At 59.8% G+C, this 61917-nt stretch overlaps 2 protein-coding genes across 4 annotated transcripts; both read right to left on the minus strand.

Annotated features, from left to right (window-relative positions):
- Positions 1-23599: 23599 nt before the first annotated feature.
- LHX3 (LIM homeobox 3) lies at positions 23600-33095 on the minus strand. Of its 3 annotated transcripts, none has more exons than XM_081590648.1 (6): positions 33008-33095; positions 28491-28662; positions 27699-27901; positions 26808-26959; positions 26536-26707; positions 23600-25081 (listed from the first exon to the last, which is right to left on the minus strand). In XM_081590648.1, exons 1-6 carry the CDS (start codon positions 33093-33095, stop codon positions 24663-24665), a joined length of 1206 nt encoding a protein of 401 aa, XP_081446774.1. In that variant the 3' UTR covers positions 23600-24662. The 3 variants fall into 3 exon arrangements, with proteins under 3 accessions (XP_081446774.1, XP_081446773.1, XP_081446775.1); XM_081590647.1 differs by lacking the exon at positions 33008-33095 and adding an exon at positions 30881-31123; XM_081590649.1 differs by lacking the exon at positions 33008-33095 and adding an exon at positions 29964-29970.
- A 1529-nt stretch (positions 33096-34624) lies between these two features.
- Positions 34625-59402, minus strand: QSOX2 (quiescin sulfhydryl oxidase 2). The gene is made up of 12 exons (XM_081590650.1): positions 59046-59402; positions 50048-50148; positions 48520-48568; positions 47895-48000; positions 47669-47759; positions 46828-46970; positions 45479-45613; positions 45110-45239; positions 42833-42955; positions 41654-41804; positions 38582-38770; positions 34625-36883 (listed from the first exon to the last, which is right to left on the minus strand). The coding sequence occupies exons 1-12, from the start codon at positions 59386-59388 to the stop codon at positions 36339-36341; spliced, it is 2106 nt and encodes a 701-aa protein (XP_081446776.1). The 5' UTR covers positions 59389-59402; the 3' UTR covers positions 34625-36338.
- Positions 59403-61917: the final 2515 nt, after the last annotated feature.

Genomic DNA, 61917 nt, shown 5'->3' on the forward strand with positions numbered 1-61917 from the left:
TTCTTCGTGTATTTCCTGTCCCCACTTTCCATCCTGCCGTCTCGCAGGGCTCCAGTGACAGGTGCATCAGTCCCCCTTTTCCTGGTCGTCTCCTCTGTGGTTCATTTCCAGCAGTTTCTTTTACTGTCTCGTCAAGTTAACCTGCCATCTTTCCTTCTTCGGTGCCTACTCTGCTAGTAACCCCATCCAGTGTTTTTCACGTCTAGAAATCTGATGAGGGTCTTTTCTTCCATCATCCATGTTTGTCCATGACGTGCTCAGTCTCCCCTCTCCCTTCTGCGAGGAGGAAGCAGGATAACACCGGCTTTAATGGTCGTGTCTAGTGACTCATCTGTGTCGTTTCTGAGTCCATGTACTGAGGGAGTTTCCTCCTCATCGTGGGTCACATTTCCCTTGCATGTCTAGTAATTTTTGTATGCATGCCAGACATTGTGTGTTGGCTATTTCTGTGTCCCTGTAGATCCTCTTGAGCTTTGCCCGGGGTGTGCTTACATTATTGGGAAGAGTTTGCTCCTTTGGAGGCTGGCCTTTGAGCTCTGTTAGTCTGTTCGACCAGAACATTGTTAGTTTGGGGTAATTTTGCGGCAACCCTGAGGCAGTACCCTCTCGAGGGCCCCACCAGATGTCATGTGTGTTACGGGACCTTCTCACTGTAGGTGGTGGAAACGTCAACCACTCCCAGGGTGAGTTCTGAGAATCACTCTTTGTGTTCCTTTCCCGTGGCTCTTTCCCAGGGTTGTGTGCTTTCCTTACGCTCGTGTGCTGATCAGTTCCGCTGGGGCCCTAGGAGCTGCTCTGCGGCCCTCTGGAGCTCCCCCACTCTGCACACAGCACTCACCTCTGTGGTGCTTGGTCCTCGTGCCATCACCTTGCTTGCTTCCCCTCTCTTGGGGATCACTATCCTGCAATGCCTACATTCCAGTGTTGGACAACCATTGTTTTATACATTTGACATATTTTGCTCTTGGTTTTTCTTTTTTTTTTCCAGCATGAAGGACATTTCAGTCCCTGTTACTCCTTCATAGTTAGAAGCAAAAGTCCTCCAATGGTTTAATGAATATTTCTAGGTGACTAAATGAATAAGTGAATGAGTAATGCTCTGAGCTTGCCTTTGAGCAGAGAACCTTCCTCCTACTTAGGCTGATTACTCTTGCCTCAGCTCCAGGAGGTAGCTGGGACGTCTGATCCAGGTAGGCAGGGATACTGACTATGAACTGACCCCCAGAAGTGCAACTGGAAGGTCAACCGGTATGGACAATTGTAAAACCCTTGGCCTGCGTGGTTGACTGCCTTCTAAGTCCTCATGGAACACTCCCTACACGCAGCCTGGACTTCTGTGCTCTAGGGAGGAGGGGAGGTAAGGAGGGGCTCTGGTGGTGGGGAGCCCTTGCAGGTTTCTATTTTAAGCCCAGGAAGCAGGGCTGGAAGCTCTCCACAACACGTGCTCCTCTGCCCAGTGGGGACAGCCAGGGCATCCAGGTCATGTGCTTGGCCTCCACTCGAGCAAGGCACCACTGACTCGTAGGGCAGGGTGCCCAGCCCCCAGTGGTTGACTGCACGCACAGGATCTCAGTCCTAGCTCTTCAGGCCCTGAAGTGCCTACCAGAAGAGTCCAGAAATCTGGGCTCAGCTCCTGAGAGAGGAGGCTGGGGACAGGCCGCTTGCAGGTGGAGTGAAGGTGCTTTATTTCCTGTTGACATAAAATGATGGCCTGAGTGCTGCATTGTAACGGAATTATGGCTCAGGCGTTTCTGGGCCTGCAGATCTCCTGGCTGAGCGCAGGGAGCCACAGGGGAATCCAGGAGCTCCGGTGTCATGAGAAGCACCCCAGCCTGCTGTCAGGGGACTTGCCCCGAGGTGGGCACCCCACTGGACTCTGTCCCTACAGGGGCGCCTAGAGCTCAGCTCAGCACATTGAAGGCGAGTCCTAGCACCCTGCAGCAGGGAGGGCAATAGTCAAGAGGGCAAGGTCAGGGTGCCCAGTGCAGGGAGGCCAGAGAGAAAGAGGAGGCTGAGGCTGGGGGGAGGCGGTCTCCTCTGCACATTTCCCCTGGCCCCTGACGTGACCTCAGGGCCATGGCCTCTCGTGAGGAGGAGACCCCTCTGTCCCCAGGTGCTGGGAGGAGATGGCAGGGCTGTGGGGGCCAGCAGGGAGAGACAGGGGAGTCTTCCTGGAGCAGTGATGCTGGGAAGGAGGGGCCGGGTCCCCAGGGAAGGCTGGGTAGAGGGAGCAGGGCAAAGCTCAGGATGTTGACAGGGACAGGAGCCTCCGGTTTTGGGGCAGAGGGCCCTGTGCCCATTTCAGCCATTCCCCAGGCAGGCCCTGAGCCCCAGGTTGGGGGCAGGGCCGTTCTGGATGATGGATCGCAGAGGCTGCCCTGACGCAGCGGGTGCAGGGCTGCACTTGGCCTCAATCGCTCCCTGGGGGCCGCGATCGATGGAGGCCCATGCGCGGCCCGAGCAGCCTGTGATGAATGACTCAGGATTGATTTTCACTTAATTGACAATTTGGTGAACCTGTTTGCAAAATCCCACGTTGGGCCCTGGTTGGAGCCTCCAGGTAATACACGGTGGGGTCGCGTGGCCCCGCCAAGGCGGCAGCCAGGGGGCAGCAGAGGCCAGCCAGTCACGAGGGGCGGGGTAGGGGGTGGACACACAGCTAGGCCAGGGCTGAGACCCCCTGTGTGCCTTCCCCGGGGCACCCACTGCCTCGGGAGTCCTGTGCCAGCTGCGATGGGGTCTCCCGCTCGGGTCAGGGACCACCCGGAAGGGTGGGCTCTGTCCAGAGTGGTCATGAAAGCAGGTTGAAATCCCAGGATCAAGATCAGACCCCAGCCCCGCCCCTGCCAGCTGGGCCCCCAGGGCACTGCCCAGGGTCAAGATCAGACTCCAGCCCCACCCCTGCCAGCTGGGCCCCCAGGGCACTGCCTCCGAGCCGCTCTGACCCTCGGTTTCCTCTTCCACGAAGTACAGCCCACTCCAGCCTGCCCACCCTCGCGCAGAGCCTCATCTCATTGCCTCACCTCTGACCTCCCCTCCTGGCTCCCACCTCCCTCCATCCTCTGTCCTCCACGCGGGCGACCTCCTTCCTGTCCCGGGGACACTCACCCCACTTGTGTTTTGTGTTTTTTTGACACCACTTGTCACCCCTTGACACATCTCCTGGCATGCGGACCGTCAGCCCCACGAGCACAGGGACGTCCGTGGCCGGCGGGCCGACCGCCCTCCCTGCCCTGGGAGCAGCGGTGGCCCGTTGTTACCAGGACGACGTGGAAACGGGCCGCGAGCTCACCCCTGCCACCCGCCCCAGAACTCATTAGTGGCTGAGACTAGGGCCTTGTAACAGGACCCCTGGGTAATCCCCTCTGGGGGCCACCCAGACAAAAGCCAAATTAAGTGGACAGAATTGCAGTCGGGGTGCTGGGAGGCCGGAATTTACCCCCAAGAGCAGACAAAGAAGGTCCCTTCTCAGGTGTGGGCTGCCTGGAGTCTGATTTCCATCCTGTGCAATTTAATGCCGCCCTGGGAACCGGGGACAGTCCCCCTACTTGGGGTTGGCACTGACAGTTCTTGGCAGAGCCACCCCTGACGGGACGTGGCATCTGCACATGCCCCCACCCAGCACCCCTACCCACCCCCTGCCAAGCATTCCTACCTACCCCTGTCCAGCACTCCCACCTGCCGCCCCCCGCTCAGCACCCCCTCGCCACCCCCACCCAGCACCACCCCCCACTCCCGTCTAGCACTCCTACGTACCCCCGCTCAGCACCCCCCTGCCCCTCGGGTACTGGGTGGTCAGACTTGAGGAGAGGTCCCTGGGGGAGCCACGGCCCCGGGGGGTGCACTCGGGGCTGTGGAAGGCCCCCTCCTTGTGCACACAGTGTTCAAGGGGCCCCTGGAATCCGCTCCCCAGGCAATGCCCTGGAGCCTGTCCACCCCTCACCACCACACAGGCTTGGCTGGTGGGGGCCTCTAGGCAGGCGCTGGCCACCCTGGGGCTCCCATGGGGCTGCAGGGCATGGAAGACGAGCAAGGGGGCAGCATGTCTTTGACATCAGCGAGTCACGGCCTTGGGTTTGGCCAACCCCCCGGAACCCCACCCCAGAAGCTACTTGGAAACTTGAGTGACCTCCCCTCCGGAGACTCAGTTTACTCACCAGGCAGAGGGGTGACAGCCCCCCTGCGCTGACTGTCAGGAGGCTTGGCCGAGATGTCCACACCCTTGGTGCTGGCTGCCTCTGGCCGCGTGGTCGGAAGCTGTGCCTGGTGGCAGTGGTCACAGTGACATGGTTGAGAAGCCCCCGGGTGCAGGGGGTTTTTCGAGAGCGGGAAGGGGACCCCCACAGTGGCACCACTGGCGGGGCTGGAGGGTGGATGCCCACACTGACAAGGAGGCATCGCCCTGGCCTTGCCCCAGTGGTGACCACGTGGCCCCTTGGGGCTTCGGCCTCTAGACTGGCCGAGGGGGTATTGTGGGCCAGGCGGGGTCGGAAGTGCCGGGCTGGGCATGTGATGCCCCTCCCGCAGTGGTGGGCGAGGGCAGGGCCTGAGCACAGCTTCAGACTTCCATCCAGACCCCACACGTGAGAGCCGGGTATGCAGCCAGGGCAGGGCCCTCTGGCTCCTGCAGACCATGTCTGCCTAAGCCCCTCTGACGACCCAGGAGGTGGGGAGCACATCCCCTGGGTTCACTGTTGATGAGACCATCCATCCCCCTCCCCACAGATGCCTCAAGCTCAAGCACAGCTGGATATTCACTGTGATCAAGGGCTCCCCCGCCAGCTGGACCCAGGGGCATCCGGGGGACGTTCGGAGATGCTCATGACACCAAAGACACCCTTGACACTGGAATCCTTCCCTTGAAAGTGAAAGTGAAAATCTTTCGGTCGAGTCTGACTCTTTGCAACCCCTTGGGCTAGACAGTCCGTTGAATTTTCCAGGCCAGAATACTGGAGTGGGAAGCCTTTCCCTTCTCCGGGGGATCTTCCTGACCCAGGGATTGAACCCAGGTCAGGTCTCCCGCATTGGGGGCGGATTCTTTACCAGCTGAGCCACATGGGAAGCCCGAAATCCTTCCGCTGGGAGAGCAGAAATCATCAGCTCAGCCCTGAGAGAGCTGCTGCACAGGAAGCTGACCCAGGGCACTGCTCTGGGTCCCGAGTCCATGTAGGTGGGCAGGCGGCCTTGTAGAGACCCGAGTTTGGCGTCCCCGCACTCAGGGAGGACAGCCACATCACCTTCTAGCAGGCACACGGAGGCCAGGAGTCAGCCAGCGAGCGGCAGACCCAGGGTCTTCGCAGATGTGATCAGCCCAGGACCTTGAGGTGGTCCTGGGTTCGGGTGGCCCCACATCCAGTGACTGCTGTCCTCATAGGAGAAAATCAGAGTGAGATTCGAGACAGACGCGGAGAAGCCGCGTGAAGGGGGAGCAGAGACTGCAGTGATGCGGCCACAAGCCAGGGACGCCTGGAGCCGCCAGCAGCAGGTAGAGGCAGGAGGGACCCTCCCCTGGAGCCTCCGAAGGGAGCACGGCCGTGCCCACACCTTCATTTAGAACTTCTGGCCCCTAGAACTGGGAGAGAGTCAATTCCTACTGCTTTCTGCCATCCAGCCAGTGACATCTGTTACAGGGTATCTGGGACACGGAGCTCCCCCCACCCAGGGCAGGGGCGATCCCGGCTAAGTGTCTGTGCCCGGCTTCCTCCAGCCCCCCACCCCACCCCACCTTCTCCCCCACCCCCCACCCCACCCTCTCCCCCACCCCCCACCCCCATTGCCGCAGGAACCAGGGGAAGAAGGCGTTTCCTCTCCATCTTAGGACCCCTGGCCGGATCTGAAAAGTGAACTGACAAGGGTGGCTGAACAGAGAAAAGCCAACAACCTATTTAGTGTAAGTCTTCCTGCTAAGGAAGTGAGCACCCAGAGGGGCAGTGAGCCCCGGGATGTGATGGGGTTTCTCCTGCAGGAACCAGGAGAGTCAGGAGTGTCAGGCGAGCAGAGTGAACGGGGAGCTTAGCAAGGCCTGCCAGTTAGGATTTTGCCCAGGGGGCCCGGTCTTTGGAGATGAGGAGGGAAGAGAAGGTGGGGAAAGGTCAGAACCTTCTTGCTTCCACTGTTTTCTCCAGCTCCTTCAGCTTTAACATTCATCAAGCCCAGGTGCTGTATTTTGGGGTAGTGTGTCCTGAGCCCCATCACCAGCTCCTGCTCAGTCCCTCATCCACTCACAGGCCTCGGACATTCCCACTGTGGTCCAAGGGGACCCAGCTCTCCAGTACAGGCCTGGACACCCTCCAAGGGTTCCACGTGGGGTCAGCCACGTGGAAGGGGACCAGGGAGCTGGTGGAGAGTGTGCCAGGTGGAAGACTCAGCAGGTGCAAAGGTCCTGAGGCTGAAGACTCAGGAAGGAGCCAGGTCCCAGGGGTGGAGCGGGGTGGAGTGGGGATGTAGAAGGTGAGCCGCTGTCCCCAGCACTGGTGGAGGACCGGAAAGAAGCCCAGCCCCAGGACTGCCCAGTCCTTTCTCATCTCTTGGCCGCAGGGACCTAGTGGCTGCCCCCGGCTGGCACACCTGCTCCCTGAGGGCAGGGCAGGCCTGGGGGCCCCTGGGATCCAGGTAACAGGTGTGAACAGACTCCTGTGGAAGCCAGGGAAGGGGCCTTTCCAGGTCACCACAGGCTATTTGGGCAGCTGGTCCAGACTTCCTGCCCACCTGAGTTCGCCCAGGCTGTCTAGTAAGGCAGCCATGCCAGGGGCAGACCCATGGGGCCTGGGTTCCAGGGCCCTGAGGACCGACCTCCCTCCTAAGGGCAGCTCTGCAGGGCAGGGGGCTGAGGACCCAAGCAGGAGGCTTTGGACCCCAGGCCTCCTGACCCTTGACCCTTGCCCAGGCCACTTCCTGCCTCCTTTTCCTCCCTGGGCTCAACTGAGACACTGTTGTTCAGAAGGGTGGAGACTTGCCGGCCTCCCCCGTCCCCACTCTCAGTGACCCAGGGATGGCATCCCACCCCCTCCCAACCAAAAACTAAATAAAATAAATAGATGGGGCTTCCGAGAGGGTGCTGGAGGAGCGGGCTGTCCAAATGCAATCAGCCAAAAAGGCCTGAGTGCCTGGGAAACATTCATTCATCAGCATAATGGCTCTGCAGCGGGGGCTGGAGCCCGGGTTAGGGCTTTGTCACAGGTGCCAGCGCCTAAGCCCCTGCCCGGCAGGAATGTGGGCCCGGCACACCTGAAGCGAAACCCGATGCCTCTGCCCCAGTGACTCGGTGACTCTGATCCTCTCAGCTTTGCAGGATTCTGTTCTGCGGCCCAGCAATTTCTCCAGCACTTTCCCTGGGATCAGCTCTTCACCAAGGCCATAAATCTTTTTCTTCCAAAACGCAGACCTCATTATTTTTGGTTTCTGACACAGATTTGCAGCATATTATACCAGGGATCCCAGGGCTGGGGTTTATAGTCCTAGATGAGTTTGTGAATTGCGTTAGAGGCAAGGTCGCCCCCACCACCCCCACCTCGGATGGCACCACAGCCAACAAAGACCCTCCTGGGGTCAGAGGCCCAGTTTCACCCTTTTGGTCCAAGAGGAGATGGGCTTCCATCTGCCCAGGGCCATCGTCCAATCTTGACCAGAGTAGCCAGCAGGGGTATCACTTTCCTCAACAGTTCTAGAAGCCTCCGTGCAGGGGCTGGCATTCACGATCCAGCCTTTCTGTTCTGAAATAGTCGCAAGTCCTCACGTAATAGCAGGTCAGCTGGCTGAACGCTCCCTGCCTGCGAGGGCCATGGCATTTCTCTCTAGTGGCCATTTCTCCTTAGATGAGAGATGAGGCTCGGAGAGTGGGCAGGGAAGGCCACGGGAGCCCAGCAGTTTGATCCCAAGGCCTCTGTCCATCCCAGTCCCCCCGATGGCCCCACTAGTGACAGGGGACACCAGGAGGGTCACACCTGGCACAGTCCTATGGCTGCCTGACAGGGCAGGGCCCAGGCAGCACTCAGCTCCAAGGGGCTTCACCAGCTTGGCTCCTGTCCACCTGCAACCCTCCCTCTGAGAAGGGCACGAAGGAGAAGCCCTTTATTACTACAGAGGTTTCTAGAAATTTTCGGCCAAAAGCCAACATGTCTATCAGGGGTGGAGGACCAGAAGGAATTGGCCATGAGTTGGGAGCAAGTCCCCGCCGGCAGGGGGGACCCAGCTAGGCCACAACCTGTGTGTCCTCCCTGCCTGGTGCCCTAGGCTCCCGCACCGTCTCCTGGCCCCGCTCCCGGCTATGGGAAGGGGGCTGGCAGGAGTGGGGGGCCCGGCCGGCGCCCCTCCTCAGCCACTAACTCTGGACAAACACCATGACCTAAAGCACAGCCGGGAGCACCAACCTTTTCATCAAGAAAGATTTAATTTATTGGGAGTGCGGAGCCACAAATCACAGGCCTGGAGATTTATCGCCTCCAGGAGTGGAATTGACCACGGAGAGAAGGCAACATCCCCAAGCTACACTCGCTCCTTTAATAAAGTTGAAAATGTAAAATGCACCCGTCCCACCCCGGGCGCCGGGCGCTGTGGGCAGCGGGCCCATGAGTTTATGGAGGGAAGTAACATATGCCTGTCGTCACCCCGCCTGTCCGGGGAGACTCAGAGAGGCAGTGGGGACCTCCTAGGCGACGGCGGGTGTCCACGATTTAGGTGACAGCTGCCCGGAGCTGGAACGGGCCAGGAAAGTGGCAGGTCTGAGTGGGGGATGGAGCAGGGGCTCCCCAACACCCCCTTTCTGCTTGTTCTGCCCTGCTCCATCCCTGGGAAACACCTCTCTGGCTCTCAGTGGAGAGCCCCTGACCTGGAGGGCTCCTGTCTGGGAAGACGACAGCCTTAGGAGAAAAGCTAATCCCTGCCCCTCTGGCCTTAATCCGCCCTCAGGAAACGCCCATTTCCCAGGCCAGGCCTCCGGAGACCTGAGATCCGGGTGTCCCCTGGCAGGGGTCACGAGCTCTCAGACTGCCCAACTCCCATCTCTCCAGTTACAGCTGGGAAACTGAGGCCCAGAGGGGGTGGGGTTCCCTCTGCCACCAGCAGCCCCCCACAGTCCCCAGCAGACACACAGACTGCTGCAGGTGATTCCCTGGCCGGGATGGGACAAGTGTCCTCCAGAGACCCTCTGAGGCCCTGGCCCTGGCCCCCTGGCCCCCTGCAGTCACAAGGGTGGCCCCCGTCTGCTGTCCAGGCCATGCGCTTGCTCTGGCCGTGGTCTCAGCCCCGGGGATGAAGCTCTGTCCTTGGCCGGAACCTACTTCTACCAATCAGTGTGCGCCCCCCAGTCACCCAGCTGGGCTTATCCAAATAACCGTGTGCGGGGTGTCCCTCTGCCCTCCGCCCAGCCCGGGACCCCGAGACCCCGGTGACTTCGAGCCCCTCCAGCAGGGAAACCAGAGGAGTGGCTCTGAAGCGGGAGGTGGCAGGGAGGCTTTGGCGGGGAGGGGGACCAGGCGTACGTGTGCGGGCCAGGAGGTGGGCACCACGGGCACGTGAGTTCAGGTACACATTCCCAGGCACGTGAGTGGCCACGATGTGGCTGTGTACACGTGTGTCAGCATGGGCACAAACCTGCACACGTGACAGCGTGTGTACACTCCTGGGGCGAGTGCTGATGCCTGCGGGAGGCTCACCAGGCAACCCCAGGCCTCCAGATTCCGGAGTCCTGAGACCCCAGGGATAGGGGAAGACTTGGTCCTCCCAGCGGGCCCCCTACCCGCTGCTCTGCCCCACAGGGCCGCACCCTGGGCTGCCCTCCCGACAGCTCCGGGACCACCCACTTGTCCAGCCCCTGCCTCCCCCACGCCCAGCACTCTACTTAATGTCTTTCTCATAAGGAGTTTTAAATTATAAGCCTAAATGAGGTCCATAAATTTGACTTCATAAAATTCCACGCACATCATTTTCCAGCAGAAAAGGCTAAGAAATATTTTCCTGGAGACCCCCTGCATCCCCCTCCCTGCGCAGTATAACATTTATTCTAATATTAAAATGGCAGGTGTTCTATAAATCGTGAGTCATTAGCACGCTTCATTGATTTTTTCCCCGCAGCTCCCAGCCCGGGCAGAAGCCACGTGTAGATCCCAGTCTATTCGATTGAAATTCATACCCTATTTGGGGGTCAAAGAGCGGGACCCCACGAGCTTGAACTTCTATTAGCCTAAAGCTGATCAATACTTGGAGATATATTGGGGGCCGGCGGCTCACACAGATTAAGTGGCCATAAATGCGAGGTGTGGGGGTGGCCAGCGGAGAGGAGGTGGAGGACCGGGCCCTGCTGCCTGTCCACTCAGGAAGGGGCTTTCTGGGGCCCCGGGGGAAGGGGTCACCAGAGGTGCTGGACCCGGGTGGAGCGAATATGGGGCTCAGCTGGGTGAGGGGCCCAGCCCCTCAGAGGTGGGGAAGGCAGAGGACGGCCTCCAGGAGAGCCCGGGGACCTAGAAAACCATAGAAACCCTGGTCTCGGCCCAGAGACCCGATCTGCCAGAGCCAGGGCCCAGCAAGCTTCCTTCGGGGGGCACCCTTTTTTTGAAATTAATTTATTCTTTACTGAAGGATAATTGCTTTACAGAATTTTTCTGTTTTCTGTCAAAGCTCAACAGGAATCAGCCATAGGTATCCATCTCTCCCCTCCCTTTTGAACCTCCCTCCCATCTCCCTCCCATCCCACCCCTCTAGGTTGATACAGAGCCCCTCTGAGTTTCCTGAGCCAGACAGCAAATTCCCGTTAGCTGGCTCAGTACTTTTCATATGGTAACGTAAGTTCCCCTGTTACTCTCTGCATACATCTCACCCTCTCCTCCTCTCTCCCCACGTCCATAAGTCTGTTCTCTATGTCTATTTCTCCATTGTTGCCCTGTACATAAATTCTTCAGTACCATTTTTCTAGATTCCGTATTTATGTGTTAGAATATGGTATTTCTCTTTCTGACTCACTTCACTCTGTATAATAGGTTCTAGGTGGCACCCTTGTTTTTAATTGTAACAAGGGATTCCAGCTGCAGATCTTTGTCCTGCTGTTTTGGGCTCTCTGAAGCTGTCCGACCGTCTGTCCAGCCACTTCCTCCCCGTGGGCAGCTTCCCTGCCCGGCACGCCCATGGACACCAATCATTTGGGCCTCTCCCACCCTGCTTGGGGTTCCAGTCCATTCTGCCCGGACCCCTGGCCCCTCGAAGCAGGCCCAGGCTGTCCCTCCTCCCTGTGCCCCTTCGAGGCCCCTGGGTGACATCGTACACCCAACACCTCAAAGAACCCACTGTGTCCCACGCTGGGGAAAACCACGCAAGGTCTGCAAAAGCCAATCCCTCACCTCGATCCCACCCTTTACGAAGGGCACATGAGGTCAGTGCTTACGTGCTGGGCCCCAGAAGGGTCAGGCTGACCCCACCTCTCCTCCCCCTGGAAGTGGGTCCCCCTGGCTCTGAGGACGCTGAAAAAGCACGTCCTTGCTGTGCCCTTGCGGTGGGGTCACTGCCGCGGATGGATGGCACGCCCTCCCCTTCCCGCCCCCTCATATATCACGCCCACCCCGCCCCGCATGCAGCTCTGGCTTCCACTGCAGAAGGCACGCGATCTGCTTGGTTATTAGGGAGATAAATAATTTGAACTCTGGCCTTTTACCTTTTCCCCCAGCAGGCGGGCCGCCCCCACGCCCCTTGGGCGCCCAGCCCGGAGGAGCAATTTCATTAGGAGCCCTGGCAGCTGGCAGAGACCACCCTGTGAGGCCGGCAAGGAGAATTTCTTTATGGAGATGAGACGTAGGAATATGAAAATTTAAGCCGGAGCGGATGTAATTTAACTTTGCATTATTTATCGGGGACACAAATCCTTTCTAATATCGGCGGATTTGGGAGGGCTGGGCAGGGCTGCTGGGGCCTTTGGGGAGAGAGGGGGCAGACAGGGGCCTGTTTCCCACCCCCTCTGCCTGTAACAAGGGGACGAATGAGTCGAGGGCTCCGATGGGCAGGAGGTGAGGTTGCAGATGCCCACCCAGGCCAGGCAGCCAAAGTGGGAGCAGAGAGGTGGGCACCAGGCGGGGGAAGGTCAGAGGCCCCCGGAGGTGCCCGGGGCCGACCCCGCTCCCAGCTGACTCACTTCGCCCTGCCCCCGGGTGAGCAGGGCTCTGAGGACACACACATGCCCCTCCCAGCCCTGGAGGCCACAAGCCTGAAGTGCCCGAGTCCTCGGGGCAGGATGCTCCACTCTAGGCCTCTCCTGAGCGTCTGGTGGGGTCCCAGTCCCCGGCCCCCCATGGCTCGTAGATGCCAGAACCATCTTCCCACTGGTCTCCCTATGTCCCCGGGTCCGAGGTTCCCTCATCTCCGAAGGACACTAGTCAAGGCCCACCCCACTTGCCTCCTCTCAACACAGTCGCACCTGCAAAGATCCCGTTTCTAAATAAGGTTCCGTTCATAGGTGCCGAGGGTAAGAGGTGGCCATCTGTTTTGGGGGCACATGATTCAGCCCACAGCCATTGGGGGGGGCACATCTGCCACCTCACACCCAGAGGACGCTCAGAGGACAGAATAGCCCGAGTGTGAAGCTGGGCAACAAAAATTTGATTTATTCTGTGCTCTTGAATGTTTGTTTTCATAGAAAAGATGATTTGGTGTAATTTGGTTTTTAAAATATTCAATTACCCAAAACTCCAGCTGTTTGCTAAGTTGTAAATTCAGTTTACAAATATGATTCTATTACGGAGCTTAGCAAATTCTGAGAACAATGTCAAGACTTTTACAACTCTATGAAATTCCCTTAAACATTTAAACTCCACTTACAGCCTTAATATTTTATCTCTTTGTTCATAACTTTGATTTGGGGACATAACAAAGAAAAATTCCCCAAAGCATAAACCATCATGTATCTAAAAAAACACAGCAGGGATTTCCCAGGTGGTCCCGTGGTTAAGACTGTGCTTCCAACACAGGGGGCAACGGTTCGACCCCTGTTCAGGGAACTAAGATCCCACATGCTGTGCATTGCGTGGCCAAAAATGAATGAATAAAATGAAGAAAAAATATAAAGCATAGTAGACTTAGAAACAGGGCAATTCATGTCTTCTTAGGCTTCCAACGCTGTTAACAGTCAGTAAGAGACTGATCTAAAAGTCTCAATCCGTCATCTAATTAAACATATCAGCTGGAATCACAAGCTGGTTGATGACTTATGGGCCAAGATTAAAAACACAAAACAGCAAGTAGCAGATTCCTTGAAGCCCAAACTGGGAAGCAATCCACATGGAATTCTGCATTTTCCTGCCTTAAAGCTCCTCCCTTCCTGAAGACACAGGAGGTGGGGCCGTGGGCTCCGTGGTGCCCCCTCCTCGGCCACTGCCCTGGATCTCTGTCCCCCTGTGCTGGACGGCCCCAGGACGGCAGGGTGAAGGCTCCCTGGGGGCCTGGGTGCAGGAGGAAGGAGGCAGCCTCGTCCAGTCCCTTAAGGCTGCCTGGGCTCCCCCACCCCCACAGCTGCCCCCTGACCCCAACCTCGTGAACATTAACCCCTCTCATCTCATCGCCAGTGACTGGGGGAAGCCAGAAGACAGTTCCATTGAAAAAAATCCTTCAGAGGTTTGTTAAAGCACATGACAGGAGGTGGGCCGGCCGGGCCTCTTGGGGAGGGGGCTCCCATTGGCCTAGACCCTCGTGGGGCGCCTGCCCACCCACCGGCCGCCTCCAGCCCACGCACAAAGTGCCAGATGGACAGTGCATGGCCAGATGTAGGGGTGGACAGTGCAGGCCAGCGGGATGGGTGAGGGGTTGCATGGGCTTCTTCTCAGGAGCCAGCCCCCTGGAGTCGGCCCCCAGACCCACAGGAGCCCCCAGCTCATCGGCCAGCAGGGAGGCCGTATGCCCGTGTGTCTGGGCTAGAGGAGGGGCTGGGAGCCAGCAGGGGAGAACTCCATGGGGCTCAGGATGGCATGAAGGTGGGGAAAGGCGGAAGGGTGGGGGCCATCTCTGAGTGACAGCGTCGCACGAATGGGTGACCCAGAGGAGCAGCCGCAGCTCGGTCCTGGGCTGCCTGGTGGTTCTCCTGCACCCCCACCCCTCCTGGTTTGGACCCACCTCCTGCCCGCTCCCCAGCTGGTCTCCAGGGCGCCCCTTCCATCTCTGTGTCCTCCGGAGACCGTGGCTGAAAGCTGCCCAAACCCACCATCTAACCCCAGATGCGAACCTCCTCTGACCGGGATGAGTCCACCCAGTTGGTCCCAGAGAGAGAAGCCTTGCTTCCTCTCAGCGCCCACCCTCCGCCCCAACCGAGATCCTCCCCAAGCCTACAACCACATTCACCCACCTCCAGGCCTGAGCCACCACGCTGGCACAACTCAGTGTTACATGCTCTGGCAGAGCACCCAGGAGCCTCTGAGAACAGCAGCCCCAGGACTGAAGTTGGAGAAACTCCGCAGGACCAAGCCAGGGACCCCCAGTGGCGGGGGGAGAGAGCTGGGAGTGTGTGGGAGCCGCCAGACGGTGCTCAGGGCCCCATCAGAGACAAGAAGATTATATTAATAGCTGGGGATGGGAGTAGCCTTGGTATGGGAACCTTCTAGAAAAGGAGAGGAAGTCTGCACAGGGTTGGTCCCTCAGTCAGGGAGGTGCCCCTGGAGAAGGAAGAGGCTCACCCTTCTCCAGTCGGTCCTGAACTCGGAGACGTACAGGGAGGGGCAGCCATGCCAGTGTGGCCCTGCCAGCCTGGCGAGCGGCCCCCTCCTGCCCAGACTGGACCCTGTTGATTCTGCCGGGGAGCTGACACCCCCCAGAAGCCCAGTACAAACAACAGGAGGGGCTTGATTGGCCAGTTAGACCTCAGATAAGGCCACCAGCAGACACGTCTCAGAAGGGACGCTTTGTGGCCCAGGAAACGGCCAGGCTGTGACACCAAAGAGAAGAAGCAGGTCACGAAGCAGTTGTGTATGGTCGCGACACCCCCCAGACACACGAGCCACAGCGAACAAATTCTGGCCGGAGCTACGCCAACACGGTATCTTCGGTTAGAGGAATTCAGGGCACTGGGGGGTGGGGTGGGGAGAGGTTTGTTTTTCTACGTTTGCCAAATTTTGCAGGATGAGCACACATCACTTTCCTAAGCAGAGCATAAGCCATTGGCATTAGTTTGTAAGCCCGGGCAGCAGCCTTGCCCTCTTGACCTAGGAGATGGGCCAGGAGGCCAGGGACCCCCAGGAGACCCCAGGGAGGGCCCCAGCAGCTCTCACCACCTGGACATCTTTCAGATCCCCGGAGGGCCCCCGGCTCAGTGGTCCCCACGGGTGACATCATCTCTCCAGGTGGTCGTGTACCCCACGCCCCCATATTTCATCTCCCTGCCAGCCAGCCAGCTCCCCCTGACCCTGTTCTGAAGCCTGGTGTCACCTGAAGGTTGAGGGGAGAACTCCACCCACCTCAGTTACCACCCGGCTCAGGCCTCGGCCCATAAAACTCCTAGCTTCCTGGTCCCCCTTGGCCCTGCCAGCGGTATGTCCCGAGCCCACCCCCACCGGACTTCATTTTAACTAATAGGGCACTTAGTTTAATGAGGAGAGTTTGCATAAGAGGAACTTGCTAATTAAACTTTAAACCTTGTCATTCTAAAGATTAGCCAAGCTCTGAACAGAGAGCATTTGTCATGGAGAGAGGGAGCCCCCCTCCCTGCAAGAAAAGGCCAGCTGAGGGTCTTGCCTCAGCAGCTTCTAGCTGACCTGCCAAGACGGAATCTTCCAGAAGGTATAGGAAACTCCTGGAAGGTATAGGAAACTCCTGTCCCAGGTCAGGAACATCTGAGGTGGCACTAGCGGTACAGAACTCACCTACCAATGCAGGAGACCTAAGAGATGCAGGTTTGATCCCTGGGACGGGAGGATGAGCCAGGGAAGGAAAGGGCAACCCACTCCAGTGTTCTCGCCTGGAGAATCCCATGGACAGAGGAGCCTGCTGGGCTACAGTCCACGGGGTCACAAGAGTCAGACACGACTGAGGCAACTGAGCAGGCACGGCCCCAGGATGAGCCTGGCTTCCAAGGCCCCCATGGAGGGAATGTGTTCCCCACACCCCACCCAGATGCCAGGTGCAGTGAGGCTGGGGGCCCGTCTGCAGGCTTAACACTCCGGCCACAGGTTTTCGGGAGGAGTAAGTATCACGTGAGGTGTCCGAGCATCTGGGAGGCCTGGGGACCCCTTCCTTCCCGTCATCCCTCCCTTCACCTACCTGCCATCATCTGGGGACCTGTCCCCACAGCTCAGAGCTGGCCATGGCTGGCTGGCCGGCCTCCCCTGCCCTCCAGAGTGCAGAAGCCCCAGCGGCCACCGCCAGCACTGGCCACTCCCCCAGCCTACAGCCAGCTTTGATCCCCCAGCAAAGAGAGACACTGGGGAGGCGGGCAGCATGTGAAGGGAATGTGTGTCACCGTGTCACCCGGGAACATCACATGTCTCAACCTCTGACCTTGCTGGAGGTCACACCAGGCTGGCAGTCAGGGCACGCTGCCTGGGGGACAACGGCCAGGGGACACAACGGAGCTACTCCCCGAATGACTACCAGACCTGGAAGGCCTCCCCCCAGCAGTGGGGTCTTCCATATCCCGCTCCGGGCCCGACGAGCCCTTTCCCGGAGGGGAAGCAGGCCGTTAGCATCCATTCTCCTCACTTGCTGGAAGCTGCTGACAGCAGGCTGCTGTCCTCAGCGGGAAGCGTGCCCCTGCGGCCAGGCCCCTGTCTTGCCGGTGGGGTCCAGGGACGCCGGGCACAGACACACTGTCCCCTGCCCCCGCAGCAGTGCTGAGGACCCTCTGTGTGCGCCAGCCTGGAGGGGAGGAGGCAGAGGGGAGGGGTGCTTGGGGGGCCTTTGAGGGACCTGTCTTGGGAGAGGGAGCTCTTAAAGGGGTGGGACCCTGATGCTGATCTCAGGAGCCAGCTGGGCCGGGGAGGGGGCGGGGAGGGGGCTCTAACGCGGTCCAGCTTGCTCTCCTAATCACACGATTTCCTGTTCTTTGTGTTCGCTGATCGGCTGTGAGCCAGCCCTGCCTGGGAGGGGTGAGTGGGGCACCCTTTGTATAATTGAAGTGAAATTCACACAACATAAAATGAACTATTTTACAGCCTACAAGGTACAGCCACCACCTGAGTCAAACCACCTCCCTCCTGCCCAAAGAGAAACCCCGGACCCATCAAAAGCCATTCTTTATCCCGCCCACTCCATAACCTCTAATCCACTTTCTGTCTCTATGGATTCACCTGTTCTGGACACTTGGTAGAGACTGAATTATACAATGTGTGGCCTTTTGTGTCTGGCTGGGTCTGGAAGATCCCCTGGAGAAGGGATAGGCTACCCACTCCAGGATTCTTGGGCTTCCATAGTGGCTCAGCTGGTAAAGAATCCGCCCAAAATGCAGGAGACCTGGGTTCGATCCTGGGTTGGGAGGACCCCTTGGAGACAGGAAAGGCTACCCACTCCAGGATTCTGGCCTAGAGAATTCCATGGACTCTAGTCCATGGGGCCGCAAAGGGTTGGACACGACTAAGCTACTTTCACGTCACTCCTTCCCTCAGCACGGCCTTTCTTTTTTTTTTTTAATAGGTCCTTGTGTGGTACAGTAGGTCCTTGTTGTTTATTTATTTTATATACAGTAGTGTGCACCTGTTAACCCCATACTCTCTATTTATCCCTCCCCCCTTCTCTTTTGGTAGCCATAAGTTTCTTTTCTATATTTGTCTGTTATATAAATAAGTTCATTTGTATCATTTATTAAGATTGCACATATAAGTGATATCATAGAATATTTGTCTTTGTTTACCTGACTTACTACACTTAGTATGATAATCTCTAGGTTGCTGCAAATGGCAAGATTTCATTTCTTTTTTTTTGTTTTGTTTTATATCCACTTTTTTTTTTTTAATTAATTTATTTTAGTTGGGGGCTAATTACTTTACAATATTGTAGTGGTTTTTGCCATACATTGACATGAATCAGCCATGGGTTTACATGTGTTCCCCTTCCTGGACCCCCCACCCTCCTCCCTCCCCATCCCATCCCTCTGGGTCATCCCATTGCCCCGGCCCTGAGCCCTTGTCTCATGCATCGAACATGGAATGGTGTTCTGTTTCACATATGATAATATACATGTTTCAATGCTATTGTCCCAGAACGTCCCACCCTCACCTTCTCCCTCACAGTCCATAAGACTGTTCTATGCATCTGTGTCTCTTATTCTGTCTCGCATATAGGGTTATCGTTACCATCTTTCAAATTCCATATATATGCATTAGTATACTGTATTGGTGTTTTTCTTTCTGGCTTACTTCACTCTGTATAATGGGCTCCAGTTTCATCCATCTCAGTAGAACCGATTCAAATGTATTTTTTTTAAATGGCTGAGTAATATTCCATTGTGTATATGTACCACAGCTTCCTTATCCATTCGTCTGCTGATGGACATCTAGGTTGCTTCCATGTCCTGGCTATTGTAAACAGGAGCACGACCTTTCTAACTTCCCAAATTGTAGCAAGTCTGTGTCTCACTCCATGGTAGAGGTGGACCCCTGTTAGCATCCATGCATGTATGGATGGATATTTGGGCCACTTCCACCTTCGGCTGCAGGGAACACGCTTGCACAGGTGCCTGTGTGAGTCCCTGTTTTCAGGTCCTTTGGTTTTGACCGAGGAGGGGACGGCGGCATCATTTGGTGATGCAAGGCTTCCATCTTTGGACCCATCAAGCGGTTCTCCTCCTCAGCTGCTCCGTGGACATTCCCACCAGCACTGCCCGGGGCTCTGATCTCTGCCCTCCCATCGTCCTGACCGCGGCCGTCATGAGCAGCATCTCCGGGCTCTGATCCCTGTTTCCCTGCTGCAGGGACTGGGAGCACCTCCTCCTGGGCGCAATGACCAGGATCACCCCTTTGACGGATGAGGACACAGGGCCTGCCATGGTGCTGAGCAGGGACCACCAACGTGGGGCTGGACCACGGCATCCCTCCAGGCCCTCAGGTTCTAGTGTGAGAAGTGTGAAAGCAAAAGTGTTAGTCACTCAGCCGTGTCCGATTCTTTGAAGCCCCATGGACTGTAGCCCCCCAGACTCCTTGGTCCATGGAATTCTCCAGGCAAGAATACTGGAGTGGATAGCCATTCGCTTCTCCAGGAGATCTTCACGACCCAGGGATTGAACCCAGGTCTCCCACATTGCAGGCAGATTCTTTACCATTTGAGACAACAGGGAAACCGCCAGGTTCTCGGATGGGGTCCAAGTGGAGAAGGACCTCCTCCAGACATTCCTCACTCTGCCGGCCCACCGGCAGGGCAGACATCGGCTGAAGCAGGGCAGATGGGCGTGAGCCACCCCTGACTCCGTCTGGGTTCCCTGCCCCTCCATTCTGAAGCACAGGGGGACGTCCCTGGCAGCCCGGTCCAGTGGCTTAAGACTTCACCTTCCAATGTAGGGGGTTCGAGTTCGATCCTTAGTCAGGAAGCTAAAACGCCACATGCCTCCTGGCCCCAAATAACAAAGCAAAAAACCTGCTTCGGTTTTAAATCCCACTGAGCTGGAGGCGGTGGGACCCACCGGACCCAAGGGGGCTGCACACAGAGCTTCAGGTTGTAAGAAATTCAATGAAGGCTTTAAAAACGGCCACATCAAAAAAAGAGAAAAACAACAAAAGAAAAAGAAGCAGCACAGGGTACAGTAGGGCTTCCAGAACCTGAGAGGGAAGTCGCGTTCCCTCACAGGAAACAGACCTACAAGGTAGGGGGACGGTCCTGGGTCCTGGGGCAACCCTGTCCACGCCCCTGCCTCGGGGCAGGTCTGATCCAAGTCTGACCGAGGGGGGCATTTGATCTCTGGATCAACAGACTGGGATCCCCCCGTCCGACCTCGGTTCACGTGCCTTTGCCCCAGAGAGCGTGGGTGGGCGGGGGGCTGAGTGTGAGCTGTGTGGGGAGGGGGTGAAGGTGCGTGCGTATGAGTGTTGCTGGCGTGTGCATCCGTGCCCCACAGAGCTCTGTGTTCCGAGTCCCTGGGGTCCGGTGGGTCCCACCTCCTCCCAGTCAATGGGATTTGCCCTCAGAACCGTGGTGTCGCCCAACGGTTCGCGGGGCGCTTCAGTGGTGCCCGCTTCCGGCTTTGCCTTGGGAAGTGTCCTAGCAAACCCGAGAGGAGGTTACACTTGCTACTCCTCAGGCTCAGAGAGGTTGAGCAGCTCACCCGCGGTCACAGAGCTGCCAGCGAGAAAGTAGAATGGAGGGAGGGTCCCAAGTCCCTTAACTGGAGCCCGCGTGCTCTACCAGGCCCTTAACCACAGATGTGGGGCTCAGGGGAGTCCTGGGCACCCTCCTTCTGTGTCTCTCGGGCTCCCCGGGACGTAGCTCCAGCCCCAGTTATGCAGGTGTGACCCCGGTGGGCACATCCCACGGTTTGGACGGGCTCTTGGGAACATGTGCAACTGAGGACTGTGTGAGCATCTGGGGGCTTGTGGCCACTCCTCCGGGAATGGCCTCCACACCCGCTGTGACACGCGCGCTCTCTCTCACACACACACACACGTGTGCCTCCCTGACTCTGGGGTCTGCGGTTTCCATACTTCTCTCCCAGCTCTGGCCTTGGACGGCATTCCTGCGATGCCCCCTGAGACAGCTGCTTCTTAGGCTCCTATCTCTTTTTGAATGCCGAGGGGGGCTCTGCTGGTCAGGAGGGAATATTTTTATGGTAAAAAATGAGCCGTGCTGCATCAGTGCCAGGGGGGTGGGAGCCGTCACCGCAGGTCACCCAGGCAGACTGATGAAAATTCTGCTTATGAAGTCGCTGCTCCCCCATTAATTAGGGGGGAGGGGGGCCCGCGTGCCGCTGCGCACCTCGCCCACGGCCAAAAGCTTGTCAACACTTCCCACGAAGAATGAAAATGTAAATACCTTTCAGATTATTCAATGTCACCAAGGTATGGAAAAAGGTCGGAATGCTGGGTGTCATTTATCTCGTTGCGGGTTTGAAGAGCTTTTTTCTATTAAATTTCTTAAAATTAATGTTTTATGTTGCTCAGAGTAATTTGAACAATTATGGGCTTAAAGAATTGATCATTACAGCCCCTGGGATTCAGAGCTCCCGACTGAGTCCTTTGAAAACCCACTGATTTATCGTTTTGCTACTCAACTAGGCAAGCTCCTGGGATTTGGGTCCCCAACCCCCTCCTGCTCCAGGCGGGGGCCAGTCCCCAAGACACACCCCTGCCGATCTGCAGGCGGAAGAAAAGCGGGTGGGTCCCCAGGTCTCCAGGAGGGAGTGGGGAAGGGAGGGGTGTCTCTGATTCCGGAGCTTTCACCTGCCCTGAGCAAATTTTATATTTAAAAGGAAAGAAGTCGTTTTACATACTGGTCGAAATTGTTTTCATCATTCAGGTATTCACCTTTGATAATGTATGCAATCGTCGGGTTCAAAGATGAAAAGACTGTGATAACACGGTCAAGATGAATATTCCGCTTATGTTAAAATTTCAAGTTCTAAGTATTATGATACAGAGGTTACTGTTTTTAAAAAGTGAACAAGCCCTAGCCCCTCAGGAAAAAAATGCTCAGGTGTGCCCCGCCTCCCCGCCAGGATGCCTCCCACCCCGAGCCTGCCTCGCACCCCGCCTGGCCGCAATTCGGAGGGTGTCCGGGGCGGACGCAGCGCCGCCCCCGCTCCAGCCTCCGGAAGGCAGCCCCACCCAGCCCCCCAGGTCCCGCTCCAGACCCTGCGCCCACCCGCTTCGCAGGGCCCTGGCGCCGGGAGCCGAATGGGCTGGGAACCCCTCGTGGGCGCGCCCCTGGACTCTGAGCTGGGCGCCCACCGCCTGCATCCGCCGGGAGACCGGGCGCCGGGAATCCGCGTCCTGCACTAACACCCACACGCCTCTAGATGCCCCGCTCTGTTAACAGGGTCCATCGTGGGAAATAAGTCGTCGTGGTCTCCAGGTGACCCCCGCAGGGGCCCGTAAGATGGGTGTCCACCTTCCTCTGCGGACCTCCCGAGGTCCTCCCGGCCTGAGATCGGCCCCGCCCGCCTCCTCACTGGGCCTCGGGTTCGGGCTTTGGCCCCCACCACCCCAGTCCAGGGTCACGTCCCCAGGCTGAGCTGGGCCTGGACCTGGGAGCCCGCGTGTCTGTTCTTGCGGGGCCCGCGGCAAGGGAGTGACCCGGGGGCAGGCGCTCCGCCCAAGTGGGGAGACAGACCCGCGAGGTGTGCACACAACCACTGTCCACTGCCTGGCTGACCGCGAGCCCCGCTCAGCTGAGTGCTCGCCCTGACAGGCCGGGCCGGGACTCGGGGTGCCGCCCCGGCGGGGTCGACTCTCCCCCCACCCCCCTAGGACTGGGCTCTGGGGCCCAGTTGCCGCCCGGACACGCCGCCAGCTGGGAGCCCGCGAACAGGCGGAGGGTCCCTCGGGCACACTTGGCACTTTATTAACCTGTCAGCGCCTGAAAGGTCCCAGGCGGCCTGGGGGAGTTCGACAGGCTGGGGCGGAGGGCCGCAGTGATTGGAGGATTTATACTCCCCTCGGACTGCCGGCAGCCGCGGAGTCCATCCCGCCTCCGCCAGGCCCCCCTCCCCAAACCCCGAATCCCACCCAGACAGGCTGCCTTCCTTCCACTCGAGGGCGCCCCTTGCAGGACAGAGTCCAAAGTGGTTCCCTCCAGGACCGCGCCCCACGTGTGGCTCGGCCACACCCCTGGGAGGCCGAGATCTCTGACCACCAACCCCCAGGCCAGCCTAAGGCACCTCTCACTTCCAGCCACTAGGCCTCTGCTCACCCGGGTTCCCCCGAAGCTGAAGCACCACCCACCCCCACTTCCGCTCAGCCAGGCTCTTCCCTGGGCGCTCCCTCAGACTGAAGGGTGATGGGGCCATTTCTCCCATCAGAATTTCCTCCTGAGAGCCTCCCCCATTCCTTGACACTCCTCCTGGCAGCTGCCAGCAACATTCTTGGGGAGGGGGCATGCTCTGGGTCCCGGGCAACAGCGGGTGCTGGTGATGGAGCTGACCCTGCTGGGGTGGGTGGGACTGGGGGCGGGTGGCTTGACCAAAGCCCCTTGGGCTGCCTGGTGGTTGGGGAGGGAGGGGGGATATCTGGGGAGCTCCCCTCCTCCTTGCCAGGTCCCTTGCTCAGCATCTCACAGCGAGTTAGCAGGTCGCTGGGACTGGAATCCTTGTTGCAGAGCCCCCAGTGACCGCGTTCCTTGAATCTCCAGACTAGTTGACTCCTGCAGTCCCCCTCCCCCTGCTGAGGCCTGCTCCACGTTTTGCTTGGTCCTGTCACCTGGCCACCCCAGCGCCTGCCTCTCCCAGGGACAGAGTGGGAAGGCCCAGCCCCTCCACCCACGGTTGGACCGTCTGTTCTCCTGAGTCTCCGTCCGGTGGTCCGGTGGTCCGGTGCTTGGTGCTGGGAAGCCTGGCGGAGATCTCGGGACAAAGGGGCCCCGATTCACACCAGGTGTCGTCCCTGGCAAGAAGCCAATAGCTACTCCAACGGGGCTTCCAGCTTTCAGAGAACTGCCCCCCTCCCCAGCACCCTCTCCGCCCCCACCCCCGATTCTCACTGAACACACAGGCCTTCCAACGACTGTAACTGACGAATTTATTGAAGTCTGGGAGAGAACCGATGGTCAGAGAATAAATAAAAGACGGGACCGTCACAGAAACAACAGGTCGCTGGGGTGCAGGCTTGAGGGATAACTTGACTCCATGCGCGGCCAGCCTTTGTGTCTGCGGCAGCCCGCGGCAGAAACATCTGGCGGGAGCATCAGCTCGGAGGAGCCCCTGCCCCAGCCTTCCTTTGCCTGTGGGGCGTCCAGTCCGTGGGCAGTCGGAGCCCACGGGGAGAATGGGAGCTGGAGGCTGTTTGGCACTGGAAAGCAGTGGGCTGGGCTGGGCCTGAGCTCTGAGGACCTGCGGGCAGCTGTGACGGGGTGGGGGTGGGGCAGGGACGAAAACCTAGTCTGGACTGGAGGAAGCTCCTTAAGGGTTTCAAGAGGCCGCCTCTCCCCCCAGGATAGTGGGGTCCAGAGGATGAAAGATCTAGAGCCAATGGCCCCAGGGGAGGGGTGGGGAGGGAAGACAGGGATTGGCCGCAGGGAGGATGAGGAAGTTCACGGGCATGGCCTCCCCACAGCCACCTCCTGCCTGGACGGACAGCCCAACTGATCTCTGACCTAAAGAGGGGGTTCGGGGTGGGGGGAGCAGGGGGCTAGAGAACTCAGACATATGGAACCTGGGAAACAAAAGCACAATTAGTATTATTTTTAATTTTAGAAATTAAAGCATCTTCCAGCCTGAGGGCTGTGCTGGTCTGGGCAGAGGCCCCTGAGCGGAGCGAAGGCCTGGCCTCCCCGGGGTGACATTTCCTGTCTGGAAACGGCTGCAAGCACTCGGTTAATTGGTCCATAAAGGGAACAATCTGTTTACAAAATCAGGCTTGCCAAGCGGCCTCCAGTTCAGGCAGCAGCCTCTCAGACCCAAACCGGGAGAGTCCCTCTGCCTGGGTGAGAGGGAGCATGCCCAGAAATGAGCCCTCCTGAGTCTGCATCCTGTTCCCCGCGGCACTGTGTCCTGCAGAAGTCCGTGCTTCAGGCAGGAGAGCTGCTGCCCAGACTCCTCACGTCCGGGGCTCGAGGGCTCGGGGACTCAGTCAGAACTGAGCGTGGTCCACCTCGTCCAGCCAGGAGGCGGGGCTGGCAGGGAAGTCGGGGTAGCCCCCGCTGCTCCCGGTGGAAAGGTCGGAGCTGGGTCCGTTCCCTGCCAGCACTCTCATGGGTGGGGGCCCACCTGGGGCTCCCGTGGGCACGAGCCCCAAGCCGGCATCGGGGTACACCAAGCTGGAGAGGAGGGGCTGGGGGCCAGGGAGGCTCTGCAGGGCGGCAGGCGAGGGGGGGATGCCGTAGGGGCTGCCGGGGCGCAGCTCTCTGTACTGCTCTGGGCCGGCCAGGCCTCCGTGCTCCAGCGGGAAGCTGCCCGGGGCCCCCGAGGGCCGGCCCAAGGCCGGGGCAGGCTCTCCCAGGCTGCCGTAGAGGCCATTGGCAGGGCCCATGTCGGCCACGGCTGGCTCGTCTGCAGTGGAAGCAGAGGGCATTGCTCAGTGCCCACCTGCTGCCACCTCTGGTTCCCCTCAGTGCCTTCTGCAGGGGTGACGTGCCCCACCTCCCAGGACAGCTCAGCCCACATCTCTCACCCTTTCACCCTTGAGTTTGTTCAGCTCCATCCCACCTAATTCCTGTGCAACTGTGGGCTCCCCTACTGGGATCAGGGCCAAGAACTGTCCAGTCGGCGCCCAGGGATCCAGTATGATCCCAAGGCTTCCCAGTTTAGCTGCTGCTGCTACTGCTGCTAAGTCGCTTCAGTCGTGTCCGACTCTGTGCGAAGCCATGGACGGCAGCTCACCAGGCTCCTCCATCCATGGGATTTTCCAGGCAAGAATACTGGAGTGGGTTGCCATTCCCTTCTCCAGTGCATGAAAGGGAAAAATGAAAGTGAAGTCGCTCAGTCGTGTCTGACTCTTAGCGACCCCATGGACTGTAGCCTACCAGGCTCCTCCATCCATGGGATTTTCCAGGCAAGAGTACTGGAGTGGGGTGCCATTGCCTTCTCCATTAAAACGTGTTAGAAGTATTTAATTATTTACAATCTAGAATATCCTAGTAAATCAAGATGGCAACAGAAACTTCAAGTTCTGCACAAAAAATAATTATCACTTGGCGGCTCAAAATAAATGTTCAAGCAGGTGCCAACAGTATTAAAATTTAACATACAATGTCATGAGCCTAACTATGATTCCTGTATGTTTTTAAAATTTTTTCACTTTTAAGCCATTACAGATTCACATGCAGTTACTTTTAAAGTACATATTTGAATCTAGTATTTGCAGGGCACCTGAGGGTTTCATGGAGCTCCTTCCCAGCATGATGAGAAATAGGACGGTCAGTTACAAACTGACACAGACACAATGAACATTAGAGTTTTGGTGTGTCCCTAAAATGAGCCAAATTTAGCAGACAAGTTAATTGAGGCTCAGAGAGGCTAGGTGAGTAGCCTAAGGTCACAATGCAACCAAAGAATCCCTTTCACAAACTCTCTGAGGATGGACATTAAGAGCTGGCTGGTGGCAGGGCAGGGAGAGGGGTTCTCCCTGCTTTGGAAAAAGGAGGTAATTGGGTTCCAGAGATGAGGGTGGACCCTCCTCCAGCTCTAAGAAGCTAGGACCTTTCATCATCCCAAAACTGTGCTGCTGTCATCCTAAAAAATCACTGTAAGTGCCAAGTGCCCTGGGTGGGGGCGGGGGAGTAGGTATGGTCAGACCCTCCCTCCAGGACAAAGCCTGCGGAGGGACATGCCTGCGGGTCACAGGGTTTCTGTCCCCTTCCAGAATAAGGGCAGTGGTCCTGAGTGGCCAAACCACAGGGCTTGGGGATGGGCGCCAGGGTCTATAAAGAGACTAGGACCCAGGATGTTGATTCCTAGGCTCTGGCAGTCAATCAACCCAACGCTCTTCCCGACTCCGCCCATACCGGTGAAGGAGACCTCCGCGTCGCTGTCCTGCCCCTCCTCCTGGACGCTGTCCTTGTCCGACTTTGAGCCGCCTCGGGCGCGCTTCATGTTTCGGAAATACTGACCCCAGCGCTGCCGGCCCGCGTCCTTCTTGAGCCTCTTTTCCTTGGCCCGGCGATTCTGGAACCACACCTGGGGGGTGGGGGCAGATGAGTGTCTGCCGCTCTGGGACCCGGGGTGGCCCTTGTTTGCCAGCAGCTCGCAGGGCGCGCGGGGGCGCCGGGGCGCTGACCTGCACGACGCGCATGTCCAGGCCGGTCTCGGAGGAGAGTTGCTCCCGCACGTGGCGCGCAGGCTTCGGCGAAGTGTTGTAGGCGCTCTTCAGGGTCTCCAGCTGCTTGGCTGTGATAGTCGTGCGCGGCCTCTTGGCCGTGGCCTCGGCCTCTGTACCGCGGGGGAGGCATGAGGCTGGGCCTGCTCCTCTGGCCGCTCGGCGCTCCCACCTCCCTCGGGGCGCGCGCACGTCGGGACCTGAGGTGCCGCCGCCGCCGCTGCGACCGCCCGCCTCGCCGCCGCGGCGGGAAGGTCGGAGGGTTTTGCGGGACGCGGGTTCCGGGAGCGATGGAGGAAACGCGCCGGGCGGTGCCACGGCCCAGCCAGGGGCGGCCCTGCGGCGGTCTTCTTTAGGGACCCAGCCGCCCTGGATCCGGGGGCAGGCGCCTCCAGCCTCGGACCCCCCGCTGACAAACGCTGCCCGCCCCTAACCCTCCCTCGCTCCTCTTTGTTCTAAGGGTGCGGGTAGGGTCGAATCTTCACGGTCAAGGATTTAGGACGATAATTCAGACCCGCAGAGCTAATCCACGTAATTCAGGCCAATCGCCCTGCGCTCGGGAGGGAGGCGGCTGCTAAGACCCCAGACCCGGCTTCCCTAGAGCAAGTCTGCTAACTGTCCCCGCCAGGCCCGGGCTTCCGGGCCTGAAGGCGGGGGCGCCCGCCACGCCCCCGCCGAGAGAAAAGACGCCTAAGTTCTCGCCGTTTAGGGAGTGCTTCGCCCGAGGCGCTGGAGGGAAGGATCCCTCCACACCCGACCCGGACAGGCCTTAGCCCCGCTTTGCCGGGGAGGAAAGGGGCGGGTGGGCCGTGCCCAGGCCGAGCCCTGTGACCGTCGCCCCCTCCCACTGACCTCGCTGCTTGGCTGTCTCGTAGTCTGCCTTGCACACGAGCCGGCTGTCCTCCATGAGATAGAACTCGTCGCCCGTGGCCAGCTGCCGCTTGCACACGACGCAGGCGAAGCAGTGCAGGTGGTACACGAAGTCCTGGGCGCGGCGCACCACCTGCGTGGGCGGGATGCCCAGCTGGCACGCGGCGCACTTGGTCCCGAAGCGCCTGCGGGACGCACAGGGCGCGGCTCAGAGAGGCAGCCGCTCCTTCGCCCGGAGCGGGTCGGAGAACCGCTAACGCGGTGCGCACTGGGCGGTTCCTGGAGGAAGGCTTCCCCGGTCCTGCCCCTGGTCGCAGAGACTACCTGCAGGGACTACCGAGGAGGAGATCCGGAGGCCCTGGGGCACACAGCTGTCCTCTGTGCCCGGAGGGGGAAGATGAATTCGGAGGGGCAGGGCCCCAGCCACTGGGGCCGCCCTGCAAATCCGTGAGGCCTCTGCTGGGTAGGAGCCCCATCCCCACCATTAAGCACGAATACAAGACCAAAACGAAGAGGAAGTGCACCCAATAGAGTTTTACAAACTTGGGGTTATCTTTTTAAGGAGTGCTTCAATGATTCACAAAATTAATTACTTTAAAAGATTGTTAGTGGGCCAGCCCAGCCACCAACAGAGAGGCCCCGAGGGTGTCCTGTTTGGGGAACAGGAGGGTCTGGGGATGGAGGTTTTCAGGGCTCCAGACTTGGTTACGGTGGGGGCCCAGGGGGTCCCCCTGGGTGCTCCACCCTTCCCTCCCAGGCAGCTGGCGGGCTCACTTGAAGAAGTCGTCCTTGCAGTACACGCTCTCCCCACGGCTGAAGCAGCGCTCGGCCAGCGGCGTGTGACAGTCGGTGCACTTGAGGCACTTGCTGTGCCAGTGGCGGTCCAGAGCTTTGAGGATGAAGCGATCCAGGATGTGCTGGTCGCAACCAGCACACAGCGGGATCTCTGCAGGCGGGGAGGAGCCACCGCGGTCAGGGCCACCGCACAGAGCCGGAGGCCTCCCCATCCCACCCAGCTCCCAGGACCAGGCTGCCAGGAGGCCCCCTTCTCGGCACACCCTCGTCCCCGGCCGGCTTGAGTGGCCGCCCAGCTCAGGGAGAGTTCAGGGAGAGTGTGGCTCCGAAGTCCGTGCCTGGCCCGCAGCGGAAGTCCAGGACAACTGAAGCTAGGCTTAGAAACGTGCCTGGGGGCAGGAAGGTACTCAGGCCACCTGTTCAGATATCCTCAACTGCAAAACATTTCCAGTGCATGAAGGACGCACGTTGACCTCAAACGAAACCCTCGCCACCGGGGCGCTCTCAGAGGCTGGACTGGAAACCGTGTCCTTACCATCACCAGAGGCCCGCACACGTGGGCCATGGGGCATCCACCACCCAATGGCCGTCATTCCTCGCACAATCAGGCGCCATGGCAGCTAGCAGACTTGTGGCGGGTGTGGCTGCCCAGCCCCATGGCCCTGTCCCCAAGCTACCAAAATGAACACTGATGCCCTGCCTGTCTTTGGGAGGCCCTGGGGGTATTTGTGCATAGACTGGACATATGGACGCTCTGTCCTCTTGCTCAAACATGGATGCCCGAGCACACAGTAGGCAGTTTGCCTTCCCCACAGAGACACTTGTGTTCTGTTCCCCTGGGACTGCAGGCCTCTGGGGGAACCAGGCTGCAAAAATGCAGGGTCTGCTTTTGAGAGCCACAGGTCCATGGGGGTGCTTTGCAGGGTGTTCAGGGCGTGAGGTCTACCTGTTAATTTCGGAAAAGCTCTCCGGAGGGCAGAGAGCCGCGAGCAGGAGCTGGAACCTACTCAAATATATCACCACCTCAGCACACCCACCTCGCTGACAGTGGACCCCCGCCAGCCCCAGGCCGGCCTGGCAGCCGGTGAAAGGGCCAGCGAGGGACCTCCCTTTGCCACATGCTGAGAGAAACGGAATCAACCTCCTTCCTACAGCCCCGGCACCACGAAGGATGGGGTCCCGCGTCGGGCAAAACCGCGGCCCTAGGTGCGGAGCCTGGGGATCTGCTGCCTGCCCTGCCCCCCCCCCCCAGCCCCGGGCGGCGATGGCAGGGCGGCGGGCGAGGACACCCGTCTCAAGAGCTGGTGGCTGGACAGGCCCGCGCGGCGCAGATTCAGCACCGCGGCCCGGACAGCTCCCGGAACGCGCTACCCGGGGAACCCCGCGTCGAGCAAAAGCCTCTCCCGCCGCGCCCCTCGCGCTTTCGCGAAGCCCTGGTGACCCGGGCCTTACGCTGCATGGCGACTCCTGCCTTGGCGGGGTCTCCTACCCTCGGCGCTGGCGGGCCCAGCACAGCCTTGCGCTTGCCTGCCGGCTGGATCCCCACCGGCTCTCTTGAGACGTTTCACGCAGAGCCCGCGCCCCTCCCTTCCTGTCTCTCCGCCCTCCCACCCCTTCCTCCCAGCCCCCGTGGACACCCCTCCCAGGAACCGTCGGAAAATAAATAAATAAAGAAGTATGAGACGGAGGAGACCCCCACAGCCTGGTGTAACCCCTTTCCCACCTGCTCCCACCCCGCCACTGCCCACCCTTCCAGGGCCAGCTCCATCTCCATCGTGCGGTCCCGCCTGCTTGGAAGCTCGTGGAGAACCATCCCAGTTCACGGGGAAGCCAAGGCGCTGGGGGTGAGCTGGGGGTTTTCCTGTAAGAGGACCAGCCCTGCCAATGGAGCAGGTGCATGTGAATGCAGACACCAAGACCCCAGCTAAGGGAGTTCAGCCGCCGGGGTCCAGCTCCATGCTGGCCCTTGTGTCTGACTCTTCGCCCGGAAAGTGTGGAGGGTCTGGGTGCAGGCAGCCTTCATGGAGATTCTCCTACCCTATCGACACTGGGACACATGTTTGCTCTCTGCACACTCTCCCTAAAGGAAGAGTATTTCCCAAACCAGTCCTGAGACCCAGAGGGGCCCCAGCCTGGGCGGCACCAGCGCCGCGACGAAACGCCCGACGACACAGCTCCAGGGGCCCAGAGGCGAGCCCGCTGCCGGGATGCTCAGGTAGGGACGCGCTGTGCGGGGGCCCTCACGCCCACTCCCGCCCGCTCTCCCCGGCTCCCGCCGCCTCCGTGGCCGGGCTGGGAAGGGAGCGAGGATCGCTGAGTCTCCACGGGGTCCGCCCTCCCGGGTGCTGCCGCTCGGCCGGGGCACCCACCTCGGCGCAGGTCTTCCCTCCGCGCCAGCAGAGCCAGCAGCAGGTCGCCGCCCGCCGACTCCCGGCCCGGGACCAGCTCCCCGCGCGCCTCCATGGGTCCCGCCGCTCGCCGCCGAGGCTCTCCGGTCCTGAACTTTCCGGGGGCTCGGCGAGACCACGGCCTCAATGGCCCCGGGCCGGCGTCTGCGCGACACCCGGCGCTGCTGGGCGCTGCGCCCGCGGGCCGCCCAGGGGCCCGGAGCCTAGGGCCGCGCGGAGGCGGAGCGGCGGGGGGCGGGGCCGCGGCGCGGGGCGGGGCCGGGGTCGCGGAGACGCGCCGCTGGCGTCCGCGGACTCTGCGCGCCTTTGCCAGGAGAACTGCGGTGCGGAGAAACCGCCCCGAGTGCCCGGCCCAGGGATGGGGACGGGCAGGGGAGCAGCCGTGTCAGCGCTGCCCGAGGGCGCTTGACCAGGCTCCGAAGCTTTCTGCCCCGGCGCCGGCTCCGGGCTGAGGCCTGGGCTCCGGCGCGAAAGCCCGCGGGTAGCCTGCCGGTCAGGGAGGGAGCTGGATCCTACTGCCGCTGAGGCTCCGGCCCGAGAGGTTCCGAGCTGGGAGGCTTGGTCACAGTGCCTGGTGGCACGCGCGAGACCCAAGACCCAGAGAGGGTGAGTGTGGCGCCCACGGGCTCACAGGGAAGCCTCCAGGAGCGGACCCAACCTCAGACCTTCCTGCTCTGAGCAGCTTCTGGGCCCCATCCTGGGCACTGCAGCCCAGAAGTGGGCACAGGGAAGCAGGGAGAGGGAACCCAGTGTCCTCGGCTCGGACTCCATGATGCAGTCAAGACACCAGGTCAGGAAGGACGGAGCTGGGAACGCCGGGATCCACTCTCTTCCCTCCACCCCTGCTAGCACGGGAGGAAGCCCTGGTGCCCGGTTTTCCCATATTCTGTCCCTCTCCCCCAGTCCAAACAGGTGAGCTTGCAGGAACCCACCACCCTTGCATGTAGAGACACACCTACCCCGGAGGGTGCCCACCACAGGCCAGGCCAAACCCCTGCGTCACCCACAGTCAGCACACAGCAGTGTGGGTCCTGGCGGTACAGAGCATGGCGGGAGCAGGAGGCCCCCAGAAAGTGTTGGGGGACTAGGGGTTGGTACCACCCTCCAGGAGATTCCACCTGGGAGCCCCTCAGTGATGCCCCATAGTCGCCCTGCCTCTGCCTGGCCTCCAGTGGCCTGGTCTGTACACTTGACTTGGAGGCCGGCATGGAAGGACCTGGGCAGGAGAAACACAGCCCCCTCTGAACTCCGAGCAGACCCCATGTCTCAGTCTGAGCAAAGGCCTGTGCAGGCAAGTGCAGGCGCCCCTTCACTTTGTGCCACGTTCATTCCCCAGGACAGGACAAGGGTGTCCAAGCCGCGTAGCTGAGTGGGTGTTGGGTGCACAGGGGTGTCGGCCGTTGAGTGTCAGCTGCTGTGGGGGCCTGCCTGAGAAGGGGCCATGTGTGGTCTGACTGGGGAAGGGGCGGGCGGGCCTACGCGCTCGGCATCTGGCCGACTGGCCAACAATGCCTCCATTATTTCCCAGCGTCCTTGTGACCAAATGGCCCTTGGGGAGTGCAATTCGGGCAGGAGACCCGACCCAGGGCTCTCGGCGCTGTGCACTTGGGCCGGCTAGTGGGGGCAGGACTGCGCTGTGCGGGAGCTGAGAGGTGGCGCTGTGCACTTGGGCCGGCTAGTGGGGGCAGGACTGCGCTGTGTGGGAGCTGAGAGGCGTGGGGTCTCCAGATTTTCTTGGCAGCACTTTCTCTGCCCCATTCCCTCCCCACTGGACATGCGTGCGAAGTCCCTTCTATCCTCCAGGCGCTTTGTGAAAAGCTGCGGACCCTTCAGCGCAGGTCCATGCTTCCCAGGCCATCACAGGGGGGCTCCAGGCCTTCCACTCACTCGGGGGTCTGCCAGCTTCGGCCAGGTTCCCATCTCAGGCCCCACCAGAGGCCCCTCCAGACTCTTTCCACCCTGCCCTTAGCGTGCTGCACGCCTTCCTTCCCCCAGTCCCTCCGCTCGCCTCTGCCCATCCGTGCCGCTTTCCCCTCTGGGTCTTCCTGCCCAGTCTGGAGACTGCAGGAGGACATGCAGGGCTCTTACCCCTGGTCCTGCCGAAGGTGCAGAGGCCGGCGGTTGCGGGGGCCCGGGGCCGATCTCGGTCGCCCTCGAGATCCGTTTCCAGGAGCATCGCGGCCTCAGGGCCAGGCCGGACCCAAGCGGCCCGGGCAACGCTCTTTCCTCTTCCTCTGCGACCCCCGGGAAGGCTGGGCCCTCCCCGCGTCCCGGTGCGCGCAACGTGGTCAGACACGCGAGCCGCTGGGCCGGGCGCTGTCCGCCGTGCTGAAGGAGGCGCGGCCGCCCACCTCCCCCGCCGCCCCAGCCGCCCTCAGCTCCTCCTGCCCGCCCTCCCTTCACGTCCTGCCGCCCGCGCCCCACCTTCCCAGGTCCCTGGGCCCTCCGCCCGCCCCATCCTCGCCCATCCCTGAGAGGCAGCCTTGGCCAGCTCTGCCCTGAGCTCCAGGCCTGCCTTGAGGCCGAGGATTCGCCCCAAGCGGGTGCTCCACCCTGTAGATTCTGCTCTTTCCCGCTTGCGGCCTCCGGGAAGCATCGTCCAGGCCGCCGGCCCTCAGGCCCCCATCGGCCTCCAGTTCAGGCTCCTGCTGAGGCTCTGGCTCCAGGTACTGCCCTGTTCAACGGTTGGTTTGGACCTGAGGAAGTTTCTGCACTCACGACCTCCCCAGCATGCAATGCCCCTAGGTCTCAGCTCAGGCCGTGGCCACCTCCCACTTCTCTGGGGCAGCCTGAGGAAGGGCACCCCCAACAGAAACTACTCAGAAGGACCCAAGGGCAGAGATAGCCAAGACCCCCGGTGACAGGGGTTACCAGATGATACACATACATTGGCACAAGCACCACACAGACCCGGGCTGGGGGGCACAATGCCCGCTGGTCACTCAAGGCCTTGTCCGATTGGCACACCAGGGGGCTGACCAGGCCCTCTAGTTGGGGGGGGCCACTGTCCCTGGTGCTGAAGGAGGCGCAGCCGCCCACCTCCCCCAACTGTGCCTGGTGCCCAGCTGGAAAGGTGAATTCACAGAAACTTTAGCCAGGAGGACTCCCCCAAGCTACACTGACCACTGGAGACCTCTCCACCATAGTACAAGGTGTGGGGAAGTGGTAGAAAGAGTCAAAACAGTTTAGCACCGGGGGGCAGTAAGCAGGTGCAAAGCTGAGGGTAGGGGGCACACTTGGCGGCCAACCACGCTGCTGGGCACTCTGGTCTGGGGGTCCTCAAGGTTCCCTGAGCTGCACCTGCGGTACCGTGAGTAGGATTCCCAGGCATCTCAGTCTCCACTCGCCCCCTCGTCCCCTCCGCGGGAGGGAGGCTGTGTCCCGCGCTCCCTCGGTCCAGCTCTGCCCTGTGTGTCCCCCAACTATCAGGGACGTCCTATCTTTCCCCTTCTGCCTGTCCCCTTCTGCCTCGTCCCCTCCGCGGGAGGGGGGCTGTGTCCCGCGCTCCCTCGGTCCAGCTCTGCCCTGTGTGTCCCCCAACTATCAGGGACGTCCTATCTTTCCCCTTCTGCCTGTCCCTGGGCTGTCTTCCAAAGAGTCTCTGGTTCAATACTGGACATTGTGGAATTTCAGAGGTCCAGTCCATACACCCCTGCCAGACTCCCCATCACTGGTAGAGCTAGTTTTACTTCAAAACAATTACAATTTTTTCAAATATCGGATTTCTTTATTTTTAAAATGTGCACATTATAGTTTACTTAAATACAAAATGTTTATTTTTCTTGCAGGTAAGAAATTTCACTGACATTTCCATGTCAATTAGCTTCTTTTTCATCAAAATCCTTCCATTAAAAATAAATATTTAAATTACTGAACTATCATATTTATCAGTCTCAATACTTACAACTTTAGAAAACGGAACTTAACCCTTGCCTTAAGGCAGCGTCCAGCTCTGAGCAGCGACGGGACACAGTGCCGCGGCCACCCTGACCTGCCGCCCCTCAACCTGCAATATTATCAGGAACCCTGAACACCAATGTCACCCCTCACTGGGTTCCGTCAAGCACACAAGACCGTCCACTCACAGCACCATCCCAGTTCCCACTGTTGAAAAAACATACTTTAGGGAAGAAAACGACATTTAGCACAAACCAAAGGCAGTTTAATTAATGGTTCTGAGTATATCCCTTTGGGCTGTGTGTAAATTGGCCCAGTTTTCAAGTTGAAAAGAAACAACAGGTGTCTTCAGTAACCCAGGCACACAACTCAGCCACAAAGACAAGCCCGTGGCTTTTAAAACACAAAGGCTTCCAGGGGTTAAAAAGTGTCCAACATAAGAAAGCTCTCGGCAGAGAAGTGGAACGTCCCCTGCCCGGAGGCCTGCAGGCCACACTTCCCACTGAAGGGGACCACGAAGCGAACGGCAGCTGTTTGAGGAGTCGGCCACCCTCCTCCCCAAACTGTCAGGCGGCCAGGGTGCTCACTAAACACAGGAACTGGGGCGCAGAACAGGCAGGAGGCACTGTGACAACCATCACAGTCACACACACACACTCACTCACACTCAAAGGAAATGTTCCCTGCCATAGCTGTTTCTGTTTACATTTTCAGAGGCAAATTTACTTTTCAACTTTTTGGGTTTTACAAATAATGTGTTAAAACCATTCAACATTAGACAATTAAGTCATCAAAGCCTGGGGGCCTGTGGTGAAAGAGCTCCAGGAAAATGAAGCTTGGCTGAGACCACAGTCTGCCCCGCTGGGGTCGCCATCTCCCTCTCACGGAGCGCGGGGCTCTCGCAGGGATTTGTACATGCTGGGGGATGAGCACACAGGATCAGGGTGCCTTCGGAGACCCCGCAGAGCACCCCCTGCCACAGTGAGGCTCAGCACTCCGGGGCTGCCCGGTGGACACAGACTAAGATGCCCTTACAGCCTCGTGTCACCAGGCTGACAAACAAGACAGCGCCTCCGAAGGGCCCGCCTCCGCTCCATACCCCCGACGGCTCGGGGGCTTCCCTTCCCTGGTCCTGAGCTGCCATGGCGCCCCAGAGAAACCACCGAGCTGAGAGGCACAAATGCAGGGAACCGCTGAGAACCACCGGCTTCATGGAGCTGCGGAGGGGCGGCGTGCGGCAGGCCCCAGCGGCGAGGGGGGAAGGGTGTGGGTTTTTCTGACTCCCAGAGCAGGGCTCTGCAGTTGAGGAGCTCGAGGTGGAAGCGGGTAGAAAGTTCTGTTCCCGGGGCTTGGCCACTCACTTGTTTTCAGACCCAAAATAGTGAAAACAGAGTCTTTTTGCCCTAGGATCTGTAGGGGACAGCGTCTGGGCCACGCGGGCAGGTGGGGCCCCCGGGTCCGGAGTGCGGACAGCGTCCCTGATCTGAAGAGTATGGCTGCGGCTCCGTGGTCTCGCCGCCTCCTACACGGATGGGTGGTGGTGCTTGACTTTCCACCGCTTGGAGCGCACGCGGAAGAAGAAGTACATGACCATGAGGAAGAGGGACGAGGCCACGTAGAGCGCCACGCAGAGGCTCATGTCCAGGCTGGAGAAGCCCATCCCCAGGAAGGCCGAGGCCGCTTCGGCACCCCGGCGGCCCTCGCCCCCCGCCCGGCTCCCGAGCGGCAGGGCCAGGCCCGGCTGTGACCTCTCGGACAGGCGAGGCTGGGAGGGCAGCAGGCTGGGCGGACGCAGGCTCTCGGCACCGTGGTCTGCGGGGGGCTGCTCTGGGGGAGCCCGGCTGCCCTCCTGCTTTTCGCCCGGGGCCGGGGCGCCTTCGCCGGGGCCCCCCAGGTCCGCGGAGTGCGTGTCCACGAGGTTGTCCCTGCTGTAGTGCTGCTTCAGGAACAGCAGCACCTGGCCTTCGTTCCAGGTCCCCAGGCCCTTGATCTCCTCGTGGCAGGCTGGGCAGAGGTCTGGGCTGGGCCATGGGACCTTTGGGAACTTGGGGTCCTCACTCGGATGGCCTGGAGGAGGAAGGCCGTGGTAAAGAGACCTTCCGGCCGCCTGCACCCACCCCGGGGGCCCCCCCCATCTCCCCCGCCCTCACGACCACCCGCCTCCCTGAAGCATCCGCAGCACAGGGAAGTGTCCTCACGTGGGCACCGCCCATCCCTTGGCCAGACCCTGCCCCAAACACTCAGAAGGGGCCGGGCGAGTCCCCAGCTCAGCACCCTTGACCCTGGCCCCTGCCCCAGGCGCGGTCCTCCCTTTCCTAAGGTGCTCCCACCAGTACAAAGACCACCAAGAGGACCCTCTCCTACACTTTCCCTCCTGCTCCCTCGCTCAGCACACCGTCCGGTGCGCAAGGGCAGAGCGCGGCCTGGGCCGCCAGCGGTCACTGGGAAGCGAGACCTGGAGGCAGAGTGGTGCGGCCCCTGCGTGCACAGCCACGCTCCTGAGCAGCTGGTTCTTCTTCACTCGCAATGCGGTGACGGCCCTGGACCCCGGGGCTCCCACGGGCCCGGGGAACAGCAAGTGTGGCCCCTTGGGCTCCCGGGACTCCCTGACCTGGCCGGGCATGCCCTGCCACCCAGAAGAGCTGCTGCAAGCACACATAAAGGAGCCACTTCGTTAGTGGGGTGCCTGCCTCTGGACAGGCTGCGCTGGGCAGGAGCCACAGGGCCATGCGGACCTCACAGCCCGGCTGCTCCCCTCTGGGGTCTGGACACACCTCGAGACGAAGGGGAGCTGCTAGAGAGTGTCCCACAGAACTGCACAGACCTCAACCCAGACGTGGGACAGAGGGGCTGGGGGACACGCAGAGTCACAGGACCGACACCACCTCAGGCTCCCTTCACGCAGCTTCATGCACGGTGCCTGCACAGGGCAGCCTGGCTTGGGTCTCACCAGCTGCTCCAGGGCTGAGCACTGCCACGATGGGGTCGCCACGAGGCCCCTGTGAGGGCGAGGGGGCGGTGGCCGGGGCAGGAGGGCTCTGACGCCCTGGACGTGGAGCCGTCGGAACCAGGGCCGCAGCAGACGGGCCTCCACCTGCAGCCTCCACGACTCCCACATGACCGGACCCGCAGCCCTCGGCTCCACGTCCAGAAAAACCAATTTTCTTTAGTGCTTTAGTTGTAATATGTTTTTATAATACCGTGGATTAAATAAAAACCAACAGTTTAGTGGCATTTTCTATTCATCTCTATTAAGACTTATTTCTCGGCGGATTATTTTTAAGCCTAATTTTAATCTGCCAGTGATTTAGGAACAGTTTGAGTTACTTAACTCTGAGAAAATACGTGCGCCCCAGTTTTTCTTCAAACAAAACCACTCTGAGGGGTTTGGTCTAAGACCTGAGAGCAGGTTTTAATGACACTAAAATTCCTTATTGAAAATGAATTGTATTCCAAGTCTTCCACTGTCGTGTTTACTCAGGGGCCTAGTGGGCTCCTCAGGGGAAGGGCACTCCCACGTCCACGCAGCTGGGAGCCCTGCAGTGCGAGAACGTCTGGAAAGCCAGGGACGGGAGCTGGGAATGGCCGTGGCCTACCAGCCACTGGCCAAGGTCACTAAGAAACTGACACCTGATCTGGACAGACGACCCGGCCGTGAGCCCCGTGGGCAGGCAGCCTGGCAGCGCGGGGTGAAGCTCAGGCACGCCGCCGCCACCCACACTCAGGCCCTGCACAGGCTCAGGCCACCCAGTGACTTCTGCTCACCTGCCAAGCGGCTGTTGACCAGGTTATGCTTCTTCCAAAGCCAGAGAATCGCTTGGTCCGGGGTTTTCACAGAATCTATCGATTCTTTAGCCATTTCCTCAAAATGCTCGCCGCATTCCTTACACCCAAAGAAGACATGGACGTACCTCCTGATGGTCTGCAGCACAGCCTGCGGGTCGTCTTCGAGACCTGCGGAGGGACCAAGGCGCCCAACGGTGTCCACCAGCACTGCAGGGTCTGTGGAGCCATCAGGGGAGCTGGGGACGAGTGAGTGTCTGACGCGGGCCACGGGCCAGCCCCCAGGGAGAAACCGGCTCCTTCCCGGGTGCCCATGGCCACCAGAAGCTGGCTGCTCACTCCCCCGACACTGCGCCAAACGTGCACACCCCACAGGCAGGTGGCTGCCCGTGTCCAGCTGCTGGACCTGCTCCAAGGCCTGTGCTGGTCCCCAGGCAACGAGCCAGAGGTCTGGAGCGGCCAGGTCCACCAGGATCCCCAGCCCCAAGACCAGCCCAGAGGCCAGGGTCTACACCCTGTGTGCCGTCTCTCCTGCCCTACAAGCAACCCCAAAGGCTGGGGCCAGGGCTGTGGTGGCTACTCATTGCTTTGAAATCCTCGCTCACTGCAGGCCCGAGTGTGGATATGGCCCCAGGAAGTGCCAGCGGGCACGACGCCAGCCCTGTACTGTGTCTTTCCTGGGCGGGTCAGCGGTGGGCTGGTGTAGGTCTGCCCTCTTTCACACAGGCCAAGCCTCTTGGTGCGAGGAAACCCTCTGGTATCTACCAACCACACAGACGGTATTCACCCCTGTGCCTGCGTAAAGGCCCTGGGGATGGGGGGCACCCTGTCTGAAGAAAGCAACCCCCCGACAGCAGGGCACAGCATGCACTGTGCTGAGTGGACGAGCCCTGAGGAGCCTCCTGGTGGGGGGCGGGGGGGGGGCGCAGGAGGGACCAGAGTCCTGTCCAGACAACTAATGCAGGGGATTGAGTGTCCACACAAGAGACCAGTGAGATTAAAACAGATTAGATGTCAGCATTAAAAGAAAGGCAGCAAAATAACTGGGGGGAAAAAAAGACACGGTTACAGAGACTGAATCCGTCTTAACAGCAGGCCCTCAAGAGCCGTCTCTCCCCACGGCTGGTAGGGGCCGGGGAGCCAGCCCTGCCAGGAGAGGCCCCAGAGGCATCAGCCTGGCAGGTCCTGCGCGTGTCCCTCAGAGAAGGCCCCAAGCAGCACGCGGCCACCGCCTGGCACCCCGTGTTTCCGAGGGCAGCGGGGGCGCCTGCGCGCGCCGAGGACTCGCTGTGGCCGGGCTGCGCTCCCAGCCGCGGCCCTGGGCTGACATCTGCCTTGCCCGACGGGTAATCCTCCCCCCCTCGTCCCCGCCAAACCTCTGCACACTCGGGCCGCCCTAATCTTTAAAGTGGACAAGAACCATAAACCCTACCTGGGGCGGATTAGAGGCGCGGCAGGCTTTTTAGTCGATGGGGTTTAAGCGTGCAATAAGGAGAGGAAAAACCTTCCAAGACATAATCCGGGTCTCAGTCTGACCCAATTCTTTCAGCGTGAGACAGACTCCTCGGATATCGCCTCCATTTACGCCGACCCAGGGGACGGACGCCCCAGGTCTCTCAGACTGTGCGCCTGTACCCCTGTAGCCCTCAGGCCGGGAGCATCGGCCCTGCAGTATGTTTACAGAGGGTCCTAGTCGCTGACCTCCCTCTTCGGTCACCACCGCCGTGTCCTCTGCGGAATGCCCCCCATCAACTCGAGGTCCGGTCAGCGGAGGCTCCAGGGCCCCGGCTGGCGCCCGCCTGCAGTGCTGAACCTCTGAGCTCACCTACTGTTTGGAGCCTGAGGTTTCTACTGGACGCACCGGACACGCTCCTCTGTGAGATTCTCAAGAGAGGCTGTGGTTTAAAGCACCTCCCCACCACTAGCCCCGAGGAGTGGAGATCCAGCGCCCCCTGGAAGTGGGGAGGGGCAGGGACACTTTGCGAGGCCACGGGCCCCCTTGCTGTGTCCCTGACAGGTGGGCTGTGTCCCCCACCCGCCCCCCAGCCTGGGCTGGGAGAGACGTGTCTGAGCCACAGGCTGGGCCCCCGGGGCCCCAGCTCCCAAGTCTAGAGCAGTCCGCCCCCCCCCCCGCTAAGCGAGCCCACCGGTGAGTCAAGCCCCAGAGCCTGGAGCAAAAACCTGGTGGTGGTTGCAAGCCACAGCATTTGGGGTCTGTTTGTTACACAGCAAAAGGTAACTCTAAAATAATGTTACAAATTTACTGGAAAGAATATTGAACCATGTGGGTCCAAAGACTCCACTCTGACTCAAAACAGATGTCAGTGAACCTGATGACTGAAGAACGAAACTACAAGATAAGCAGATATCCCCAGGGCCCCGCGTCGACTGTGGCGCGCACACCACCCAGTCCAGAGAGGATCCAAAAACCCAACACGGGTTTAGTGTTCTGAAGGATGCAGCGTGGCCCCACTTCCTGCCGCCCCATCTGCGTCACCCCTGCCCCTCGTGGGCCTGGGAGCTTACGTCTAATGAACCAACACGGCAGAGGTGACGGACACGCCAACAAGGGCGCCGAGACAGCCGCCACCCATGCAGGGCGCGAGGGTGGGGAGGACATCTCGTCCCCCGCCAGCCCTCAAGAACCCCAGCCCTGGCTGGCACTCTGCCCTCAGGCTCTGGGGGACCCGAGGCTGAAGGCCCTGGTCAGGGCACACCTGAGCATACGGAGTGTGCACTGCTCCAGGCGACTTGTTGTAAACAAGATACCAGACACCTCTCCAAACGGGTCTCATGTTCCTTAAAGCAAAAAAAAAAGAGGCGCCGACACCGAGAGGCACCGTGAGAGTCACAGCCGTGGGTCAGCCAGGCCCCGGCCGCCAGGGCAGAGGGTGGGGCCGTACGTGGGTGCCTCCGGCGCTGGGGCAGGGGCTGAGCAGGGTCCTGAGAAGACGCACGCCTCCGCCCTCCTCGGCACAGACCTGGGCGCCCAAGGGCCTGTCACCCTTTGCAGGCAGCACGGCGCCCGCGCAGGTGGCCCGGGGGGCTGCTCACCTGTGCCGTCCAGCGCCTTCGGGTGGGTCCCGGCTCCGACAGTCAGAGTGTGAAACAGTTTCCAGAGAGAACACGAGTAGCCCCTGAGCCCCGGTCGGCTTCCTTGACATCCAACCCACTTTATGTGATTAGTGAGAAATATCCCAGAAATCTGGGCAGAGAGGGGTATGGAGAGAAGGAGAGATACTGAATTATTAAAATTTACAATAGCTGGTGACCGTCGCGTCTCAACTGCGTGGTGGTTACATAGGGAGCATCTGTCTGAAAACTTCATCAACTACAAGTACGGTTAAATTCAGGAACAAATGGGAGAAAAAAGTCTCTATTTTACTAACGGAGTTCTCAGAACATGGAGCCGTGGCCCGTTCTTTCGTCTTTGGGAGAAGGGAGGCGTCCACCTGGGCAGCGATGAGCCGGCACGAGCAGGCATGCAGGACGCCCACCCCTAGTGGGCATGCAGGACGCCCACCCCTCTCCTTCAGGACGGAGTCAGTGGTGATGAGACTTATAGAAGGACGCCCACCCCTAGTGGGCATGCAGGACGCCCACCCCTCTCCTTCAGGACGGAATCAGTGGTGATGAGATTTATAGAAGATGAGTCATAATACAGGGATTCAACTGTCAGACAATTCTCAGCCAGAACAAACAGGATCTTCACTTAATGAGCAGCAAGCTGAGGGCCTGAGACTGTAACAGCCCAGGAGGTGGGCAGCAAAAAGCCCCTCAGGCCCTGCAGGCGACACGCAGGCCTGGCCCTGGGGCCGTGATCCTGCTCTCAGCCACCTTCTGGTCCCTCGGCCTGGGGCCCATGCAGGGGAGGCCAAGGCCAAAAACTGGCACCTGTCAGACCCCAGGGAGCCTGCAGCCTGGGCCTGTGGCTGCAGAGGCCAGGCCTGAGACCCGGCCAGTAGCCTGGCCGGCTCGGCAGCTCAACCAGGGCATCCATGCTGGACACGTTGTCTTTATTTACTAATTTTTCAGGTGTAAGATCTAGATGAGTTTACTAAAAATTAAAAAAGAAACCCTAGTGCTACCTCCCTGCGGAAACCCCCCATTGCCTCAGTCAGCTGACCCAGATCCCGGCCTAGGGAGTGATGGGAGGTTGTCGTGGAAAGCGGGGACAGGGGGGCGGCGAGGGGCTCCAAGGGCAGACCTCCCTCTGCGAAGGGGCCGCCTCACCCGCATCTTGTTGTTGACCAGGTCGAGCACGGCGTCGTAGGGGATCCTGTCCAGCGGAAGGCTGGCCAGCCACTCCTGCAGCATCTCCAGCAGCTTCCTGACTGGCGGGCGTCCGGGGAACAGCTGGGCAGGAAGGATCACGCTCAGGGACTGTTCAGGCAGCACCCCCCACGGCAGGCACGGCCTCCCGGGGGCCGAGACCAGACCTCCCCCGACCCGACCCACCGGCTGGAGGAAGAAGTGACTCTGCTCCATCCGGCTGCCGTGGAGACCCTGGGTGGGGGTCTCTCCATAGCACAGACGAGGCGGCCTGGGTGGCTGCAGCTTCCCCTCCTGCAGCTCCGCCGCTGCCCTCATGCCCGACAACAGGCCCACAGCCACCCAGGGCCTCGTTCATCACTCTGCCAAGGGCTCTGGGGGCCTCTCCGAAGTCACTGCCGACCTGCTCAGTCCGCGTGCCTCAGCATATTTACACCCTGCTCTCCTCACTCCCTGCCACCCCCCCACCGGCTCTGCCCGCGTGATTGAAGAGGTGTGCACACTCGAGGCTTCTGTGCAAACAAGTGCCACCCGCTGCTCAGCTGCGCATGGGCACTCAGGCCACGCTGGCGGCACCACGGTGCCGGGGAAGCCTCGAGCAAGGAGCCCGCGGCGGTCCTGTAAGGAGCTTCGATTAGTTGCTGCCAACTACACGTGCAAATTAAGGGCTGACGCCATCCTAACGACGGTGCTGGGACCAAAAGGTTGAGCGGAAACAGCACATTTTCAGCTCCACAAAGTCTGGGTTTTTCCTCAGTCAGTTACAGAGCATCAGTATCAACTGACCAGCATTTCGAGTTTAAGTAAACTTCAGAAAAGTTGTCAAGAATGAGCTATGCCGATCTGACTTACAGGCCACGCGTGCCCTCCAGCCTGACACCAGCCAAGACAAGGACAAAGAACTCGAGTCGTGTGCAGAGCGAGACCCCGTCCTGACGCACTAACAGCTGGCCAGCCAACGGGGCACCTTCTCAAAGGAGGGAGAACAGTGAGAGAGCTCTGACCTCCGAGGTCATCGTGGGGGGAGAACTGTCTCAACAGTTTCCATTTGTTCGTCCGAAACACACCATGCAGCTTTCTATTCCCTTAAAAGTAAGTTCTATCTCTTTAATTTTTTAAACGATCTTACTAAGTAAACTGACCGGCGGAAGTACTGATTGAGTTACTGTGTCAGTGGGGCTCCCCAGGTGGCGCTCGTGGTAAAGAATCTACCTGCCAGTGCAGGAGACATAAGAGACACGAGTTCGATCCCTGGGTTGGGAAGATCCCCTGGAGCAGGGCATGGCAACCCACCCCAGTATCTTGCCTGGAGAATCCCATGGACAGGGGAGCCCGGCGGGCTACGGTCCATGGGGTCATAGAATGGGACACGACTGAGCACGCATGCGTGCCCATTTCAGGGGTCGTACACTTGGCAAGAGGAATCGTTTCAAAGTAAACCCCCTTATCTCTCAGGTAATAATAACCAGTAACTCAGATCCTGTCCAATCACGTCAGAGGCTATGGAGGGTGGCCTCCGGAAGCAGATTCCTCCCAAGGCAGTGCAGGATCAAAGGTGACCAACAGGTGGGGGTGGCCCAAGGGCTGGGGTGCTCTCAGAGGTCGGAGAGCTGAGGGCCACAGCCAGGGCTGCTGGGCCAGCGGAACAGGGTGCAGATCCATCCGGGGGCAAGGATGCCCGCCTGCCTGAACCTCTGCCCACAGACTGCGAGCCCGGACTCTTAGCTCGGGAGTTCAGAGTTCTCAGCAGGAAACAGACGCCGCCCGACAGCTCCTCACCTCTAGACCCGAGCAAACACAAAGCCACCCCCTGCCCCACCTACTACTAACAGTGAGCACACCAACCTGGCCCACCCCCAGGGCCCAACCAATGCACCGGCCACAGGTCTCCTCCCTACAAGCCCGCCACCCTCCGTCTCCACCGACCCTCAGACACACAGGCCTCCCGCCCACTCCCTGCTGCCCGCCCACTCACCACTGGCCTGGCTTGCACCCCCTTTAGATCACACCGAGCCACACTCCCGCACAGTCCCCTCCTCTCTGCTCCACACGCCCCCACCCAGCACGCGTCTCCAGCACCCTACACAGGGACTCCACGTGGGCAGGAATTTTCGTCCCTGCCACGTCCCCACCACAGCAGGTGCTTGCCAACCTGCGTCTGGACAAGCAGAGGACGGCCCAGGCACGCCTGGCTCCCGCAGCCGGGGGGCCCCCACCCCAGGTCAGACGCCCACGCACCTTGGCCAGGACGGTGATGAAGTCCCTGAGCGTCTTCAGCTCGGCGCCGGCCAGGGACCTGTGGGCGGCGAGCTCCACCCTCAGCAGGTGGTGCAGCCCCGACTCCAGGTCCGCCGTGTACAGCTTTGACCTGGGAGTAAGCGCTACCAGGTCAGGGGAACCCACCTCTCTCTCCACAGAAACCCCCTCTGTTCCTGACCCTGACCCCAGAGGGACGCCACCAGGACACCCCACCAGGGAGACAACGGGGAGAATCCCCAAGAGGCCAGCAGGCGGGTGGTGGGCTTCTGAACGAGCCACCCAGAGGAGCCCTGGGCCCGGACCCCCACCCCTGGCCGCTCTCGCAGCTTCCTGGGGAAGAACACTCGCCTGTCAAAGTCCCTCCAGACCACGGCTTCCGAGCTCTCTTCTTTGCTCGGCCTCCCAGGCAGGGAACCTGGTTTCTTCCTCACTCCCGGCAGTGACCTCAGGTAAGAGGAGAAAAACGACCGGAGGGGCTTCCCACTGCAAGAGGCGGGCAGGGCGTGGGCTCAAGCGGCTCCAGGGCCTGGCCCATTGGGAGGCGCCTGAGGGCGAGAGGGTCAGAGCGGCAACCCTCCCCAAGGGCGATGTGGACCACCCAGAGCAGTCATTCTCTGAGCGTTTACTGCAGGTATTTGAGGCAGGAGTGCGGGCAGAATGGTGACAAAGCCCAGGCCTCGGGGAGCTGGCCCCCCATCTGAGAACATAAGACAAATACACACACAGCACCGACTCACAGGGGTAAAAAGCACTAGGATTCATTTCTGTTCGGTGGGGAGGTTAAGATGGCCCGGACAGCTGCTGTGAGCATCTGCCAGGATCAGTTTTGTCCACACTTGTGGTCTTGGACCTCAGACCCTCTGCCCGCAGGCTGCCAGCTCTGCTCGGGGTGTCTGGGGTCTGGTAGCGAGGGGCCCCCCGGGCACTGCGGTGTAGCCCCTCCGCTGTGGGTGGGGGTAGGGGCGGGGTCACTGGAGGACTCCACCCTCCCGAGGTGGCTCAGGGGTCACCCGAAGGGTCCAGAGCCTGTTTTCATTCCCGAAGAGAAGGCGCAGCAGCTATCGCTGAAAACACCGTCTTTTCATGCTGAGGTTAGAGACACTGTCAATGTAAAACAACTGTTTTTCCTTGAAACGAGATGGCAGTGTATTCAGGGGTATATTCAGGGGAGCTGGTTGCCCAGCTCTGCGAGCCCAGGGGCTCAAGCACGACCCCAGAGACGCCCTTGCTTACCCTGAATTCCATCGTTTTTTAGAAAATACCAGACACCCAAGGAACCATGCGTGCCTGAGGCTCCTGGGTAGGGTGCCCTCGGTGCCCCGGCAAACTTCTCGGCAGGGGAGGCCCCGTCCACATGTGGTGACTCACCAAGAGCTCCGTGGACGCAGGTGGGGCTGGCCCTGGCCACTGGCTGCGGCTGGGGCCCGGCAGGCAGCTCAGGTTCCAGGAGGCACCCCTCTCCCACCCGTGATGCCCTCCCAGCCTTGACTCACCTCGCTTCCTTTCCAGCCGAGCTGGTCTCACAGCGCACGGGCCCCATTGCAGAGGCCAGAGGCATCCTGCTGCCTCTGTGTGGCTCACAAGGCGAGCGCCACGTGTGGGGCCAGAGCCGGTCCCCCCGCTTTCTATTCTGGAGACCAGTCCCCCCAGACCAGTGAGTGCCCACACGGTGGGGGAGGGCGGCAGACGCTACTTACACAGTGACTGACCCGTGCGACCCGTTCGGGTGCATCAGGTAACACGAGGGGAGGGATGGCACGCCGAGCTTCTGCAGGAAGGCTGCGGAGCCCAGCGCCCGCTTCACCTCGATGCTCTCATACGGAATCAAGTCCAAGATCACCTGGGCGACGAGATGGTACGTTACCTTCTCGGTGGACGGCGGGGCCCGCAGGAAACGTGCGTGCCTTCTTACAGAGACTAAAAACAGTCCCTCCGCCGTCTCCTCCCTACGGCAGGCCACACCGACGCCCCCGGGGCTGCAAGGGCAGCAACAACAGCAGCCTTGCGGACCCTCAGAGGGGTCAGAGCTGTGCTCCCCACACACCTTCCAAAGCGCACCCTGTCAGACAGGGCCGGTCACCCCCAGGCGACTGGGGGCCATGCCCCAGCCTCCAGCTTCCCCTCCACCACAGGGCCTGCGGTGGGAGGCTGACAGCACCCCCTTCCTGGTCAGCCAGCTGAAGGGCACTGGATCTGGCAAAAAGTTGCGAGTCCAGAATACAGCAGCAAGTCTGGACCATAACGCCTATGCGACAGGGAACACCCTCAGGGATGACGTGTGTCCTGGGGACCAGGCCTGCCGGGAGCCCACCTGGCCCCCAGAGGAGAAGGCGGCACGTGGCAGCTGCTTCTGTCTCCCCTGGGAGGCAGCCCCCAACCCCGTCCCAACCGTCTTCTCTGTAAACGAGTCTTCTCTAGTGAGTTTGCTGAGTAGCACACAGGACAATTCTGAGAATTAATGAGCGCAGAACACACGCTACAAGGGCTGAGGCCGAAGTTGTCACTGTCACGGGAATCCGACCGCAGCGCCGATAGTACCTCGCGTCCAACGTAGGAGCTGTCGTCTTCCAACAGGACGGCCACGTACCGGTCGCCTCGCTTGTTCATGAGAGAAAGGACGTCACTGGGCCTTTTAAGAGGAACAGAGCCTTTTAGTGCCTTCAAGGCCAACACACACCAGTGCCCACATCACTTAACGCAAGTCTCTACTTTACAAAATTAAATTCAACTTGAAACGTGCCGCCTTCTCCACAGAAGCACGCACCTAATGGGGTCCAAGGACGGGCAGGCGGGGGGCCGCTCTCCGTCCGTGTGGTTCTGCAGGAAGTTGATCATGGTCCGCCTCACTGTCTGCAGTTCTCGGTCGGGCCCTGCGGGGAGGCCCCCCAGTCACGGGCAAGTCGGCCATGCTGAGCGCCCACCCCAGCCCACTCAGGGCCCTGAGGGCGCGAGGCACCCTCAGTGGAGTCACGCGCCAGACCACCTCACGGCGACCAGCGTGGGAACTGGTGAGCTCTGGAGCCCCCGGTGTGGAGACAGGCCACAGGCATGTGTCCATCCACAGCGAGTTCAGAGGCCGCACGACCTCCCCGTGGGCTCCGGGGCGGGGGAGGGGGCTCAGCCACAAAAATTCACCGGGGTGCCCTTGTGATGCGTGCGCTTTTCCAAACTTGTTTTCAAAAAAGCTTACTTAAAAAAAATTTAACTACTGTATTTGGCAAAAGCAAACATTCTTGCTGAAACTGTGGCTGTTGAACCCTCTGGGGAAGAAAGGACTGACAGCGTCAAGGCGAACCTGCCGAAGCAGCGGAGGGCAGGCCCGCCCAGGCCCTCGTCTCGCTTTGACAGACGCGGGCGTCTAGGAGAGTAAAAGACGTGTGTGTCCTTACCTTTAAAATTTTCTCCAGTTGTAAACTCCTTTGTAAACGCTTTAAAATACTAAGGGAAAAAACAACAACAACAACAAGTAAGAAACAGCCTTGCCCGGCCTCCGTGTAAACGTCTGATCTTCAAGCAACAAAACGGCCATCGTCTCTGAGAACTTCAGTCTAACTGCTCCAGGAACTGACGCTGACTGATGATGAAACTCCGCTTCTATGGGCCTCTGTGCAAGGCAGGGTTTCTTCCAGACTCACGAGGGCTGCCGAGTACCAACCAGCCCCAGGCACACAGGGGTTCTGCCCCAACAGGGCTGGGACCCCCGCGGCCAGCACTGCCCCCACAGGCTGTCGGCCAGCCAGTGCACAGACTCCTGGGGAAGAGTCCAGGCTCTGCGACAGGGGTCTTCCAGGAGAGAAAAAGCATTTTACGTCAAAATTAAAAACCTTCTTCATTAGAAGACTCAGTGAAGACAACGGAGAAAGTGACAGCTGGGGTGATGACACCCAGCTGTGACACCCTCTCACAGCTGGACAAAGGGGTGTGAGGAAGACACACAGGGCTTGTACCCCAGCCCGGAGAACACAGGCGGAAGAGCGGAAGACGGGCAGAGGACCCAACAGAGGTCACCCCCGGCCCCGTCAGCACCGCACTCCAGGGCTGGGCCCCTGCGGTCACCGAGCTGCCGGGACGTGGGGACGCGGGGCCCCAGCCACACCCAGCATGTGGGAGTCCCAGCAGCATCCTGTTAGGTGGGGAGGGGCCCGAAGTGCGAACGCAGCACAGCACCCTGGGGGTAAAGCCGAGACAAAACAGGCGAACCCAACAGGAAGGCGCTGAGGGAGCCCAAGCCTGGACCCGCGCTGCAGGGGAGGGCGACTCAGGGAGCAGGGCCCGGCCAGGGACGGACACACCAGGTCACCAGGTCAGCAGGGCAGGGAGAAGCAGCTGGCGCTGTGCGACAGGGCGCGGGTTCAGGGCTGAGAGGGAGGGGGCCCCGAGCTTCCCAGAGGTCACCTCCGCAGGCGCGGCTTCTCTCCTCGGATGCGCCGCAGTGAGGCGAGTGACCACACACACACAGGACCGCGCACACACTCATGCACACACACGCACGCACAAAGGCACAGGTGCACACACCTGCGCACACACACACAGAGCTGGGTGCACCGCTCGGGTTCCAGTCGCCCCCTAGTGGGAGAGATGGGGACAGGCTTGTCTGCAGGGCAGGCAAGGCTACAAGCACAGCCGGCACCCAGACCCCTCCCCTCCCCCCCGCAGGGCGCCTGCAGCCCCGCCTCACTCGGGCATAGGCTCTCAGGGCAGCTCCCAGGCTCCCCGGCTGCGGGCCTCGCTCCCCTCCCCTCGCTGGGTGTGAGCAGGTGCCGTGTGCACAGTCCCAGTGTGACCCTGCAATCCAACGGGGTACAGCGAGAGGGGACCCCCTGCACACAGAAGCCCTTGAGTTGGAAGACGCCCGCCCCAAGCCCCCAGGCCGTGAGTGGCAACTCAGAGCAGCCAGCGTGGAGGGGCGGCGCTTACCCGGAAGGTGGGGTAGAAGTGGATGTCGTAGGCGCGGCACACCTCCTGGTTCTTCTCCTCCGCACAGTCCAGGGCAGCGACGCGGATGGCGGCTGCCCAGTCTGAAAAGCAAGAGCGAGACTGTCAGCGGGGCCCCGTCCTGGCGAGGACCGGGGGAGCTGAGCCCTGGAGACCCCAAGGCGCGGCTCACACGGGCGAGGGCAAGGACGGGGCTCACGCCTTCAGTCGCCAGCTTCAACATCCCCAGCTGAGGGTCTCTCTTTGGAAGACCTGCTCCCTTCTCTGGGACAGTAAGAGTCCCAAACCTTTCTTGGCTCCTCGGCAGGCTTGGGGACAGCCGACAGGGGAAGCAGGAGGGCTGGCGGTCAGGCACACACACAGAGGAGCAGAGAGGTGCCCAAGCAGGACCGGCCCAAGGGGACGGGCCAGCACGAGCCCCGCTCGCCTCCGCCTGCAGTCAGGTGACTTCTGAGGGGCAACTTGCGACTGTCTGTCCCTGAGCTGTGGTGAGTTCTGACAGACACCACCAGTCTAAACCAGTCATCTGGCTATAAGTCATGGCAAATGAGTTTTCTCTGAGTGCTGCTGAAGCCTGAGACTTCAGAGGTTACATTAAAGACAGGCCTGGAAGGAGAGAGGACAGCATCACTAAGGACTGCAGACATGAAGGCTTGGACACATCGGCAACTCAGTAATTGCTTTCATTCCACCTAATGTTACACTTAGGCTTAAAAATACATGCCTTCTTCCTCTTATTTGTAAAAAGTGTTTACTGATATTAACATAAAGCAAAAGATCAAGTGGAAAAAAAACACAAAAAACACAAAGCTCCATTTTTCACAATCAATGACAGAACAGCGCTCCACTTAAGTGGCCTCAGCGAAGCCGGTTCATCTTGAAGGCATTTGAAAGGATGGAAAAAATCACAGAGCCCTCCTGAATCACAGGTCACGTCCTTCTGGAATCTCAAATTACAAGGAACTAAGGAAGAACAGTTAACACTCCCGTCCCACCAGTGAGGCCGGAGCACAGACACGGCAGGACGCACGGTCAGGGGTCGCTGTGTTTGCTGGCGCCGCTCCCCACCCAGTGGCGGACCGTGAGCAGGGAGCCCCGTCCTCTCAGCTCGTCCAACCATGAGCAGGGAGCCTTGTCCTCTCAGCTCGTCGGCCTGTCCATCCAGCCAGAGCGTCTCACTTCTGCGACCTCCTCCCGGCTCACACACACAGGGATTCAAGGCTTACTGAGAATTTCCATGACAAGCTTTTGCTCCATCTTAAAAAATAAAGTGCTCCAGGGCAGAGAGAGAGGAGACGGAGCATGGCCCCAGGAGCTGGCCCTGTGCACACGCGGAGCGAGGCCCAGACAGACAGAGGCAGGAGAACCGCTCAGAGTCGCTCACCAGGGCGCTGTTTTCACGGTGGGACTTGACCCTGCGTTTTCGTTTTTCTTAACAAGCATGCGCCACTTATAAAATGAAGAAAAATGTGGAACCTAGAGGTACTTGTGGGGAGAATGTGTTCCGCGTCTGTGCACCATGGGACCCGGGTCCTGCTCCAAGTTTGTACCTCCCCGGATTCCGGGGGCAGAAGGCCACAGACAGTGCCCAGCGGGGCTGCAGGGAGAGGAGGCCCCAGGCCCAGGCACTGCCCTCCTGGCTCCAGAGGGGCTCTGGCTTCACATGGGGCCCTAGTTCAACAGCCCTGTGACCGTGAAGGAGAACTGCAGAGAACCGCAGGCTCCAGGGGCTTGCCCTGCCGTCCCAGGCTCGGCCTGCAGGCCTGCATGGGAGTGATCACGACCTCCAAACTGCCCCCAGGGGCCCAGCCCCCACCCCAGCTCCCCGGCCAGAGACTCCCCATGGTCAGCTGGTGACAGCATCCCCACGACGACGTGCCCCGCTCTCAGCACAGGACAGACCCCTCGGGTGGACACTCCACTGGCCTGTGCTCGGCTGTCTTCTTCAAGATCACGAGGCCACCCCAGACAGGCGCCCCTCCTGAAAAGCAACCTACCCCCATGCCCAGGCCTCCTCCTGGAGCAAGGAGGGGCTCCAGCGACAGCCCGGCTCCAGGAACCGCCGGGTCCTGGCCACAGATGCCCTGGGCAGAGAAGCAGAGATGGAGCGAAGCTTGGTACCAGCTTGCTTTTCCAGCCTCCCAAGCTCCTTCAAGTATCCCAGACACCCAGTAGGTGGGCCCTGCCCTTCAAAATAGGGTACACCTGCCAGTGGCTTCAAAAATAAAGACCTTGGCTTTCCCCAGGTTTTTAACCACCTGCTTATGCCCAGGGTAACAGTGAAAAGTTGCGGTGTTACCTGAAGCAGCAGCAGTGCCCCAGGATCAGTCCGACTGCGTGAAATGCTCTGTGTTTAAGAAAAACTTACGCTGGACTAATCTTTCCTGGGACACCTCTACTAAATGAAACACTTCGTAAATTCACAAGCGTGAGGATTCCCTGCACTGAGCTCTTCCTAAGTCAGCATCAGGGTGCAATTTTCAAACGGCCAAGAGCATGACTCATCACTGCAGAAGGAGAAGGAGTCACACACGCCTTCGACCTGCTTACTGACGGACCCGGCTGGGGTGAGAGGGGACCCAGCCCATGGCCAGCAGGATCACCCCTCCAGGGCAGAGCTGGCCGATGCCAGAGGGCAAGAAGCCCTCGGGTTCCCTTTCCCACTGGACAGAAGCAATCTGCGTCCATCCCCAGTGAGGTCTGTGAGTTCACAGCAGCCTGGGTCTGAGCCCCTAACTAACGGTCATGAAGTGAAAGTCAAACACAGGCCCAGCCCTGGGGACTCAACCTCGGGGAGCCTGGGGAGCCTGGGGAGCAGGCCCGTGTGATACCGAGAGGACGCGAGTCCCACCTCGGCTCAAGTTTCAAACGTGTCCTAACAGGAGCACGCAGAAGAAAACGAGCCTCCCTGGGCAGTGACCGGCCAGGGGCAGTCATGGCAGTGCCCTGGAAACCAGCGTGACTGTGAGGCTAGAGCCGGGCTGCCGCGTCCCTGGAGGCCAGACGGCTCGGGGTCAGCCTGGCCCCGACCATCGACCCCAGGGTGCAAGCCACTTGGAAGGCCGTCCCTCCTGTTCACCAGCTGACACCAGCTTCTGAATGGCCGATGGCCCCACACCCCTCAAAGCCCGTCCGTCCCCTGAAGCAAGGGGGGGTGCTTCCCCAGCACCCCCACTGGCCAGTGAGTCTCTGGGCTTCAGTCCCGCAGGGAGCAGCCGGGGACTCTCCACCGAGAGACCAGGCCGAGGAGCCTCTGCTGGAGGCCGCTCCTCCCGCAGCTCGCGCAGCCATTGGGGCTGGGCCCTCCACGTGGCCGGCCCCTCGCTCAGCGGCCCTGCCTGGTGCCAACCCCAGCGTCCTGCTCACCTTCCTAGGACCTGCCCCCACGTCCACCTGTTCACGCTGCTGGCGCCACTGCGCCTTGTCTGTCGTCCCCTCTGAAGGACAGGGTCCACGCTGTCCAGCGGGTTCCGAGATGCACACGGGTCGCCACACGCCGGTGGGGACAGGACAGCCCCTGCCGGGCCGAGGACGCTGGGGTCCACACGTGCGCCCCATCGAGGCGGCGACCCGGGGCAAGGCCTGGTGCCCGGCCTGCCGACGCCTCACGTGGCCCTTGTCCACCTTTGAAAAAGGCCGCCTGTGCGGGGCGGGAAGGAGGCAGATGAGGGAGATTTCGGTTACGCGGGCACCAACAGCCAGCGCAGGCATCCCAGCAGATGGGCGGCTTTCACGGCAGCACAAAAGGGAGCCGGTCTGTTTTATCAAGGAAAATGCAAACCGTTTCAAAGGGTGAGCTTCAGGGTCTGTGCTCGTTCAGCTGGTACCCTCCCCTCCTCCTGCCTCTCCCACCTGTCGGGCCTTGACACACAAAGGAGAGAAGCCTCTCAACTGAATGCAAATCGCCCGCTTTCAGGACTGGGGCGGCAGCCACCCCCAACTGCCAGTTGGGAGGGCCTCCACAGGGAGCGGCGGTGGGCCCCGGGCCGCTCCTCACTTCCGCTCACAAGCCTGTCCATTTTTAGGATCACAGACTTAAAAAAATACTCGTGAACTAACTAAACATCTCCACACAGCGGACTATGACTGATCTCAAGTTTCCTTGTCAAGTAACTATATTATTTATCTTCACAGGATTAAACTTCCCACCGTTACTTGGCCAAGTTCTAATAGAACGTCTATAGAAATCACACTTATGGTAAAACATCCATCACTTGAAGAAAACGGTTACAGTTCAGATTAATTAACCCCTAGGGGTTCAGAGAATCCCGCCCCTCGCTTCCTTGCAGCCTCCTGGCCCTCTCACCAGGGAGGGCGGTCAGGGTGACGCCGCTTCTGCTCCCACGCTGGCGCCGCTGGAGGGCGCTCTGGCCCCCGCGAGGCCCCTCCAGGCCGAGCACAGGGTTTTTCGGGCAAGCTCCAAGTTCAGGACCACAGGCCTGGGCAGAGACATGCTAAGGAGGGCGCCTTCTCTGCCAGCCCCCAGAGCAGCCTGGAGTCGTGCCCTGGCTCAGCCTCCAGGGGGCAGAGGGCCGCGACTGGGTCCCAGGGCCATTTCATCCCTGCGCTTGCACACGGGTGTGCTTGAGCTAGCACTGTCTGTGGTCCCGCAGGCGTTGTGGCACGCTTGCTGTGAACAGCACCTGTGGGAATGCCGGCCGGCTCTTCGGGCTGGGGTGGGGCCGCGCAGCACAGGCTGCAGGCGGGAACCACTCTGAGATCAGGGTCCCCCGGCCCCCCATGAAGCCAGAGATGTTCGCCACCCGGGCTCCTCTGCTTGGTGTCCCAAGGGGCACACGCTGGCGGTGTCCCTCTGGGTCCGGCTGCAGTGAAGCCTGGGTCTCACAGACAAGTCTCAGTGCGGGGGAGCCCCCATATGGGGGACGTGCCCCCGCCCACCTGCCTCTCCGGGGTCCAGGTGGGGCCCTGCTCCGTCAGCACCTCGCCCGCCTCAGCCCCCCCCCGCTTCTCCCAGCGGACAGGAGCGGCCGTGGGGACCATCAGCTGGTCTAGTTCACGTGCATGAAGCCTGCAGCCAGGCGGACAAGGAAACCAGCTGGTGACAGAGATGGGTGGGAGGCAAGCGGGGGCCTGGCCAGCCCTGCAAACACCACGAGCGCACCATGGGGCTCCGGCACCTGCAGCCCGCCTCTCGACGGCGCGGCCACACCGGTGCTGCCTGCCAGGTCCTGCTTTCCTCTGAGTCTCTCATCAAGAATTCTGGGGTTGGTTTCCCTGGTGGCTCAATGGTCAAGAATGTGCCTGCCTGGAGACACGGGTTTGACCCCTGATCCAGGAAGATCTCACAGGCCGTGGAGCACCTCAGCCCGTGCGCAACTACCGAGCCTGTTCTAGAGCCAGTGAGCCGCACTGCTGAAGCCTGCAGCCTGCACTCTGCAACAAGAGGAGCCACCGCAGTCAGAAGCCCAAACGTCACAACTGGAGAAAAGCCTGCACAGCGGCAAAGATGCGGTGTAGCCAAAAATAAATAAACAAATAAAACTACATTTAAAACAAGAATGATCCTGTTTTAAAAAAAATATTCTGGGGCCAATGACAGAACACCTTCCCCTGTCCCTCCCCAAGAAGGAACAGAGGAGGCATGGGCTGGAACAGACGCCCAGGACCCGGCGGTCCCGATAGGGGCACTTTGTGCCTTGAGAAAGTCTCCGTGGGCATCTCCGAGGCGTCGCTGGGGTGGGCAGCTGCCCGCCCCACCAGGTGTCTCAGTTCTCACCTCAAAAGGAGGTGGCAGAGAGACTGAGCTAACATCACAGCTCCAGGCAAAAGGATTTTCAGGAGCACAGTAGGGTTTTTTATTGTGAAGGACTTCAAAGTGACAGGCCTAAGCCAGATCTATATAAACCCTGGAAGGACATTTGGCTGCACCCACACTACCTCTTTTATTTGTTAAGCCACCTTCACAGAAGGAAAAACAATTATTTTCAAAATCTTAAAATAGTCAGCAAAGAGCTCAAGTTTAATCCAAACCTTTCAGGAAAACAAAGGTGCCCCGATGTTGTGTACAGAGAGGCCCCGCCAAGGGGAGGGGCCCCGGCCCCCTGCAGACCCCTGCCCACTCTGAGCAAGTGGAGGAGGCCACTCAGGAGGTGCTGGGGGGGTGGGGTAGGGGGCAGCAGGGGAAGCAGGCACTCCTCCTGCTCAGTGACCAGCCCACACCCCTGGCAACCTCAAGTCAGGGAGCCGGGGCTGTACTGTAACCAGCCACCTTCCAGAAGCCACGCTGCTGTCGAGACTGGGGGTGGAGGGCAGACTAGCTGAGCGAGCTGGACGCGGTGTTTGAAGGGGGTGGGAAGAGGCATCTGACAGGCCCAGGCCAAGGTCTGCGTGCCCTGGGGGACTCACTGAACCCCCCATTCACAAGAGACTGACTGGGCCTGGAGCAGTGAGAGTGGGAGCAATGACTGCGCTCAGACCGGACCTTGTGGGTGCTGGGCACCCCCGCCCCTGCGGGACAGCCCCTGGCAGAAGCAAGGTGCTGGGCGGAGGGGCTGCGCCAGCCTCCTCAGTGAGGGTGTGGGCAGTTCTTCTCAACATGCTCCTCAGGGACTTCACAGAGACGAGGCATGGGAAGGACCCTGGGTCAGTCAGGTGGGAGCCCAGGATCCGAGTAACAGGCTCCTCTAGCGGAGCGTTCTCGAGTGCCGACAGCCACGGGGGGGTCATTGCACCCCTCGAGCCCCAGGCCCTCTCCTGCAGGTGTCTGGTGCGGTCAGTGGCCCCAAGACAGAGATCCTCCACCTCTGGGGCTTACGCTGACAGGAGGCCAGGCCTCACGCCCAAGAGTTTCTGCCTCCGCCTGCCTGGGCTGGGCCCACAAGGTCCCCAGGTTAGCTCTCTCTGGGGACCTGACGTGGGACATTGCCCACTGCCAAGGCTGCCTCCAGTCAGAGCTGGTGCTCAGGGAGCCCCCGGCAGTCCGGCTCTCAGGACCCCCATCCTCCCCCCGTCCTTGGAGCCACAGCTGTTTTTCACTCTCAGCCACATCTCCTTCGGTCTCAGGCCTGCCCTTCCTGCCTTCACTTGCAGAATGCCCAACTCGGCGTGCGTGCTAAGTTGCTTCAGTCGTGTCTGACTCTGCAATCCTAGGGACCAGAGCCCTCCAAGCTCCTCTGTCCATGGGATTTTCCAGGCAAGAATATTGGAGTAGGCTGTCATGCCCTCTTCCAGGGGATCTTCCCCACCCAGGGACTGAACCCGCGTCTCTTATATCTCCCGCACTGGCAGGCGGGTTCTTTACTGAGAGTGCCACCTGGGAAGCCCCCAACTCTCTTAAAGACAATCTTAGCCATTAGTTTGGCTAATCACACTGCTAGGTAATGGATTTTACTATAAGATTGGCCAAAAAGTACATTTGGGAACATACAGAGAAGCCTGAACGAACTTCTTCAGCAACCAGTAGTTTCCGTTTCAAAAATAACTTTCCTTCTGAGTTGCAGGGACAATTTCCAAGGCTCCTTACATGCTGGTTCAACCATGCAGTGGTTTGCAATATTCAAATCCGATTTACAACTTTTACATTTCACACACTAAGCTGAAAAAAATCAAAATATGCACAAAACAGGTGATGACAGCGTCTTGCCAGAGCAACGAGCATTAAAATTTACGTTATCTGTGTTTCTGCCTCCCGATAACAAAAGAAAACTGAAAAGTCCTCTTATTATTAAAAGTACTTGTTTGATGACAAAGCAAAGGCTTAAAGGACACCTATTATGGAGCAGATCGTCCATTTCATGAAGTCCGTGACTTCAGTTCTGACCAGCGGCGAAGGCTCAAGAAAACACTAGATCAAAGAACAGACACTTTAGAATCAAGAAGTCCCAATACCTTGAGGCAAGAGAAGCCTCTAAAGATAATCACTCACAATCACGTACAAAAGCCCAATTTAGATTTTTTTTTTCCAAGTTTCATTAGGAATCTGTCTAGATATGAGAAAATCCCAACAGGGCTGGCTGTAAAACTGCAGTTCAGGAAGAGAGCCCAGCAATCTGTTACTCTCTTGCCCTCTGAAATATATAATTAGAGGTCAGCTCAGCCTCAGCAAAGTCCTGCCAAACCCTGCTCTTGTTGGGGACAGGCCCCCACTTCAGAGCAATTAGCATTCTCTTCTGAAGCGCTGCCAGCTTGTAGGAAGGCTGCTGCAAAACCCTTAAACGGCTACAACTGTGCAGTTTAGAGCACACCAAGAACTTAGTGGCTGATTAGCAATTCGCACCATGATGAGAAAGTGCCAAGCGTCAATAAAGTGTGGGAACGTGACCAGAAGTTTGGTGGGTGACAGATTGATCCAAGGCTGCGTGTCCACACACAACGAACCAACCAGTGAAATGTGGGAAGGTCTTTTTCTACTTCCACAGAGAAGTCTCCAGCACAGCTGGACCTCTTTGAGTAGCCACCATATATGCTCAGCTCTCCAAACCAGAGGAGAATGAAGAACGACCTACAGGGAAAGGAGCCGGGGACAGGAACAGGGAGCCTCAAAGAACCGGGATTCCAGGCACCAGGGTGGAGTTACTGAGGACGAGATGAACGTCAGGACACAGCTGGGATAAAGACCTGGGGCGGAGGTGGTTACTGAAGCTCTCAGAGACTCAACACGAGGGTCTGGAGGGCTGGGAAGGCCTCTGTGTCCCCAGCTGAGTGAGGGCGGCTGCGGGAGAGGGGTTCTGTCATCCTGACTTGACAACCGACTTCCCAGATCTCCATGGCGGGGGTGGGGGCGGTCATACGAGGGATGAACCCAGGGTGCAGGCCAGCAGCCTCCGAAGCGGGGTGCCTCCAGAGGGCCAGGGGAGAGGGGTCTGAGGGCAGAATCCGGGGGTCGTAGGCGCCAGGCCAGCGGCCGCCGAAGCAGGGTGCCTCCGGAGGGCCAGGGGAGAGGAACTAAAGGAGAGAATCCGGGGGTCGCAGGCGTCAGGCCAGCAGCCAGGGTCGGGCCCCCGCGCCAGGCGCGCCTCACCTCTCACGTCCGCGGCCAGGGCCCGCCAGGTGGGCGCGTAGCCGATGCAGTGGCCGCACCACGAGGAGTAGAACTGCACGAGCCACGCGGCCGAGCTGTTGGCTGTGGCCCCGCGCAAGCTGCCGCTGTCCAGCACCCACACGGCGTTCTCGCCCGCGCGGTACAGCCGCGCCGCGCCGCCCGCGCCCGGCCCTGCCGCCGCCGCCGCCGCCGCCAGCAGCACAAGCAGCGGGGGCAGCCGCGCGGGCCGCGCCGGGGGCGGGTGCCGAGTTCGGGCCGCCGCTTCCGCCACCGGGACTCCTGGGCTGCGCGCTGCCGACGACGCCGTCCCGGCCGCCGCCATGTTGGGAGTGCCGCGCCGCGCCTGACCTTTCACCCTGGCAACCGCCGTCACGAGCGCCGCGCGCGCCGGGCCCCGCCTCCAGCGCCCCGCCTCGCCCCCACCGCCGGCGGCCGGGTCCCGGCCCCGCCTCCCAGGCGCCCCTCTGCCTCGGACCCCGCGCTCCAGGCACTGCCCCGCCCCGCCCCGTCCTCCTGGCCACGCCCTCACCCACGCCCACCGAGACACGACCACGCCCACTCACGTCCCGCCTCCGCGGCAAGGCTCCGCCCCTTTCGCGCCCCGCCCCCACCCTCACGGGCTCCGCAGACACACCCCAACCCGCCCCAGCCCGACTCACCCGGCTCCGGGTTAGGGTCGCCAGATATAGCAAAATGAAGGTATAGGAAGCTCCGTTAAATGTGAATTTCAGATAAGCAGCGAAGTGTTTTTAAGTCTAAATATGTATCATACCTGAAATGCAAATTTAATGGGGCACATTTAGACTAGAAACGCTTCGCTGCTCAACTGAAATTCACGTTTTACTGGGCTTCCTGTGTTATATCTGGCAGCCCTACCTGGGGCTTCGGAGGGTCTGCAACCCTGACTTTGGTTTTTTTAATCTGAGATTTTTGACTCTTAGAATAAAACAGTTGCAAAATTTACTGCACAAACCCCGCGGATGTGTTACAGAGCTAAACTTGAGAACCTTCACGACTGATTGATTGCCCTGCAAACCTACGAAAGAAAGCGTCCTATGATTTGTTTGCTTAATTTAACGCGAGACATGTTTTTTCTATTGCTATTCCTAATTGTTTTGTGCATATCAGATTTTCTCTGAACTGTGTGACCGAAAACAGAATAGAAAGGAAGTGGACCACAGAACGGACATGAGTCAGCATCCATCCTCCGTGGGCCTGGAACTTCAGATTCCCATGTTCCAGGCCGCCTCGTTGTCATAGGGGATCAACAGTTAAATACATACATGATACAATTTGAACACAAACTACTTTATAGCCGTGCAGTCACCCCTCTGCTCTTTGCATTGCGGGATGCTGTGTAAGATTTCGTCTGAAAAGGGTTTTGTTGTTTATGTCTCCAAGGTTACAAAACCCTGGTTAAGGGGATCCAAACCGGAGCCCCCTGGTGCAGGCACGTGTACCCCCTCCCCGTTGCTTCTTCACTAACACTTGCTGGGTCTCTGCTCCAGCCAAGCCCAAGTGTCACTGGGCCAGGAGAGACCCAAAACAAACAAGCCTGTGAGGTGGAGGTAAGTGCTATAGAAAGCAGTAGAGTAGGGTGGGGCTGCTGGGGGTGGGGGGTCAGGAAGTCCTCTGAGAGAGGGAGGCTGTGGGTGAAAGGGGTAAGAAGAGAGGCAAGCAGCCCAGGCAGAGGACTGAGCGTGCAAAGGCCCTGAGGCAGAAAGGGCACGTGTGCTGGAAGGACAGCGAGTGGAGGGGGTCGTGGAGCTGGAGAAGCAGCTGAGAGCAGGACTGTGCAAGGCCTCCCTAGAGGAGGGCCCTGTCCCCGAATGCAAAGGTGGCCAAGGGAGGGTTTTGAGCAGGGTTGTGTGGTTCTGCCCTTCTGACTGCTGGTTAGAAGGGGCAGGAGGGGAAGCCCCACGAGAGGCTGTTGCAGCCTTCCAAGAGATGGTGGGGCTCCACCAAGGTGCGGGCAGCCGTGCTGGTGTTAAGGGTGGGACAAGCAGTGGTTTCAATCCAGGGCGTGCCACAGAGAGGTCACATCTGCTGCAGGGCTTCGGCCAGAGCAGCTGGAAGAATGCAGCCGCCCTTGGCTGAGATGAAAGACTGCAGGGGAGGCGGTGGGAGAGCAATGCAGGGTTGAGAGTGGAGGTCAAAGTGCACCTGGACCTGCTGAATTCTGGAGACCTTGGCACCATCTGCGGTTGGCACCAGGCCACTGGTTGGCTGTGTGAGTATGGGGCTCAGATGGTAAGTGGGGGCTGGTGAGGTCCCCACGGGAGGCAGTGGGGACTCAAGAAGGCTGGCCACACGCTGAGCCCCAGGCCTCAGGGCTGAGGTGAGGAGGGGACTGGAAGGAGCAGCAGTGAGGTGGGAGGGCAGTGGGAGAAGGTGGAAGAACATGCAGAAATCAAGACCGAGAATCCAGGATGGAAAGGACGCAGCGAGTGGACCTGCTCTGGGTAGAGGGGGCGTGGTTGGCTCCCTGACAGCCCAGGCTTCTTTCTTCCTGTCCTCCCTCCCAAACCACTGACCACAGGCATGACCACAAGTCACATGGTGATTATCGGGCAGATAGACCAGGATCTGGTCACACGGTCGGCAAAGGCGGTCAAGGCTGCGCTGTCAGGAGGGAGTCTAGGCCCACCTGCACACCCGCTTCCCTCTGCAGGAGGGGCTTAGCTTCTGAACACTGTCGGTCTGCTCAGGCTGCCCTAAGAGGACACCACAGGCCGGACGGCTTAAACCACAGACATGCGTCTATTAATATCTCTCACAGGCTGGACGTCCAAGGTCAGGGGCGGGCATGGTGAGTTTCTGGTGAGGACTCAATTCTTGGCTTGCAGACGGC

The sequence above is a fragment of the Giraffa tippelskirchi genome, chromosome 4 (assembly GCF_054371585.1).
Source record: "Giraffa tippelskirchi isolate mGirTip1 chromosome 4, T2T-mGirTip1v1.2.pri, whole genome shotgun sequence".
NCBI classification, from domain to species: Eukaryota; Metazoa; Chordata; class Mammalia; order Artiodactyla; family Giraffidae; genus Giraffa; species Giraffa tippelskirchi.

What these genes read in the sequence shown, in the direction of transcription:
- LHX3 (XM_081590647.1), bottom strand. Translation starts at nt 30,974, where the DNA reads ATGGAGGCGCGCGGGGAGCTGGTCCCGGGCCGGGAGTCGGCGGGCGGC. An exon ending in TGCAAGGACGACTTCTTCAA is followed by an intron (nt 27,902 to 28,490) that starts GTGAGCCCGCCA and finishes TGCGTCCCGCAG; the next exon opens with GCGCTTCGGGACCAAGTGCG. An exon ending in CGAGACAGCCAAGCAGCGAG is followed by an intron (nt 26,960 to 27,698) that starts GTCAGTGGGAGG and finishes CCCGCGGTACAG; the next exon opens with AGGCCGAGGCCACGGCCAAG.
- QSOX2 (XM_081590650.1), bottom strand. Translation starts at nt 59,388, where the DNA reads ATGGCGGCGGCCGGGACGGCGTCGTCGGCAGCGCGCAGCCCAGGAGTC. An exon ending in AACTGGAGAAAATTTTAAAG is followed by an intron (nt 48,001 to 48,519) that starts GTAAGGACACAC and finishes GCCTCCCCGCAG; the next exon opens with GGCCCGACCGAGAACTGCAG. An exon ending in TCATCACCGTCCTGGCCAAG is followed by an intron (nt 42,956 to 45,109) that starts GTGCGTGGGCGT and finishes CTTCCTGCCCAG; the next exon opens with CTGTTCCCCGGACGCCCGCC.